Genomic DNA, 72,089 nt, shown 5'->3' with positions numbered 1-72,089 from the left:
TTGTCTCTTACTCTCCCTATTACTAGTCCTGAATCTCACCATCTCCCTTACCTGGTGTCCTGGCATCTCAAACATGTCAGGGATTCTGGAAAATAAATCTGTCTATTTCTCCTATCACCCTCAGTTGCTATTTTAGTGTTAGCCTTCTCTGTGTGGCCAAAGTAGTTACCATACCTTTGTCTTCTCTTTTCCAAACATTTGTTGGAATCTTTTGTCTGCACAATCTAATTTCTGTCCTGTTTTCTTTGTTACTGTGAGTATAAACTTGTTTCCCCTTTGTTGTTGTTGTTGTTATCTTATTTAGATCTTGGGGGGAAAGGGAAAACTAATGTAGCCCACAATTTAAAATATAAGTTCAGTATATTTATTCATTTAAATAGGTATTAATAAAAAGGATAGACTGATCCTTTTCTGCAGAGGAAGAGTAATATGAAAAATATAAGGAAATGCAACATAATGTCAGTGGTGATCATGTATGGAAAGCCTAAGTGCAGAGAAACCATTTTAAGGAGTTTTCAAAAGTCTCACTTGCCAACTATCAACATCATAGTATCCACCTCCAGTGAAAAGGAGAGACTGGTAAATGTAATGTTTCAGTGGGGTCACCATAAATAATATTAAGTCTCTGTTACTCAGGAAAAGAAAGGAACAATGGATACTGGAGTAACAACAGGTAGACTCCGTCACAAGAATCTCTTGGGCATATCCAGGGAGTGGAAAAGAAGTAAGATACATTATTTATATCCTTAATAAGTTGTAGAAATGAGATAAAATCCATTAAGGGAACAAAAACCAGAAAGAAAATAAGGTCTGAAAGCATTTTATAAACTATATGGAGGTGTGTTTAAGGCACACAGAGAATAAATGTTGGATGAAATTAATCAGAGCAGAATTCTTGAAAGATATGAGTCATGAAACAAGATCTAAAAAGTTCCTCAGAGGGTGCCTAGCTGGCTTAGTCAGTGGAGCATGCAACTCATGATCTTGGGGTTGTGAGCTCAAGCCCCAGGTGGGGTATAGAGACTGTTTAAAAATAAAATCTTGGGGTGCCTGGGTGGCTCAGTGGTTGAGTGTCAGACTCTTGGTTTCAGCTCAGGTATGATCTTAGGGTCATGAGATCAAAACCACATCAGGCTTTATGCTCAGCAGGGAGTCTGCTTGAAGATTCTCTCCCTCTGTGCCTCCCTCCATGAGCACGTGCACACACACACTCTCTCTCTCTCTCTCTCTCTCTCTCCAAAATAAGTAATATATACCTTTAAAAAATAAAATAAAATCTTAAAAAGTAAAAAAAAATAAATTAATTAAAATTTCCTCAGAATAAAACTGCCTTTTCTGAAGTAGGCTACCCAGCTATTCTACCCAGCTATTACACTTCTGTTTTTAAGAGAAATGGTTAGATTCCTCAGAGATATCTTTCTCTTGTAACCTCATTCCAAATCATTCAATTACAGATTAAGAAAGCTTAATTTGAATTGAAGGGGTATACAGCAGTTAAATGAGATGCTGAGTTGTAGTCTTTACTCTCCTACTCTAAAAATAAAAGATAAACCTTGACAGTATGGAATGGTCTAAGTTTAGCCCACCCAAAGACAGAAAAAGAAAATAGTCTCAAATTATTGCCCATTCAATGAAACCTTGTACAAGATAGTTGAATTTTAGAGACTATTCCTTAAAATCATTGATAAGTTACAGACCACTGAAGATATCAGCAAATTCTCTGATTTTGCAATTCTGACAAGCTATCTCTTCTGCTTTTCCTTCAAGGAGACCTTGTGACTCCATATCCGTTTCATGGCATTCTTTACATCCTCATTCCTTAGAGTGTAGATGAGTGGGTTTAACATTGGGGTGATGGTAGTATAGAACACAGACACAGCCTTATCTAGTGGGAAAGTAGTGGATGGACGGAGATAAATAAAGATACAAGGGACAAAGAAGAAAGTTACTACAGTGAAATGAGACCCACAGGTTGAGAGAGCCTTGTGCTGGCTCTCTGAAGACCGCTTGCGAAGACTAAATAGAATGACAGTGTAGGAGGCCAGAAGAATGAGGAAGCACCCCAGAGAGATGAGACCACTGTTGGCAATCACCAACATGTTTACCAGGGTTGTATCAGCACAGGCAAGTTTCAGGACGGGGTGGACATCACAAAAGTAGTGGTCAATGACCTGATTATTGCAGAAAGGTAGCTGAAAGGTCAGGAGGGTCTGAAAAAAGGAATGAGCCAGGGCTCCCAACCAGGACAGTGATGCCAGCACAATACAGGCATTGGCACTCATGATGGTAGTATAACGGAGTGGTTGGCAGATGGCAGCATAGCGGTCAAAAGCCATAACGGTCAAGACAAAAATCTCAGCACAACCAAAAAAGTGGAAGGTAAACATCTGAGTTCCACAGCCCCAGTAGGAAATGGTCTTTTTCTCGGAAACAAAGTCTGCAATCATCTTGGGTGCTGTGGCTGAGGAATAGGCAATGTCCACAAAGGACAGGTTACTGAGGAAGAAATACATGGGTGTATGGAGCCGGGGATCAGAAAACACCGTAAGCAGAATAAGCAGATTTCCCACCATGATCACGATGTAGAAGAGGAGAAATAAGGCAAAGAACATCAGTTGCATTCCAGGATCTTGGGAAAGTCCTAGGAATATAAACTCAGTGACATTGTTAGCCACTTCTGTGCGGACCCAGGTGATACTGGTTTGGTGACTCTGGTTCCCTGCAAAAATAAATAAATATCATAAACCACTGTAAGCATGGTAAAGCCTAACAGGAAAATATTTAAGTGATGAAAATACTTAAGTGAATTTAAATAGTAGATAAAATTCTTCATATTTCTTGAACACAGTTAATGGCTATCTTCCTCACCATTAATTTTCTTACCACATTATTTACTCACATTGTTACACTTAGGCCTATAGTTCCTTTCTCCCAAATAATAATCTAGAGAATATGAGGGGTTTTTAAATTGGATTTAATGTTCTCTAATCCTCCCTCTTTCTCTCTCTGCCTCTCTCTCTCTCATTTTGCCAGAAATTCTCTTTGGGTTGGAAAGTTTTAAATTAAGTATTAAGTGGCTAGCTTAATTTTGGAGAGTTAAGATAAATGCAAGAAGTCAGTACCCGAGATTTGATGCCAAATTTCTGAGATGAATCTTTTTTAACATAATGTACACAGATCAACTTTAGAAGAATAACATTCTACTTAATCAAGTGAGAAAATCTGTTTTTAGTTTCTAAATTAGGTTGGAAGTTTTGGTACAATTAAAAATTAAGTTGTTTTTAGTGACCAAGAACAACAGATACAGAGGCCTCCTGCTCACCAATAACACATGCTTACAAATCACATTGAGGGGGTTGAGTCCTAAGCCTTGGTCTGCATGTGAAAATTCCATTTTGCTTGCCAGTTAGGAATACCTGAGGAGTGGTCAAGCTATACAGAGAAATACTTTTCCCTGTGTTGCTCTAAAGAGTTGAAAAGTTTGGGTGCCTGGGTGGCTCAGTTGGTTAAGTGACTGCCTTTGGCTCCGGTCATGATCCTGGAGTCTCAGGATTGAGTCCCTCATCCGGCTGGGTGCTCGGCAGGGAGTCTGCTTCTCCCTCTGACCCTCCCCCCTCTCATGCTCTCTCTCTCTCATTCTCTCTCTCAAATAAATAAATAAAATCCTTAAAAAAAAAGAGTTGAAAAGTTTAAAACTTATTGAGACTCCTATCATCCTCAGTCCTTTTGCCTTGAAAAAGCCCTCTCCCTGTAATCATAGGTAAGCATCAGGAATAAGATTTCCCATACAGATATTTCTATAAATGATAGTTAAAGAATAAGTGTCTGACACCATTTTACAAACTATATACAGGGATCCTCAAGGCATACAGATAAAAATATTGGGTAAAAATTATCAGGGAAGAATTCTTGAAAGAGATAAATCATGAGACAAGATCTAAAGAAGTTCCTCAGAATGAAAATGGCTTTTTTTGAAGCATTGCAAATTACTAGCTATCTTCCATCTTTGCTAGGAACACCTCTTTTCTGCCTGGGTAGTGGAAGCTGAGTAATTTAAGTTTGAGCATCCCTACCAACAGGATTACTTTAAGTAAATCTATTTATTCTTTCTGACTCTCAGTTTTCTCATTTTAAAAGATGGGTGATACAGTTATTTTACTTCACAAAGCTGTTACAGAAATAAAATGAGATCGTTTGTGTAACTTTGTTTTCTATTTATGAGGTGGCTTCCTTTGTAATTTGAATCTGTGAAGTGGGATCTTTCTAGTAAGTAGAAGTTTTAATTTGATCTGTTTGTCTATTATATAAAAATTATATAGACAATATATAGATTGTCTATAGACAGTAGAAATAGAAAATTTAAAATTCATCCATAATTTTATTCCTGAAATAATAAACTATAGTATCTGTCCATTTCCATTGAGGACATATTCTTAATAGTAGTGATACTGGTAGTAAACACTTACTAAGCACTTTACTATGTGCAGGATTGTATGCTAAACTATTAAGATATGTCCCCTCATTCTCTACTCACAGCAACATTGTAATTTCAATCTCCATTTTAGAGAGCACGAAATTTTTAAGAGGTTAGGTAAATCATCCAATATAACATAGTCAGTGAAGAGGCTGGTATTTGAATTGAACCATCCTAATTCCAAAACCCACACAATACATATCCCCTTAAATAAATGAAAAATGGGTAGAATGATAAGTAAACAAATGATAATGATAGATGATAGATAGATGATAGATAGAAAGAAAAGTAGATGGATAAATTTCTCATGAAAAAGAATTGCATTAAAATAATCAAGTGCTCTCTTATGGTGCAAAGTTCTTTGATTAGAGAATATGCTCCACTAAAATCTTAGAACATTCTGACACTATACCAGCAAAGCTAAATTGTGCTCAGTCATAACCAATTGACAGAATCATAAGGGTTGAGAAAACATTTAGGTAATAATAGAAAACACTTATATTGTACTTATTGCGTGCTAAGTATTGTTCTAAGTGGTAGTGATTCACTTAATTCTCATAACATTCATACAGTGTAAGCTATTGTCATCATCCCCACTTCAGAAATGAGGAAACTGAAGCACAAAGTGCATAATTTGCACAAGTTCACAGGGTGAGGTAATTGGCAGAGCTGGTATCTGAACTTAGGCAATGGAACTTCAAAGTTTATTTTCTTTACGAATTTGCATACTGCTTGGGCTGTGGGCATCAAAATCAGCATATGTTCTTTTTCATTTGAAAGTCTTAAACTTTCTGTAATAGTCAAAAGACACCCTTCTGCTAATCATGATTTTTTTTTTAAAGCTATATCCAGTTTTTATAGGCAGACACTGCAGTTGCAACTGGCAAGATCATCACAACATTCAGAGTCTGTGCCCAACTTGGCTTAAATTTACAATGAGAATGCAATGAGTGATGTGATACTGATCATTAATCTTGACATTATTTCAGTGACTGTGGTGACAACCAAATAGATGAGGCCCACATGTAAACCAGCAATCACAGTTCCAGAGGAGAGTCAGGAACACCTCTCCATAGAAGGTCTTCCCTGAGTGGAATTTTGAAAGGTCAGCTAGAGTTAACCTGATGATGAAGAGGACTGCAGAGTGATGACACAGAAGAGAAGACAGGGCAGGAAGGATGCTCTAGGCCTAGTGGATTAGGATATATGAGGGGGAAGGATATAAATCATAGCATCCCCTCTGGGGAATGCCAACAGGTTTGATACAGTTCATCACAGAATCCATGAAGGGAAGTGTCAGGAAGTGAGGCTAAAAAGGAAGAGGAGATCAGGTCATAGTCTTGTGGGTTAAGTTTGAGGAGTTGGAATTTATCATGAATGATTTGGGGGATCATAAAGAAAGATCACTGCTGCAGCAGAAGGGCAGTGGCAGCAGGAATGGGAGGTGCTGGAAAGTAGCTCTTACAAAGAAGCCTGAAACCCAGCTTTCCTAGATTCAAACCAAGCTCCCTTATTAGCTCACACTCTGACTTCAGGAAAGTTACTTACCTTCCCTTTGCCTCAGTTTTCTCAAGGGTTAAAAGTGGATAAGAATAGTACACACTACATAAGTGCTGTACAGGTTAGATATGTATCATATGCAGCACTTACGTACATGGCACACTGTAAGTGAATATTTAATTATCATCACACATCTTAGTGACTGGAGAACATGCTGAATGCAAGGAGGGAAAAAAGCATGGATAAAAGTCATCTTAGGATGCTAAACTCCTTACTATGTTCATCTCCTAATTCCCATTTATATGTATTTCCATGTCTTCTATGTTTAGAAAATGTATCTACTGCTGACACCCACCTTCTCAAATATGTTCTTTGACTAGAGTAGTACCAGAATACAGTCCATATTCTTTTGTTTAATCAATTAATTAGCATATAGTATATTATTAATTTCAGAGGTAGAGTTTAGTAATTCATCAATTGCATATAAAACCCAGTGCTCATTACATCAAGTGCCCTCCTTAATGTCCATCACACAGTTACCCCATCCCCCTACCCACATCGCCTCCAGCAACTCTCAGTTTTTTTCCTATAGTTAAAAGTCTCATATGGTTTGTCTCCCTCTCTGCTCTCATCCTTATTTTATTTCTCCTTCCCTTCCCCTATGTTCATCTTTTTGTTTCTTAAATTCCACATATGAGTGAAATCATATGATATTTGTCTTTCTCTGACAGTACAGTCCATATTCTTGAATGGCTTCCTTTCAGAGTTCAGGCAAGATGACCCAAAGATGTTTGGGCAGCTGCTATATTCTTCCTGAATAGTGGCTATCTCAACATTATCTGGGTTCCCCTCAGGGGCTGAGAAAACTAGTCCAAGTCTAAGACCCAAGATCTTTTTACTATCTTCACTGGGAGAAAGAGCGCACCATTTAAAGATAGAATAGGGCCTGATTCAACAGCTCTGCCTCTTACAGGTTATGTGATCTTAACACAATTTTCCTCACTTCCATTAACTTCAAAGTCCTCCCCTGGGAAAGAACAATGTCACCCATGTAAAGATCAAATTAAACAATGGACATAAAAGCAACAAGTTAACAGTAAATCTAAGTCATAACCATTTCAGTAAAAGAATTTCAGAAGCATCAGTATCAATGTCTTAACACTGTGGACTAGGGCCTATATGGGATGGATCATTTTCACTGGTCTGTCCAGGTTCTTAGGTCAAATTTGGTCTCTCAGATAATGCCAAAGAATATATACTAGTTATAATGGTGTTAAAGAAATAAGATTGCTCCCTTATTTCCATTCATAAGCCCACCTAAATTACTTCAAATAGCAAGACTACAACTCCCTGAGGGCACCTGGGTGGCTCAGTTGGTTAAGCGACTGCCTTCAGCTCAGGTCATGATCCTGGAGTCCCTGGATCGAGTCCCGCATCAGGCTCCCTGCTTGGCAGGGAGTCTGCTTCTCCCTCTGACCCTCCCCCCTCTCATGTGCTCTCTCTCATTCTCTTTCTCTCAAATAAATAAATAAAATCTTTAAAAAAAAAAAAAGACTACAACTCCCTGAAATTCTCTGGGAAAGAGATTCGGTCTTTAGTTTCATCTGTGAGTGATTTGCAAGGGGAAAAGAGATCAAATACTCTGGATCTCTTTCCCAACAGCAAGTTCCATCCCACAGCTAGCTCTTTGTGCAATAGTGTCCTTGACGTCAACACCTCATAGAGACATTATGACATATGTACATGTTTTCATGTCTCTGGTCACTTGACATCATTTTATTACCTGTCAATCCTTTGAACTTTTACATATAGAAACACTTAAAGTCCCATTTATCCTATTCCTCTAACTGTCCACAACTGAGGAAGTAACTTACTAAGTATTTGTGGAACTGAGAAATAAGGAATAATAATCTGAATAAGTAAAGTCTTTTTTTTATTTTTTTTATTATTTTTTAAAGATTTTATTTATTCATTTGAGACACAGAGATACAGAGAGAGAGAGAGAGAGAGAGAAAGCATGAGCAGGGAGAGAGGCAGAGGGAGAGGGAGAAGCAGGCTCCTCGCTGAGCCAGGAGCCCGATGTGGGGCTCGATCCCAGGACCCTGGGATCGTGACCTGAGCCAAAGGCAGACGCTTAACCATCTGAGCCACCCAGGCGCCCCTGAATAAGTAAAGTCTTGAAAAAAATCTGCACATGTATAAATGTAATACAATGTAGACTATTCAAGGTACCATCTATATTATCTTCTACATTTCACACAGCACCAATATTTATTTATCCTTTCAACTGTTAAATATTTTTGGAGCACATTCTCTGTGTCTGGTATTGTGCTGTGAACATAAAAAGATAAAACCTGATACCTGACATAAAGCCTTTCATTTTAGAGTAAACCTTTAAAAGACCTTCTCAAATCCTCTTAGACTGGACCATAACTTATGTAAAATCCTATACGTATGTAGATGAAAAAAAACAACCTTAGTGATCACTTGACTTTATTCTATTCATCTAACCATTGGTGAAAGCAGTGAAGTGCAGAGAGGAAACTAAATTATTTAGGCTTCACTGTTAGTGTAAAGCTAGAACTAAATTCCAATTGAAATAATATTGATATACTTTACAAATTTTTTTTAAGATTTTATTTATTTATTTGACAGAGAGAGACACACAGTGAGAGAGGGAACACAAGCAGGGGGAGTAGGAGAGGGAGAAGATGGCTTCCCGCCAAGCAGGGAGCCCGATGTGGGGCTCGATCCCAGGACCCTGGGATCACGACCTGAGCCGAAGGCAGACACTTAACGACTTGAGCCACCCAGGCGCCCCAATATTGATATACTTTAAATTACAGTAAACTATTTCCTAAATTACTTAATAGAATTATTAGAACAGATGTTGTAAGTGGATGAAGAACTTAAAGATTCCTTTTTATCCCTGAATATGATTTGAATCAATGAAAAGGACCCTCGCTTCTCTCCCTGGTTGTTAAATGTCATTACAGACAGGAAGCTTACCTTGGCCATCTTCTTGAGTGTGATCCCACGACATGGATTTGAACAATATGAGATCTTCTTGGATCAATAAACCTTTCTGAGATGGAAAATGGATCTGTACCTAGATATTCATGCTAAAAGATTGAAATCTATATTCTGATGCTTCTCTTAAGTGTGTGTCGCATTTCACAAAAGGATTATGCCTACAGACTGAGAAGGGTCCTACGTTATTTATCCCCACCCCCACCCTCCTCTCGGAAGATTTAATGAGCTTATAGCCATGCCATGGCTTCTGATCTGGACTGTAAGACTTTACTTCTATATTCCTGACTGCCAAGAGAGAGATTCTGCCAGCAATCTTTATACATCATCACAGCCCTGAGGGAATGGCTGGCCAGGTGATTAGGTAGCATCTGGAGAATATTGTTAGGCAGAGAAAATGCAAGTATAGTTCCCACTAAGGAACCCCTTGTAAAACTATATTGAAGGCTAATTGGTAAATTACTAGTTAAAAATATGCAGGCCATTTTTACAGCTTTGTACAATTTATTCAAAGTTGGTGCAAGGGAAGGTGGGTGATGCTCAGTATCACAATATTGCACCACTAGCCCAAGTATATTAGTTTATAAAACTATTAAACTGTTTTCAGTTAAAATTTCATTTTAAATTTTACTAAAACTCAGATGGGAAGGGAGGCAAGATGGTGAAGTGTAGGGGACCTCGTTTCATCTGGTCCCTTGAATTTAGCTAGATAATTATCAAATCAGTCTGATGACCTATGAATTCAACCTGAGATGTAAGAAAAAAAATATCTGGAACTTTACAAGTTGAAAAGCCACTTTTTGCAAGGTAGGAGGTACGGAGAAGTGAATCTGAGGTTTCTAACCTACAGTGGTAGGAACATTAGACTGGCATCAAGCCTTATCCACAGAGAAATGGGAGAACAGAAAATGGTGGCATGATCACCAAGCCAGCCCTGCAAGAAATATTAAGGGGGATCCTATAAACAAAGAGAGAGGCCAAGAGTAACACAGACAAGAAAGAAACAGAGACAATCTACAGAAATAGGGACTTTATAGGTAATACAATGGCACTAAATTCATATCTTTCAATAGTTACTGTGAATGTAAATGGGCTAAATGCTCCAATCAGAAGATACAGAATATCAGATTGGATAAAAAAGAAAGAAGCATCCATATGGTGTAGACAACAGACTCATTTTATACCTAAAGACACCTAGACTGAAAGTGAGGGGGTGGAGAACGATTTATCATGCTAATGGACCCCAAAAGAAAGCTGGGGTTGCAATCCTTATATCAGAAAAATTAGATGTTAAACCAAAGACTGTAGCAAGAGATGAAGGGGGACACTATATCATACTGAAAGGGTCTACCCAACAAGAAGATTTAACAAGTATGAATATTTATGCTCCTAATTTTGGAGCAGCTAATTAAATCAACTAACTAATAACCAAATTAAAGAAACACATTGATAATAATACCATAATAGTAGGAGTCATCAACACCCCACTCACAGCAATGGACAGATCATCAAAGCAGAAGATCAACAAGGAAACAAGGGCTTTGAATGACACACTGGACCAGATGGACTTCACAGATATATACAGAGCATTCCATTCTAAAGCAGCAGAATACACATTCTTCTCAAGTGCACATGGAACTTTCTCCAAAATAGAACATATACTGGGTCTCAACTGATACCAAAAGGTTGGGATTATTCCCTCCATATTTTCAAACCACAATGCTTTGATACTTGAACTCAATCACAAGAGGCAATTTGGAAGGAACTCAAACACTTGGGGTTAAAGAGCATCCTACTAAAGAATGAATGGATCAACCAGGAAATTAAAGAAGCATTAAAAAAAATTCATGGAAACAAATGAAAATGAAAACACAACTGTTTAAAAACTTGAGATACAACAAAGGTGGTCCTAAGAAGGAAATAAATACCAATACAAGTCTTTCTCAAAAATTAGAAAAAAATCTCAAGTACACAAGCTAACCTTACACCTAAAGGAGCTGAAGAAAAAACAGCAAATAGAGCTTAAACCAAGCAGGAGATGAAAAATAATAAATATTAGAGCAGAAAACAATGAAATAGAAATCAGAAGAACAGTACAACAGGTCAACAAAACAAAAAGCTTGTTCTTTGAAAGAATTAATAAGATCCATAAACCCCTAGCCAGACTTATCATAGAGAAAAGAGAAAGGACCCAAATTAACAAAATCGTGAACGAAAGAGGAGAGATCAAGACCAACACCAAGGAAATATAAACAACTTTAAGAACATATTATGAGCAACTACATGCAAACAAATTAGGCAATCTGGAAGAAATGCATGCATTCCTGGAAACATAAACTACCAAAACGGTGGGATGCCCGAGTGGCTCAGTTGGTTAAGTGACTAACTTCAACTCAGGTCATGATCCCAGTGTCCTGGGATCAAGCCCCACATCAGGCTCCCTTCTCAGCAGGGGAATCTGCTTCTCCCCCTTCCCCTGCTCATGCTCTCTTTCTCTCACTCTCTCTCTTTCAAATAAATAAATAAAATCTTTAAAAAAAAAAAACAACAACACCAAAACTGAAACAGGAAGAAAGAGAAAATCTGAACAGACCAATAACCAGGAAGAAAATTGAAGCAGTAATCAAAAACCTCCCCCCCAAAAAAGAGTCCAGGGCCAGATGGCTTCCCAGGGGAATTCTACCAAACATTTGAAGGAGAATTAATACCTAGTCTACTGAAGCTGTTTCAAAAAATAAAAATAGAAGGAACACTTCCAAACTTGTTCTATGAGGCCAGCATTACGTTATGCCCAAACCAGACAAAGACCCATCAAAAAGGAGAATTACAGACCAATATCCCAGATGAATATGGATGGGAAAATTCTCACCAAGATACTAGCCAACAGGATCTAATGGTACTTTAAAAGTATTATTCACCATGACCCAGTGGGATTTATTCCTGGGATTCAAGAGTGTTTCAACATTCACAAATGAATCAATGTGATACACTACATAAATAAAAGAATGGACAAGAACCATATGATCCTCTCAATAGATGCAGAAAAAGCTTTTGACAAAGTACAGCATCCTTTCTTGATTAAAACTCTCCACAGTGTAGGGATAGAGGGAACATATCTCAGTATCATAAAAGCCATCTATGAAAACCCACAGTGAATATCATTCTCAATGGGGCAAAACTGAGAGCTTTTCCCTTAAGATCAGGAACATGACAGGGATGCCCACTCTCATCACTATTGTTCAACATATACCAGAAGTCCTAGCCCCAGCAATCAGATGACAAAAAAGAAATAAAAGGCATTCATATTAGCAGAGAAGTCAAACTCTTACTCTTCCCAGATGACATGATATTTTATATGGAAAACCCAAAAGACTCCACCCCAAAACTGCTAGAATTCATACACCAATTGAGCAATGTGGCATGTTAGGATATAAAATTAATGCACAGAAGTCAGTTGCATTTCTATACACTAAGAAAAGGACAGAAGAAAGAGAAATTAAGGAATTGATGCCATTTACAATTGCACCAAAAACCATAAGACACCTAGGAATAAACCTAACCAACGAGGTAAAGGATCTGTACTCTAAAAACTACAGAATACTTATGAAAGAAATTAAGGAAGACACAAAGAAATGGAAAAGCATTCCATGTTCATAGACTGGAAGAATAAATATCATTAAAATGTTTATGCTACCCAGAGCAATCTACACATTTGATGGAATCCCTATCAAAATACCATCGACATTTTTCACAGAGCTGAACAAATAATCCTAAAATTTGTATGGAACCAGAAGACATCCTGAATAAGCAGAGGAACTAATCATCAATGAAGAAGGAAAGAATATCCAATGGAAAAAAGACAGTCTCTTCAACAAATGGTGTTGGGAAAATTGGACAGCCACATGCAGAAGAATGAAACTGGGCCATTTTCTTATACCATATAGAAAGATAAACTCAAAATGGATGAAAGACCTAAATGTGACAGGAATCCATCAAAATCCTAGAGAAGAACACAGGGAGCAACCTCTTTGACCTCAGCCACAGCAACTTCTTGCTAGACATGTCTACAAAGGCAAGGGACACAAAAGCAAAACTGAACTATTGGGACTTCATCAAGATAAAAAGCTTCTGCATAGCAAAGAAAACAGTCAACAAAACCAAAAGACAACAGACAGAATGGGAGAAGATATTTGCATATGACAGATCAGATAAAGGGCTAGTATCCAAAATCTATAAAGAACTTATCAAATTCAACACCCAAAAAACAAATAATCCAATCAAGAAATGGGCAGAAGACATGAAGAGACTTTCCTCCAAAGAAGACATCCAAATGGCCAACAGACACATGAAAAAGTGCTCAACATCACTTGGCATCAGGGAAATTCAAATCAAAACCACAATGAGATACCACCTCACACCAGTCAGAACAGCTAAAATTAACAAGTCAGGAAACAACAGATGTTGGCGAGGATGCGGAGAAATGGGAACTCTCTTACACTGTCAATGGGAATGCCAGCTGGTATAGCCACTCTGGAAAACAGTATGAAGATTCCTTAAAAAGTTGAAAACAGAGCTATCCTATGACCCAGCAGTTGCACTACTAGGTATTAACCCCAAAGATACAAATGTAGTGATCCAAAGGGGCACCTGCACCCCTATGTTTATAGCAGCAATGTCCACAATAGCCAAAATATTGAAAGAACCCAGGTATCCATCAACAGATGGATAAAGAATATGTAGTATATATATACAATGGAATATTACTCAGCCATCAAAAAAAATGAAATCTTTCCATTTGCAACAAAGTGGACTGAAATAGAGGGTATTATGCTAAGCGAAATAAGTCAATCAGAGAAAGACAATTATGACATGATCTCACTCATATGTGGAATTTAAGAAACAAAACAGATGATCATAGGGGAAGGGAGGGAAAAATAAAATAAGATGGTATCAGAGAGGGAGACAAACCATAAGAGACTCTTAATCATAGAAACAAACTGAGGGTTGCTGGAGGGGAGCAGGTGGTAGGATTGGGTAACTGGGTGATAGACATTAAGAAGGGCCATGATAAATGAGCACTGGGTATTACATAAGACTGATGAATCACTAAAATCTACCTCTGAAGCTAATAATATATGTTAATTAATTGAATTTAAATTTAAAAAACAAGAATAAAAAAGAAAGTTAGATACATGGGTCAAAATTACAAGCCTAAGTGGGGTAAGATTGTTTCTGAAAATATTGTACATAATTTGTGTATAGACTGTCCTAACTAATGCACTGGAACCTGAGAAAGGTGGAAGATATCATTGCCCTGCCCACCTTGGCTGGCTGTGTCAGAGTTTTGCATCTGGTTAGAATCCAAGCAATGCAAATGGTGAGGAGTATCTCTTTCTGGTTTTCTTCTCATAGTCCATTTCTGACAACCACATTTAAAAAATATATAACTATATTTTTCAATACCACTATAATAATTCAGTATCTGGCTCAATGTTTTAAGAATAAATTGAGTTGTGATTCTGGTTGAGAAGTGAACTTAGGGGGAAAAAAGTGAAGGCTAGAGTCAGACATTGCTGGAAATCTAAAAATAAAAATATCCAGAATGACTTCAAATTAACCTTGTTTGAGTCTTTTTGAGGGGGGAAAAAAAAGTAAAGTTGGGATATTCTGTATTTTCCCTTTTACAGTTGACTATTTCAGGAACTGTCCATCAAATACAGGGTAAAGTTGCGATTAAAAGAAAATACAAAATAGTATGTATGTGACATAAATTTTTGAGGTGGGAAAAAATTTTGACACTCTTTCAGCTTAATTTATCAACTTTTTAATGGATCAATTTTAACAATATATATGCTTAACTTCCAAAAATGTTTCCAAATCTACAGATCGGTCTGGAAAATTTTATAAGAGATTATTCTCTACATGCTTACCATCTATAAAATTATTATTTTAAAGAATTTCACTTCATGGGGCACCTGGCTGGCTCAGTTGGTAGAGCATGTGACACTAGATCTCAGGGTTGTGAGTTTGAGCCTCAAAGGTGGGGTAGAGATTACTTTAAAAAATAAAAAAATGAGATCTTTTTAAAAAAAATGAAATCCTTAAGCTCCTTCACTAGGTGTTGTATGTATGTGATGAATCTCCGAATTCTACTCCTGAAACCAATATTGCATATATGTTAATGAACTAGAATTTAAATGAAAATTTAATAAATAAAATAAATTTCTACACAGACATGGCAGTGTGGAAAGAGCAAGCTTTGGCCCTCACTCTCAGCCCACCTCTTCTCTTGGTTCTAAATCCCAACACAAGTGGTCTCTCATGTATGAATATGGACTCTCCCAGCCAGATTTCCAGGCTCTGTCCACCCAGTTTACACACAGTGCTCTCAGCCTAAAAGTTCCCATACCAGTGTAGGGGCTGCCCTCGGGAGGATAGAACCAAAGGATAGGCTCAGGCAGGCCCTGGGAGTGGGCTCAAGGCATTTGAGAAGGGAACTCTGGAGATGATAGCAATCATGTACAGTCTGACCAACAGAAATGTTAACAGCTTATTAATAAAGAGAAGTTTAATATAGATAATTAAGTAAGTACTGAAAATGCCAAAGGGAATACACACAATTCTTGCTTTTCTGAATATAATGCTACCAATCCCAAATATCAAAAGGACAATTCAAATGATATCTCAAGATTCTAAATGTTGCTATAAAAAAGGAACATTAGAAAAAAGGTTGTCGCAGCCTACTAATATATAAATGAAGCTTGGAGTTCCAGGTCCCTACAATACGTCTCGCTGACTGCACAGTACCACTTAAATCTTGTCAACTCATACAACTACTCTCTGGCTGACAGTGTCCTCCTGTCTGCTCTTCTGGAAATTCACTACAGGCAAAGGACCTCTGTGGAAATGTTGTGGAATGAAAGAGGAAAATGTGTGCCATACCAGGGATGCTACTCCCCCCACACTCATCTTAGTAAGAAATCATCCAAGCTCTTACATGACCACAGGTATTGCAATTACCTAGTAAATCCTAATATTTGCTGGGGTTTCAGATATTTTCTTTCCTGGGTTGTTTTTCAGCTAAGTAATTTATTTTTTTTATTAAATTTTATTATGTTAGTCACCATACAATACATCATTAGTTTTTGATGTGGTGATCCACGATCCATTGTTTTCGTATAACACCCAGTGCTCCATGCAGTACGTGCCCTTCTTAATACCCATCACCAGGCTAACCAAATCAATCAATGTGATAGAACACATTAATAAGAGGAGGGAGAAGAACCATATGGTCCTCTCAATTGATGCAGAAAAAGCATTTGACAAAATACAACATCCTTTCCTGATTAAAACTCTTCAGAGTATAGGGATAGAGGGAACATTCCTCAAGTTCATAAAATCCATCTATGAAAAACCCACAGCGAATATCAGCTAAGTAATTTAAAAAGCCTCTCCATTGCAACTGATTAGGAAATAAGTGAGCAAATATAAAAATATTGCTAACAGCCCATAGTTATATGATTATTTAGTGAACAGAATTAATACCTTTCCAGGCGCCTGGGTGGCTCAGTTGGTTAAGCGACTGCCTTCGGCTCAGGTCATGATCCTGGAGTCCCAGGATCGAGTCTCACATCGGGCTCCCTGCTCGGCGGGGAGTCTGCTTCTCCCTCCGACCCTCCCCCCTTTCATGCTCTCTCTCTGTCTCTCTCTCTCAAATAAATAAATAAAATCTTAAAAAAAAAAAAGAATTAATACCTTTCCATTGACATAAGAAATTGCAAAGATCCTAATGTCAGAAATAGATAACCTTAAATATAAATGTTTTTGTGCAGGTTTTTAGTGATCTCCTAGCTCTGGAGATCCTCTATAGATATAGTAGAAAATATACAATTAGTCCATCTAATTGAGGCAAAGACTTTCTGGAAAGAAAAATATTAGCTTAATCTTAATTATCCAAAATTCCTAGCTTTCTTGTGTGATGTTTTTTCTGAGTGATCTTGTAAAAGTCACTTAAGAAATCTGACTTCAGGACAACTGGGTGGCTCAGGTGGTTGACGGTCAGACTCTTGATTTGAGCTGAGATCATGGCCTCAGGATTGTGGGGTTGAACACTACATTGGGCTCCACGCTAGGCAAGGAGTTTGCCTGAGATTCTCTCTTTCTCTCCCTCTGCCCCTCCCCCCTTGCACTCTCTTTCTCTCTCCCTCTCTCTAAAATAAATAAATAAATCCTTTAAAAAAAAAAAGAAATCTGAGTTCATTTGTAAAAGTGAAATTAAATAATATTACCTACTTCTAAAACTACCTTTGAGACTTGGAGGTAATAACCATGAGTACTTTAAACCACGGTTCATTTCTTTTTTTCCCTTACAGTTCAGAGCTTAATATTATTGCCAGCTTATACACTTGCCCCTGCTGTAACTCCACTTAAAGAAACTCAAGGGGAATGCAATGCCTCTTCTAAAGAAGCCTCCAGGGCAGGACACTGGGAGTTTCCAGCACCTGGCATTCCCAGGCTTCCTTGCCTTCACATGTAAACTTCACTAAGAGCACTGGTCACTTACCTGAATTGAATTCAAGTGCATTTCTAAAATTTGGCACAATATATAACACAGTTCATAGGTGAACATTAATATGTATGGTGGTTAGTGCTGTTTTCAGGCTTTCTTAGAGACAGGACAAAAGGGATTCACACTGCTTCAGAAGGGACTCTGATGGACATCAGAAGGAACCTCCTGACCTAGGAGTTGTTACACCCAGAAGAGCAGGACAAAAAAGGAGATGGGATACCTTCTTTCATTTGAAGAGAATTTAAAAGTGAAATGACATAAGCAAATGAAGACTAGTTATAGACAAAGGATAGAAGAGTTGGTCTTTCAAGTTGTCCTCTTGAACCTACTACTCAATTCCTGGGCCAATAAACACTCCTGACTTCCCTGCTTAATATTTAACACCCTACAAAGCCACTAGGCCTCAATAGCAATCAACAGCAATGCATTATAATTTTGATGCAGGCTTTTATGCCAAAGTCATCAAATTGGTTTCATGCATATACCCATGTACAGGATGAGTTAAGAATGTCCCAAGAAAGTTATGCTCTCTAAATCACCTCTTCCTGTTCATCCTTTAATATGGCAGAAGGATGCCACATGCTTTTTTCTCAGCTTCTTCATGGCTGTCTTCATTTCAGTATTTCTGAGTGTGTAGATGAGAGGGTTCAACATAGGTGTGATCACTGTGTAAAAGATGGAGAACACCTTATCCACAGAGAAGCTGTGGAAAGGCCTCAGGTAGATGAATACACAGGGCACAAAGATCAGGCTGACCACTGTTAGGTGGGAGGCACAGGTAGAGAGTGCCTGCTCTGGCCCTGGTGGAAGCGAGTTCTCAGGGTGATCAGGATGATGGCATAAGAGAATAGCAAGACCAAGAAGCAGACGAGAGATAGCAGACCACTGTTTGAGACCATCAGCACCTCTACCACATATGTGTCCATGCACGCTAGCTTGATGACCTATGGGACATCACAGTAGAAGTTGTCCAGTTCACTGGGGCCACAGAAGGGCAGCTGGATCACCAGTGTGACCTGTGTGATGGAGTGGATGAAACCCCCACACCAACAGGCAAAAACCAACTGAAAGCACAGCTGGCGGTTCATGACTGACAGGTAGTGCAAAGGATGACATATGGCAACATACCTATCATAGGCCATGACTGTCAGCAGAAACATCTCACTGGCTCCTAGAAAGTGCAAGAAGTAGATCTGGGCCAAGCATCCTGAAAAAGAGATGATCTTCCCCTGCTGTAGAAAATCTCCTAACATCCGAGGCACGGTAATACAGGTCAGGCATAGGTCAATGAAGGACAGATGGCCCAAAAAATAGTACATAGGAGATTGGAGCAGGCGGGCATCAGTTCCCACTGTTACCATTATCAATACCATTACTATTTACAACAGTCATGTAAAATAACAAAAATATTAAGAAGAGAAACAGTTGTAGCTCCCAGGAGGATGATAGGCCCAGAAGAACAAATTCTGTCACCTTGGAATCATTTCTGTGAGGTAGGAAATACACATTCCTGTATAATAGAATGAGGAATATTTTGCATAGCTTCCAACTCTTCATTCCTACAATGTTTTGGGGTTTTTTTAGATTTTATTTATTTATTTGACAGAGAGAGATAGCAAGAGCAGGAACACAAACAGGTGGAGTGGGAGAGGGAGAAACTGGCTTCCCGCGGAGCAGGTAGCCTGATGCAGGACTCGATCCCAGGACTCTGGGATCATGACCTGAGCCTAAGGCAGACACTTAACGATTGAGCCACCCAGGTGCCCTCTCCTATAATGCTTTTAAGTTGCATTTACAGCCAACTAGGGAGGGAGGGAGACAATGAACTGGACATGAGGTGATGAGAACATCGAAATCATTACACCACTGCACTGACCTCAGGCAAGCTATCAAACCTGAGTTTTCTTCTTTGTATATTCAATCTAATATGGAGATAATAATATCTTCCAAGGTTGTTTCAAGAATCAAATATAATCTGTCTATGAACAAAATACACTTACATTAAAAAATCACTCATACGTGGAATTTAAGAAACAAAATAGATGAACATAGAGGAAGGGAAGGAAAAATAAAATAAGATGAAAATAGAGAGCGAGGTAAGCCTAAAAGACACTGAACTCTAGGGAATGACCTGGAGGGGAGGGATGGGGGATGGGGTAACTGGGTGATGGTCATTAAGGGGGGCACTTGATGTAACGAGTACTGGGTGTTATCTGCAACTGATGAATCACTAAATTCTACCCCTGAAACTAATAACACAGTATATGTTAACTACATTGAATTTTTTAAATTTATAGTTGGCTTTGAATTTAATAACATATAGTTGGCTATTGAATTTAAATAAACTACATTGAATTTAAATTAAAAAAATTTTTAAATGACTTAATTCCCTCAAAGTGAGGCAAAATTTTCTTTATTTCATCTCTCATTTTATTTTTTAAAGATTATTTATTTATTTATTTGAGGGAGAGAGAGAGTAGAGGAAAGGGAGAGGGAGAAGATGACACCCCACTGGGCAGAGAGCCTGATGTAGGACTTGATCCCAGGAACCTGAGATCATGACCTGTGCTGAAGGCAGACACTTAACCAACTGAGCCACCCAGGTGCCCCTATTTCAATTTTTTTAAGATTTATTTATTTTAGAGAGAGAGAAACAGAGAGAGGTTTTGGGAACAGGCAGAGGGAGAGGGAGAGAGAGAGAGAATCTCAAGCAGACTCCCCACTGAGTGCAGAGCCTGACCTCCAGACCAGAAGATCCCAACCTGAGCCAAAATCAAGAGTCAGATGCTTAACCAACTGAGCCACCCAGGTGCCCCATCATGATACATTTTGTAGGAGAGGATAATATGGCAAATCAGAATTATGTTGCTTTTGGACTTTTCAACAATCATAGGTACACTTAAAAGAAGTAAAGTTTACACTAAGATACTGTTTCATCCATTTTCTCCTGCTCTACATTTACATTCATTCCCAATATTGGGTGAGAATATCTCAGATTACAAATAAAAAATCAGACAATGTTGGCACCTCCTTCCCTTAAAGCAGTGAAGAATTAGCAGATGTTTCTCTGTCTAGATTAGTATATTTTCAATCTAGAACTAGCTCTTGGTAAAATATCGAGTGAGGCAAAATTTGCATTTTTCTGTCCTCAGTCCCAGTTACCTATATCATATTGCACTTGGTTCTCTCAAATCAGTCAGGGAAAGTTATGTGATTGTTATTCAGACATCCCAAAAAGAAAAATTCTTAAGAGCAAAAAAAAATTCACTTTATACAATATTTCAAGATAAGCAAGCAGGAGAGAGATTTGGGACCCAAGGAACTTTTGGGTGTCTTGTTAACACCACATATGTGACCATCCTCTTCACCTGCCTATAGAGTCAGGTGCCCAGGTACATCTAATTCTACAATCTGATAAATAATAGAAGAAACTACCTCACTCTCTAGAATCATTTGGAAAAGAAAAACAAAGTAAAAAAGACAGGAAACCATTTGCTGTCATATGTAGAGTCCTACTTGAGCTCTGATACAGTGGAAATTTTCTAATCTTCTTTGGATATACAAAGGATTGTGAATTTTCATATGGAGATGGCATTTTGGTGTTCTTTCTAATGATCTAAGATGTTTGATTAGATGAGATCAAGCTCTTATGTAAAAGAACATAGGACATACAGAATGCTAGTATAGTCAAGACACTGTAAAAACATTTTATGAACAAATGCATCCCAGAATGAAACAGATTATTATGTTATTATCATAGGCACTCATTTCATGGGAAGGAACTAGAACTTGATATCAGATTTCTACTTTCAGTAATTTATTGGATAATACCCATAGTTTACTTAATATATTATATCTAAGATCATATAAATTTCTTGTTCTAATGTAGAGGTGGGCCTTTCACAGATAATGTGTTCTCTGTCTTCTTCAAATTCCTAATTAACCTCTCCACTTCAAGTATTGCTATACATCATTGATTCTCAACTAGGAGTATATATCAAAATCAATAGGACCTTTTTACAAATTATGCTTGCCTGAACCTCGTCAATTTTTTTTAAATTTTTAAAATGTTATTATGTTATGTTAGTCACCATACAATACATCATTAGTTTTTGATGTGGTGATCCACGATCCATTGCTTTCATATAACACCCAGTGCCCCATGCAGTACATGCCCTCCTTAATACCCATCACCAGGCTAACCCATCCCCCCTCCCCCCTCCCCTCTAAAACCCTGTTTGTTTTTCAGAGTCCATAGTCTCTCATGGTTCATCTCTCCCTCTGACTTCCCCCACTTCATTTTTCCCTTCCTTCTAATGTCCTCCATGCTATTCCTTATGTTCTACAAATAAGTGAAACCATATGATAATTGACTTTCTCTGCTTGACTTATTTCACTTAGCATAATCTCCTCCAGTCCCATCCATGTTGATGTAAAAGTTGGGTATTCATCCTTTCTGATTACTCAGCCATCTGAACCTTGTCAATTCTAATTCAGAAGATGAATGATGGGTCTTAAGCATGTCAATTTTGTAACAATCTCTATAGATGAGTCATATTTGCACACTCACCTGAATATTACTGAGCCATCAAAAAGAATGAAATCTTGCAATTTGCAATGATGAGGATGGAACTAGAGGGTATTATGCTAAGCGAAATAAGTCAATCAGAGAAAGACAAATACCATATGAGTTCACTCATATGTATGTAATTTAAGAAACAAAACACATGAACATAGGGGAAGGGAAGGAAAAATAAAATAAGATGAAAATAGAGAGGAAGGGAAACTGTAAGAGACTCTTAACTATGGGAAACAAGCTGAGGGTTGCTGGAGGGGAGGTGGGTGGGAGGATGGGGTAACTGGGTGATGGGCATTAGGAGGGCACTTCAAGTAATGAGAACTGAGTGTTGTATGCAACTGATGAATTACTGAATTCTACTAATAATACAGTATGTGTTAATTAAATTGAATTTAAATAATTAAAAAATAAACTCATCTGAACATAATGTCTTCATTCACTAACAATGAACAATTAAAATAAAATTAATCTAAATGACCATTATTTGTTTTTCTTGCTTTCATCCTAAGTCTTCTCATCAACAATACTGTAGCATAAATACCCAGACAACAATAATGGGAGGAAGATCCTATGAGTTTGGGCAGATTTAGTCAAGGCAAAGCATATTAGAGAATGAAGAAAAGGAACTAATTTCAGTAGGTGTGGGTAGAGAACTTATTAATATTTAAGCTAGTCTTCTAGCTATTTAGTGTTTTAGGAACTCAGAATAGATGCAGAATGCCAGCAATGGGGGGATGGATCTTGAAAACAAACATTTTTTAGAGTGACATTACTTGGTTAATTTGCTGGGTCTCTAATCTGTCTATTTCTCTTTCATTCTCTGGTGGAATAGAGTAGTGGAATGGATTGAAAAAAACAAGTCCCATCTATATGCTGCTTACAAGAGACTCACCTCAGACCTAAAGACGCAAATACACTGAAATTGAAATGATGATAAAACATTTGCCATTCAGGGCACCTGGGTGGCTCAGTCATTAAGCGTCTGCTTTCAGCTCAGGTCATGATCCCAGGGTCCTGGGATCGAGCCCCACATCAGGCTCCCTGCTCTGCGGGAAGCCTGCTTCTCTCTCTCCCACCACTCTGCCTGTGTTCCCTCTCTCGCTGTGTCTCTCTCTGTCAAATAAATAATAAAAAATCTTAAAAAAAAAACTCGCCATTCAAATGAAAGCAAAAAAAAAAAAAAAGGCTGGGGTAGCAATACTTATATGAGACAAAATAGACTTTAAAACAAAGACTGTAATAAGAGACAAAGAAAGATATTATATAATGATAAAGGGATCAACCCAACAAGAGAATATACTTATTCTTTCCTTATTTAAATTCAATTAGCCAACATATAGTACATTATTAGTTTCAGATGTAGTGTTCAATAATATACCAGTTGCATATAACACCCAGTGTTCATCACATCATGTGCCCTCCTTAATGCCCATCACCCAATTACCCCATCCCCCCACCCCCTCCCCTCCAGCAACCCTCTGTTTCTATCCTATAGTTAAGGGTCTCTCATGGTTTGTTTCCCTCTCTGATGACTTACCATTCCGTTTTCCCCTGTGATCTCTGTGCTATTTCTTATAGTCCACATATGAGTGAAACCATCTGATAATTGTCTTCCTCTGATTGACTTATTTCACTCAGCATAATACCCTTCAGTTCCATCCACGTCAATGTAAATGATAAGTATTCATCCTTTCTAATGGTTGAGTAATATTCCATTGTATATATATACCACATCTTTATCCATTCATCTGTTGATATTGTAAATATTTATGAACACAATAGTGGGACACCTAAATACATAAAACAAATATTAACAGACACAAAGAGAGAAATTGATGGTAATACAATAGTAGTAGGAGACTTTAACACTCCACTTACATTAATAGGAGATCATCCAGACACAAAATAAATAAGGAAACAATGTCTTTGAATGACACATGGACCAGATGGACAGAACAGGTATAAAGAGAACATTCCAACCAAAAAGAATAGAATATATATTCTTTTCAAGTGCACACGGAACATTCTCCAGAATAGATCACATTAGGACATAAAACAAGCCTTAACAAATTTAAGAAGATTGAAATCATACCATGCATCTTCTATGTACACAATAGTTTGAAACTAGAAATAAACACAAGAAAAAAGCTGGAGAAAACACTAACATGTGGAGACTAAATGGTACTAAACAACCAATGGATCAATGAAGTAATCAAAGAAGAAATAAAAAAATACATGGAGACAAATGAAAATAAAAACACAATGGTCCAAAATCATTGAAACAGCAAAAGGAGTTCTAAAAGGGAAATATACAGTAATACAGGCCTATCTCGAAAAATAAGAAAATATTCAAACAATTTAACCTTATACCTAAAGGAACTAGAAAAAAGAAGAATGGGGCACCTGGGTGGCTCAGTCGGTTAAGCATCTGCTTTCAGCTCAGGTCATGATCCCAGGGTTCTGGGATTGAGCCCCGCATCCAGCTCCCTGCTCAGCAGGGAGCCTGCTTCTCCCTCCTGTGCAGCTTCCCCTGCTTGTGCTCACGCTCAATCTCTCTCTCTCTGTCAAATAAATAAATAAAATCTTAAAAAAAAAAAGAACAAAGCCCAACGTGAGTAGAAGAAGGAAAATAAAGAGCAGAGCAGAAATAAATGATGTAAAGACTAAAAAAAAAAAGAAAAAGAAAAAAATCAATGAAACCAAGAGTTAGTTTTTAAAAAAGATAAACAAAACTGAAAAACCCTTAGCCAGGCTCATTAAGAAAAAGAGAAAGGATCCAAATAAATAAAATCAGAAATAAAAGAGAAGTAACAACTGACACCATAGAAATACAAAGGACTGTAAGAGAATACTGTGAAAGATTATATGCCAACAAACTGAACAACCTAGAAGAAATGGACAAATTCCTAGAAACATAACCTCCCAGAACTGAACTAGGAAGAAATAGAAAATCTAAACAGACCAATTACAAGTAACAAAATTGAATTGGTAATCAAAAACTACCAAAAAATAAAAGTCCAGGACCAGATGCATTCACAGGTGAATTCTACCAGACATTTAAAGAAGAATTAATACCTATTCTCCTCCAGCTATTCCAAAAAATAGAAGAAGGAAACCTTTCAAATACATTCTACAAGGCCACCATTAGCCTGATACCGAAACCAAAGACATTACAAAAAAAAACAGAAAACTATAGGCCAGGATCTCTGATGAACAAAGATGCAAAAGTCATCAACAAAATATTAACAAACCACATATAACAATAGATTAAAAATATCTTCACCACAATCAGGTGAGATTTATTCCCAGGATGCAAGATGGTTCAATATTCACAAATCACTGGTCATACACCACATTAACAAAATGAAGGTTAAAAGTCATATGATAATCTCAATAGATGCAGACCAAGCATTTGACAAGATTCAACATCCATTCGTGATAAAAACTCTCAACAAAATAGAGCAGAGGTAGCATACCTCAACATAATAAAGACCATATATGAAAAACCCACAGCTAACATCATACTCAATGGTGAAAAACCGAGAGCTTTCTTTCTAAGGTCAGGAACAAGACAAGGATGTCCACACCCACCCTTTTTATTCAACAAAGTACTGGAAGGCCTAGCCCCAACAATCAGATGAAAGAAAGAGAGAGAAGGAAGGAAAGAAGGGAAGGAAGGAAAGAAGGAAGGGAAAGAGGGAGGGAGGAAGGAGGAAAGGAAGGAAGAGAGAAAGGGAGGAAGGGAGGGAAGAAAGAAAGAGAGAGAGGGCATCCATATTGATAAAGAAGAAGTTAAACCATCACTATTTGCAGATGACATGAAACTATACATAGAAATCCTAAAGACTCCACCAAAAAACCTACAAGAAATAATAAACAAATTCAGTAAAGTAGGAGAATACAAAATTAATACTTAGAAATTGATAATATTTCTATCACTAACAATGAAGTAACAGAAAGAGAAATTTTTTAAAAATCACACCATTTGTAATTGTACCAAAAAGAATGAAATACCTCAGAATAAACTTAACCAAAGAGGTGAAAGACCTGTACTCTGAAAACTATGAAACCCTGATGAAAGAAATTCAAGACAGCACAAACAAATGGAAAGATATTCCATGCTCATGGATTGGAAGAATTAACATTATCAAAACGGCCATACTACCCACAACAATCTACAGATTCAATGCAATCCCTATAAAAATACCAAAAGCATTTTTTCACAAAAGTAGAGTAATATGAAAATTTGTATGGAACCACAGAAGACCCCAAATAGCCAAAGCAATCTTGAGAAAAAATAAAGGTATCACAATTCCAGATTTTAAGATATACTAGAAAGCAGCTAACCAAAACAACATGGTACTGGCACAAAAATAGATACATAGATCAATGGAACAGGATAGAGAGCCCAGAAATAAACTCACATTTAAATGGTCAGTTCATCTATGACAAAAGAGGGAAGAATATACAATAAGGAAAAGGAAAAGGCAGTCTCAATAAATGGTTCCGGGAAAATTGGACAGCTACATGCAAAATAATGAAACTGGAATACTTTCTTACACCATACATAAAAATAAACTCAAAATTGATTAAAGACTTAAATGTGAAACCTGAAACCATAAAACTCTTAGAAGAGAATATAGGCAGTAATTTCACTGACATTGGCCAGGTCAGACTAAAGTCTCCTAAGTCAAGGGGAAAAAAGCAAAAATAAGCTATTGGGATGATACCAAAATAAAAATCTTGTGCACAGTGAAGAAAACTATCAGCAAAACAAAAAGACAACCTATTGGATGGAAGAGGATATTTGCAAATGATACATCCAATAAGGTGTTAATATCCAAAATATACAAAGATCATATATAACTCAACATCAAAAAAAATGAACCCAATTAAAAAATAAGCAGAGGACCTGAATAGACATTTTTCCGAAGAAGATATACAGACAGCCAATAAACACATAAAATGATGCTCAACATCAATAATTATCAGAGAAATGCAAATCAAAACCACAATGAGATATCACTTCATACTTAGGATGGCTAAAATAAAAAAAAAAAAAAACAAGAAACAACAAGTGTTGGCAAAGATATGGAGAAAAAGCAACCCTTGGTTGTAATATAAATTGGTACAGTCACTGTGGAAAACAGTATGGAGGTTCCTCAAAAAATTAAAAATAGAGATACCACATGATCTAATAATTCCTCTATTGGGTACTTACCCAGGGAAAACAAAAACACAACTCGAAAAGATATATGCATCTCTATGTTAAATGCAGCATTATTTACAATAACCAAGACATGAAAGCAACCTAAGTGTTTATCAATACATGGATGAGGAAAATGGATAAGGAAAATGTGGTGTATACACACACACACACCATGAAATATTACACAGCCACAAAAAGGATGAGCTCATGCCATGTGAGACAACATGGATGGACCTAGAGGGTATAATGCTGAGTGAAATAAGTCAGACTGAGAAAGACAAACACTTACATGATTCCACTCATAAATGGAATCTTAAAAAATGGATCAACAAACAAAAAGCCAAGTCAGACCTATAAATAAAGAGAACTAATGGTTGTCAGAAGGGAAGGGGGTAGGTGGTTGGGCAAAACAGGTGAAGGGGAGTGAGAGATACAGGCCTCCAGTTATGGAATGAATAAGTCCGAGGAATAAAAAGCAGAGCATAAAGAATACAGTCAATAATATTGTAGTAGCAATGTACGTGGTAGCTATACATTTGGTAAGCATAGCATAATGTATAAACTAGAAAGTCACTAAGTTGTACACCTGAAACTAATGTAACACTGTGTCATTTATAGTCAAAATAAAAATAAATAAATTTTTTAAAAGACAGGCAATGTAAAAAATAAAAAATAAATAAAATAAATTCTACTTGTCCTCTAAGTCAGTGCTTCTGAAACTAACTGAAGTGAAGCCCAGCTTTTTTTCCAATTTTTTGCAGTTGATAGTTTTATAAATAAAAATCAATAGAAATTGAAATATAAAACATAAATATAGCCCATTTTGTATTATTAGATTCAACATACATAAAACTCGTTTCCTAGAAATATTTTAAATGCTTACCCTTAATTTCTATATTTGCCATGGACTCATAACAACAATTTGAGGACTGCATTGGTGCACTGACCACACATTGAGTAGCACTATTCTACATTCTACATTACATCTCAAGCCCTCTTCAACGAGCTTGCTAAGATGTTTCTCACACTGAGTTTTAACCTCTATAAATTTCTCCCTTCCTTTGAATTTCTTTAGTGTCTGCAAATATAGCAAAATACAGTCATGCACCTTGTAGTTGTCTTTATTTACTTTGGTGTACCAGGTGTTGTTTTTACAAATAATAAAGCTCATATAATTTTTAAAATATCATTTATTCAACAAATATTTAATGAGGACCAGAAATGCAATGTATTTTTATCACCTTGATTAATTCAAAGTTGATTAATATCTGTTCTCTGCTTTCAAAGACTTCACAATCTGGGAGGAGAGAACAGGTGAGTACGCAAATAAGTATAACGTAAAGCAGCTTGTGACAAGTGTCTTAAGAAAGATACAAAGATGGTTAAATAAAAATTCAGAGATGAGGGGCGCCTGGGTGGCTCAGTCATTAAGCATCTGCCTTGGGCTAAGCTCATGATCCCAGTGTTCTGGGATCGAGCCCCACATTGGGCTCCCTGCTCAGCGGAAAGCCTGCTTCTCCCTCTCCCACTCCCCCTGCTTGTGTTCCCTCTCTCACTCCCTCTCTTTCTGTCAAATAAATAAAATCTTTAAAAAAAAATTCAGAGATGGAAAAGTTGCTCTGGTTAGGAGAATAAGAATACACATTACGGAAAAAAGGTCATTTGAAATAGACCTTGAAGGATAGCTGGGGTTTTTGCTGGTGTAGATGGAGATAATAGGATTCTAAATAGACAAAGAGACCACAAAGAAATGAATATGGGAAATTGAAAGCTATCCAGAGAGTGAAATGCTGTCCAATTTTTCTATAAACAGGAGTAAGGAAAGTTAAACAAGAAAAGTAATCTGAAACCAATTTATGGAGAACTTGGAAATTTCTGAATAATAAAACCATTGATGGTTTTTGAGCAAGCAAGTAATAAGATAAAGACTATGTTTTAGGAGTTCCTAAGTCCTGAAGTAATATAACTAAGAGGTAATAAAGGTCTAAATACTATTTTCCCCCCTAGTCTTTCAAAGTGAATCTATCCTATGGCATAGATTCTTGATGTTCTCAATCATTTTAAACTATGTGGTATGAGCATTCGTTCTCACTTAGGTGTTTTAGCCATACTACATAAATTAAGTAAAAATGGGACACTAATCAATGAAATTAAATACTTGTGTCATATTAATTGGGAAGCCACATGTTCCTCTGTAGTATTTAAGTCAATTAACTTGAATACTGGCACTTCTTGCTCCTTTCTCTCATATCTAAAGAATTCTGCCATGCTGTCCTTCAAAAATCTACTTCTAACTTCTACAAATTTTTATTGTCAATATCCTACAGTGCTCTGTACCTCAACATTTTCCTCATTTAGGCTTACTGTATTTTACTTCTGTATCCTCCAACATATGTACAGACATTAGAAGTGTTGGTGACAATGCAGAAAAAGAGGAACCCTCTTGCATTGTTAGTGGGAATGCAAACTGGTGCAGCCATTCTGGAGAACAGTATGGAGGTTCCTCAAAACGTTAAAAATAGAACTACCCAATGATCCAGCAATTCCAATACTAGGTATTTACCCAAAGGATACACAAATAAAGATTTGAAGGGATACACACACCCTGATGTTTTTAGCAGCATTATCAACAATAGTCAAACTACAGAGAGAGCCTGTAGGATGGAGCTAAATGTATATTATGTGTATTATGCTAAATGAAATAAGTCAGAGAAGGACAAATACCATATGATTTCACTCATATGTGGCATCTTAGAAAGAAAACAGATTAACATATGGGAAGGGGGAAAAGAACAAAAAGAGAGAAGGGAAAAAGCTGTAGGAGACTCTTGATAGAGAACAAACAGAGTTGATGGAGGAAGGTGGGTGGGGAATGGGCTAGACGGGTGATGGGTATTAAGGAGGATGCTTATGATGAGCACTGGGTGTTGTATATAAGTGATGAACCACTGAATTCTACTCCGGAAACCAATATATGCTAACTACCCAAAAATTAAATAAAAAAATTTTAAAAAGAAGTGTTCCTGAACTTCAACATTTTTGGTGACACATTGTGCTTTATTCTTCTTCAAATTGTGTCTTCTGGAAACTTTTTGGAATCCATACTCCAAACAAGCAAACTTTGTAAATAATGGTGCCTCAGAGAAGTTATTACTCTTTCCTAATTCCTCAGAGAACATGCAATCATTAACTTTTTAAAGATCCAATAGGTTGGAGGAGAAGAACTTTCCTAATGCTATAGAGGCCAAGTCCCAGGAGAACATGTGATGAGGAAAGTGTATTCTTAATTTTTGTAAAGCAATAAAACTCTTTATCCAGGTGGACAAAGAAGTATATGGTTCATCAAACAGGTCCTGTAGAGATTTGGTAGATATCAAAACAATGATATCTTTATCTTCTGAGCACTGCAGAAGGTCATAATACCTCTGTGTCAATCCCTTTCATTCCAGAATTTCTTAATGTTGATTTATTAATGCTCCTGGTTTGAAACATTTAAAAAATATATACGTACTACTAAAAGAAGCACGAAGACAGCTTCCACAAATCATTCTAAAAGGCTTTTCCAAGCACTGGTATGGACAATAGGTTGAAAGAAAAATTGCTTCTGAAAATTTTGTTTGTGCCACAAATGTAAGCCCTCACAACTTTCAGAACTCACATCCCCACATATTGCCACACACACACACACACACACACACACACACACACAGAGAAAATTCAGGGAACTCAGATCCCTGACATCTTTTCCATGAGAATGTAGGATAAAGTACGTTTACTTATAACACAAACAAAAACAAAATATTTGGCTTCTGTCTTCCGGTGCAAATTTTTAACTTAAACAAGCATATAAAAAAATCAATGCCAAATTTTATGAGGGGGAAAAAGTCTTCAAAAAATAAACTCCCATACGTAGCTGTTATTTTGCAAACTGTTACAGGTAAAAGATTAAATGAAAACTTAAAGCCACTGCTTCCAACAGAAAACACTGCAACACTGCAATATTAAAAGTCAGTGCTGGTAAGTAACATTATGGTATAACATTTTTATGATGCTTAAGCTAAGAGCAATAGCAATAGAAATGAGGCATATTGGCTTTAAAATTACTGCCAACTTGCTATACAATATGTCCATTTATTTTTCATATTTAAATTATATGTTAAGCAATATATTTAACTGAGATGTAAATAGTAAAATTAAAACCTTTACTAAGAGTCTATTGCCCTATAAGATGAGTTTAAGATGAGGAACTAGTACATATTACGTGTTAACTTTGTGTTATATGCTATCCAGAAACTACCGTACATCATCCCTGCTCCAAAATAATAAGCTTTACAAAATGAGTTTAACTTGGGGTGCCTGGGTGGCTCAGTTGGTTAAGTGTCTGACTCTTGATTTCAGTTCAGGTCATGATCTCATGGTCGTGAGATCTAGCCCTGCCCAGCATGGAGCCTGCTTAAGATTCTCTCTCTCCCTCTGCTCCTCCCCTACACCTCTCTCTCTCTAAAAGAAAAAAAAAAAGAGTTTAACTTTACCAGTTCTATCATGGTACCATAATGAGGAAGAGATTCAGAAGCAGGCAAAGTTTGTTTCTGTGCAGCCAGCTACCTACTATGCCCAAAACTCAGAGTACATAACCAAAACAAGTAAACTACATTCTCTTCCTACCTGATGATTCTTTTGAAAAATGACCCCATGTTCATTGTCTTCTCTTCATTCTGAAAAAGGAGCACATTTAAAACTAGTCCTAACTGATGACAATATGTCTCTTGACTTTGCAGGTTACTGACCCAATGAATGTCTCTGAGTCATATTCCAGCTTTGCTTCTGTAAGAGAATTTATACTCCTAGGCTTTTCTTGTGAGTGGAAGATTCAGATCCTCCTTTTCTCACTCTTCACTACAATGTATGTTTTGACTGTAACAGGGAATGGGGCCATTGTTTGTGCTCTGTGGTGTGAATGGCGACTCCATATCCCCATGTACATATTCCTGGGGAATTTCTCCTTCCTAGAGATCTGGTATGTCTCTTCTACAGTCCCCAAGATGTTGGTCAATTTCCTCTCAGATAAAAAGACCATCTCCTTTACTGGATGTTTCCTCCAATTTTATTTCTTTTTCTCTTTGGGAACATCTGAATGTTTCCTCTTGGCCATCATGGCCTTTGATCGGTACCTTGCTATTTGCCGTCCCTTGCACTACCCTAATACCATGACTGGGCATTTCTGTACCAAACTGGTCATTATCTGCTGGGTTTGTGGATTTCTGTGGTTCCTGATCCCCATTGTATTCATCTCTCAGATGCCCTTCTGTGGTCCAAACATTATTGACCATGTTGTGTGTGACCCAGGGCCACTGTTTGCATTGGCATGTGCCTCTGCTCCAACAACCCAACAGCTTTGCTATACTCTAAGCTCACTGGTTATCTTTGGTAACTTCCTTTTTATCCTTGGGTCCTATATACTTGTCCTATTAGCTGTGTTGCATATGCCTTCAGTCACTGGGAGACATAAGGCCTTCTCAACCTGTGGGTCTCATTTGGCTGTGGTATCACTATTCTATGGCTCTCTGATGGTCATGTATGTGAGCCCAGGACTTGGGCATTCTGCTGGTATACAGAAAGTTGCAACTTTGTTCTATGCTATGGTAACTCCACTCTTCAACCCCCTCATCTATAGCCTTAGGAATAAGGAGATAAAAGCAGCTCTGAGGAAAGTTCTGGGGCATCTCAACATAATCCAAGATATACTAGATGATCCCTCCATTATCAGGTCAGTATAGTATCACAAAAAGCAGTCAGGATTATATAGTTATTCAAATCTTCAAATATAAGCCTACTGATATTAACTATATCAGCTTATGAAATTAAACATCTATGGGGCCACTTATAATCATAAAGTGGCCAGGTTATATAGATAAATGAAGTACTGGGTTCTTCTTTGGCACTTAGAGTGTACATAAACTAGGGAATGTACACATCTGGGTGTTTTCTGGGTAGTTCATATGGTTCTTCTGTGATAAAAATTTCTGTGTTCTGTTTGATAATTTAGATTAACAGTTCTGGGATCAATTAAATTATATAATTTTGTTTGTTTAGTTGTTTGATTGTAAATAAAAGAAAAGTGTATTTTTTTCTGTTTGTGGTTCTTTTCTCATTTGACTGTATTATTTTGTTGATCTGGCACCCCTGCTAAATAAACCCTTAAAGCAATTATCCAAAATTTCTATGGGACCATAATGTTATGCTAGCCTAATGACATTCAGACATATATTGTTTGTTTTCCTTATACATTACCCCTTTCCAATCTCCTTAAGGGGCAGATTCTAATTCTAACAACATCAATCAAAATATTCAGAAATACAGTATTCTGAGTGTCTATATTTTTACCTAAATAAAGTTTCACCAAAAGCTTAATTGGTCAATTAATTGGGTTTTAGATAATAGAATATCTCCTAAAAACTGGAGAGGGAAATTATTTACTTTGTAATAAATTACTTAAGTTCAAAAAAATAAGTGACAGTTCATTGTTATTTGTTGCTGCAACATTATTAAAATAACAGTAAGGAAAATTTTTAAGGAAGAAAAGCATCCAGAATTCCATCACTTTACAACGATACAATACACTTTACATTTTCATTTATATGTATGTTTATTTAATATAATATCAAACTTGTTCCTATAGTATACCAAGTTTTTATAACCATCGCTTTTTAAGAACTTTAATATGCCATTCAACCAATATGGTATGGATTGTAAATTTTTATGTGGTGAGATCAACATTTGCCTAGAAGAGGGATTGTCCTTCAAGTAACTTGAAAATTACTTTTGCAGGATATAAGAAAGGGAATTTCCAGAAGGGGGATTAGGATAAAAATGCATGCCACAACTACACAATAATTATCACTTAGAATTATTATCTAGGGATTCAGACCCCCTTCCACCCACCACCAATCCTTTTGTTATACAGTACAGTTATTTCCATTCTTTTATTGCAAAAATTAATATCTCAATTAAATCTTCATAAAGATTTGTCATGATGATGCTTTGCAAACTAGACTAGGACTCATTATCTAATCTAAAACTGGCCCCGGAAAATCCAGGATGTAAGACTCCTATATGCATGTATCAATTTTCCCTCTGGACAGCTTCAGGGACTTGGGCCTCCTGTGGCTGCTTCTGCTCAACTCTGAATGGGCCCTGAGGCTGGACAGCAGCCTCCCAAATGCTTCAATATGTTTCTCAGGTATTGCCTTCATTTGCCAGTAGGAAAGCTCTTGGGTGGGACCCTGAGCAACACAGGCCCCAAATACTTTTGTGTATGGGCTAGAGCAATCCATCTGTAGGGCCAGTGCCTCTGACTACTCCAAGAGACCACTGCCCTTTTTCCTCTCTGGTCACTGCCCACATGACCCTGAGTTTCAGGACTTTCTAACCAGCTTCACCCTGTGCTTCTGCTGACCTTTTCTTGCATTGCTTGGCTGTTCTTTAATCCCTTTTTTATGGCTGGTGGTGGAAATTGGGTGGGTAGCACCCCAGAAGCCAATTCCACTATGATGTCCTTGTATCCCATTGTAGGCAGGACAGAGCCTGGTACTAGAAGAACTGGTTCCTGTCCTGGAGAAGGGCAGCCAGCAAGGATTTGAGGCTATGCCAGCCACAGTGGGACTTTGTAGTCGAGCAGGACAAGATGGATGTATGGCCACTAGCATGGAGAGCAGAAAGCCACCCTTTATGTGCTCAGCTGCCAGGCCCTAAGAAGTTCCTGGTGCAATCTGAAGTTAAGGCTCACTACCTACCACTTGGTGGCCAAGTCTGGGACTTACTTCCTGCTGCTATTTCTGGACCTTATTCTTATTAGCTGCAGCTGCAGAGCTACCACCACCTGCAGAAAGAGGACTACTTCAATTTGTCCCAAGAGAGATCAAATAGGATGACTTCTGTGAGCAACTCCAGAAAAGGCTAAAGAAAGGTGGACAAGAGAGAGAGAATTGGAGACTCTGAAAGAGAGATTCAGTCATGTAAGAAAAACTCCTAGGAGGGTTCTGGATGCCAGCACATCACTGGAAGCCAGGTTCAGAAGGGCAGTCTATAGGCAATGCTTAGTTCAAGCCCAGGTTTCACACTAAAAATGATAGATGAAGAAACCAAATCCCAGTGGGATGACATATTAGAAAGCACTTGGTGTTTTAACAATGTTTATTCTTCTAATCCAGGAGCATGGGCTGTTTTTCCATCTCTTTGTGTCTTCCTCCATTTCTTTCATCGGTTTTCTGTAGTTTCTAGAGTACAGATCCTTTACCTCTTTAGTTAGGTTTATTCTTAGGTATCATGATTTTTGGTGCAATTGTAAATGGGATCAATTCCTTAATTTCTCTTTCTTCAGTCACATTGTTAGTGTATAGAAATGCAACTGATTTCTGTGCACTGATTTTGTATACTGCCACATTGCTGAATTGCTGCATGAGTTCTAGTAATTTGGGGGTGGAGTCTTTTGGGTTTTCCATATAAAGTCTCATGTCATCTGTGAAGAGAGAGAGTTTGACTTCTTCTTTGCCAATTGGAATACCTTTTATTTCTTTTTCTTTTTTTCTTTCTTTTTTTTTTTTTTTGTCTGACTGCTGAGGCTAGGACTTCTAGTACTATGTTGAACAAAAGTGGTGAGAATGGGCCTCCCTGTCATGTACCTGACCTTAAAGGAAAAGCTCTCAGTTTTTCCCCATTGAGAATGATATTTGCTGTGGGCTTCTCATAGATGGATTTTATGATATTGAGGTATGTTTCATCTATCCCTACACTGTGGAGAGTTTTAATCAAGAAGATGCTGTATTTTGTCAAACGCTCTTTCTGCATCTATTGAGAGGATCATATGGTTCTTGTCTTTTCTTCTATTAATGTGATCTAGCAATCACATTGATTGATTTGAGAATTTGAACCACCCTTGCAGCCTAGGAATAAATTCCACTTGGTCGTGGTAAATAATCCTTTTAATGTACTGTTGGATCCTATTGGCTAGTATCTTGGTGAGTATTTTGGCATCCATGTTTATCAGGGATATTGGTCTGTAATTCTCCTTTTTGATGGGGTCTTTGTCTGGTTTCAGCATCAAGGTAATGCTGGCCTCATAGAATGAGTTTGGAAGTTTTCCTTCCATTTCTATTTTTGGAAACAGCTTCAGGAGAATAGGTATTATTTCTTCTTCAAATATTTGGTAGAGTTCCCCTGGGAAGCCATCTACCCTGGACTCTTGTTTTTGGGGGAGCTTTTTGATTACTGTTTCAATTTCCTTCTTGATTATTGGTCTGTTCAGATTTCCTATTTCTTCCTATTTCAGTTTTGGTAGTTTCTAAGTTTCCAGGAATGCATCCATTTCTTCCAGATTGCCTAATTTGTCGACATACAGTTGCTCATAATATGTTCTTAAAATTCTCTGTATTTCCTTGGTGTTAGTCATGATCTCCCCCTATCATTCATAATTTTATTACTTTGGGTCCTTTCTTTTTTCTTTTGAATAAGTCTGGCCAGAGGTTTATTGATCTTACGAATTCTTTCAAAGAACCAGCTTCTAGTTTCATTGATCTGTTCTACTGTTCTTCTGGTTTCTATTTCATTGATTTCTGCTCTAATCTTCACTATTTCTCTTCCCTGCTTGGTTTAGGCTTTATTTGCTAGTCCTTCTACAGGTCCTTTAGGTATTTTGGGAAGAATAAACAATGTTAAAATATCTATGCTACCCAGAGCAATGCACACTTTCAAAGCAATCCCTATCAAAATACCATCAACATTTTTCACAGAGCTGGAACAAACAATCCTAAAATTTGTATGGAACCAGAAAAGACCCCAAATATCCCAGGGAAAGCTGAAAAAGAAAACCAAAGCTGGGGGCATCATAATGCCTGATCTCAAGCTATATTACAAATCTGTGATCATCAAAACAGCATGGTATTGCCACAAAACAGACACATAGATCAATGGAACAGAATAGAGACCCCAGAAATGGACCCTCATCTCTATGGTCAACTAATCTTCAACAAAGCAGGAGAGAATATCCAATGGAAAAAAGACAGTCTCTTCAATAAATGGTATGGGAAAATTGGACAGCCACATGCAGAAGGATGAAACTGGACCATTCTCTCACACCATACACAAAGATAAACTCAAAATGGATGAAAGACCTAAATGTGAGAGGGGAATCCATCAAAATCAGAGAAGAGAATACAGGCAGTAACCTCTTTGACCTCAGCCACAGAACTTCTTGCAAGACACGTCTCTAAAGGCAAGGGAATAAAAAGCAAAAATGAACTTTTGGGACTTCATCAAAATAAAAAGCTTCTGCATGGCAGAAGAAACAGTCAACAAAACTAAAAGGCAACCTACAGAATGGGAGAAGATATTTGCAAATGACATAACAGATAAAGGGCTGGTATCCAAGATCTATAAAGAACTTCTCAGACTCAACACCGAAAAAACAAATAATCCAGTCAAGAAAAGGGCAGAAGACATGAACAGACACTCCTCCAAAGAAGTCATACTAACATAACATAATAAAATTAAATTAAAAAAATAAATAAAAATAAAGTGATGCTAAAAAGTAAGTCATACAAATGGCCAAGAGACATATGAAAAAATGCTCCACATCACTTGTCATCAGGGAAATACAAAACCAAACCACAATGAGATACCACCTTACACAAGTTAGAATAGCTAAAATTAACAAGGCAGGGAACAACAAATGTTGGTGAGGATGTGGAGAAAGGGGAACCCTCTTACACTATTGGTGGGAATGCAAGCTGTTACAGCCACTCTGGCTGGAAAGTTACTCAGAAAGTTAAAAATAGAGCTACCCTATGACCCAGCAATTGCACTACTGGTTATTTACCCCAAATGTATGAATGTAGTGAAAAGAAGGGGCACCTGCCCCCAATCTTCATAACAGCAATGTCCACAATAACCAAACTGTGGAAGGAGCCGAGATGTCCTTCAACAGATGAATGGATAAAGAAGATGTGGTCCGTATATACAATGGAATATTACTCAGCCATCAGAAACGATGAGTACCTACCATTTACATTGACATGGATGGAACTGGAGGGTATTATGCTAAATGAAATAAGTCAATCAGAGAAAGGCAATTATCAGATGGTTTCACTCATGTGGAATGTATAAGAAATAGTGCACAGGACAATAGGGTCAGGGAGGGAAAACTGAATAGGAAGAAATCAGAGAGGGAGACAAACTATATGAGACTCTTGCCTGAGGGCTGTGGAAAGGGAGGTGGGTGGGGGGATGGGGTAACTGGCTGTGGAAAGGGAGGTGGGTGGGGGGGTGGACATTAAGGAGGGGATGTGATGTGATGAGCACTAGGTTTTATATGCAACTAATGAATCACTGAACACTACATCAAAAACTAATGATGTAATATATGTTGGCTATTGAATTTAAATTTTAAAAAAAGCACTTGGAAACAAGGTATTCATTCAGAAAACAATTCTAATACCCACTGGTCCTCTCAACACTAGGCATCCTTTATTTTTAATTTTTAAAAAAGATTTTATTTATTTAAGAGAGTGAGTGAGAGAGCATGAGCCAGGGGAGAGGCAGAGAAGCATACTCCCCGCTGAGCAGGGAGCCTGATGTGAGACTCGATCCCAGGACTCTGGGATTCATGATCTGAGCTGAAGGCAGACGTTTAACCCACTGAGCCACCCAGGCACCCACAAGGCATCCTTTAAAAAAGAATACACAAAAATGTTTTCTAGAATGACATCTGCATTTTTCATAATGAATTTATCCTGCCTGCTGAAAGTGATGTTTTTACTTGTTTGGTTAAAAAAAAAATCTACTTTATTCTAGCAGAATGACCCAGGAATCGATGAGATCTTTGTCAGTTCTCTGAAACTAGATTGAAACCATGTTTGCAATTCATCAAAGGTCTAAAAATTCAAAGAGTGTCCCTAACTCATGAGGCTCTGACAATATTACATGGGGAATCTAAGCACATAAATGTTAAGTGATTTACCACCCCAGCCAGCTAGTATATCATAAAGTTTGGCCCAAGTTCCTCTGAATCACAAACCAGTACTGTCTTCCAGTTATCTCTAACCAATGACAATTTACCTTGCTACAAATTTAAAATAGGCAAGTGTGTGCCAAACATCTTAAAAATATACACACATGTGATCTATTTCCAATAATTTTTTCTAAAGAAAAAAAAATAGATTCCCAGGGGCAGCTGGGTGGCTCAGTCACTAAGCGTCTGCCTTTGGCTCAGGTCATGATCCCAGGGTCCTGGGATCAAGCCCTGCATCGGGCTCCCTGCTCAGCGGGAAGCCTGCTTCTCCCTCTCCCACTCCCCCTGCTTGTGTTCCTTCTCTCGCTGTGTCTCTCTCTGTCAAATAAATAAATAAAATCTTAAAAAAAAAAACAGATTCCCAGAAAATTTGCATTACATTTTAAGTTCCCTAGCCAAAGCAATCTTAAAAAAGAACAACAAGGCTAGAGGCATCACAATTCCAGATTTCAAGATATACTACAAGGTATTAGTAATCAAAATAATATGGTACTGCCACAGAAATAGGCATATAGATCAATGGAACAGAATAGAGAGCCCAGAAATAAACTCATATTTATATGGTCAATTCATCTATGAGGCAAGAATATACAATAAGGAAAAGACAGTCTCCTCAATAAATGATGCCGAGAGAACTGGACAGGTACATGGAAAAGAATGAAATTGGAACACTTTCTTATACCATACATAAAAATAAACTCAAAATGGATAAAAACCTAAATGTGAGACCTAAAACTGTAAGATTCCTAGAAGGAAATATAGGCAGTAGTTTCTTTGACATCAGCTTTAGCTACATTTTTCTAGATAGGTCTCCTCGGGCAAGTGAAATAAAAGCAAAAATAACCATTGGGTCTACATCAAAATAAAAAACTTATGCAGAGAAAATCATCCACAAATCAAAAAGGCAAACTACTGAATGGGAGAAGATATTTGCAAGTGGTATACCCAATAAGAGGTTAATGTCCAAAATATATAAAGAGCTTATATAGTTCAACACCAAAAAAAAAAAAACCCACACAATCTGATTTAAAAATGGGCAGAAGACCTGAATAGATAAGTTTCCAAAGAAGACATATAGATGGCCAACAGACACATGAAAAGATGTTCAACATCACTAATCATCAGGAAAATGCAAATCAAAACCACAATGAGATGTTACCTTACACCTGTTAGAATGACTAACATCAAAAAATAAGAAATAAGCATTAGTGAGGATGTGGGAAAAAAAGAACACTTGTGCACTGTTGGTGGGAATTTAAATCGGTGTAGCCATTGTGGAAAATACTGTAGAGGTCCCTCAAAAAATTCAAGATAGAATTACCATATGATCCAGTAATTCCACTACCAAAGAAAACAAAAACACTAATTTAAAGATATATGCACGCCTATGTTAATTGCAGCATTATTTATAATAGCCAAGATATGGAAGGAACCCAAGTGTCCATCCATAGATGAATGGATAAAAAAGACGTGGTATGTATGTGTGTGTGCATACATATACATATATATGTGTACATGTATACATGAAAGCAGGTAGAGAGAGCATGAATGCTGAAGTCTGGATAAACACAGAAAATAAAGTAAAAAGGCATCACAATCTATTTCAAAGCCCTTCTGTTATATAAATGAGCCAATGATGGCTTCTGTATATTGACCCCTAGACTGTTTACTTCTTCACAGCAGGTTGAATCCTGGTAGCTCAAAAGCCGACAGGTGCCAAAATTTTTACATACCTAACTATTTTATATATAGCCCAAATAAATAGATTTTTAGCCATCTAGAGCCTGCCTACTTTGCATATCCCAGGGAACTGTGACCAATATCTTCTAGCCATGGAGAAGATAAATTCTGCCAGCCATAGATAAATAAAGACCCCCAAGTTATTGCTGCCCTTTGGAACTTTCTGACAGAGTTCTCCCCTTCTCCAGGCTAACAGCACCTAGTCAAGTAAGCTTACTCTCTGATCCCCATCTATCTCCTGGTGGTTGGTTAGCCCTTAGTCCTCCTCCCCTTCTGAGTACTGGCCTGTCAGCCTATAGCCTCTGAAAGGCCTCATGAAAGTTGAGGGATTTCCCCAGCAAGCAAATGGTCAAAGCAGTGTCCCCAAATAAAAGTTGCGTGTGCTACTGCCACCTCATGGTCATATCTTTTTCCTCAAAATTCCCAGAACCCCCCTACACAATTCTTGCAGAATTGCCTTTGGCCAAACTATAGAGCCATTCAAATTTTGGTCCAGAGAGTAAGAGTCCCACACACATTTTTCAGGGAAGAAAAAAAAAAACACCAATTTCTTCAATTAATAGAATTGGACTATTTGTAGTCACATGACATAACTCTGGGATCTTACTGACTACAGCACAGTTCAGAATTCCCTTTTTCCCCCCTTTGTCTATTGTCAACTTATGGCCTTTAGAAGATACTATTCATGTTTATCAGTGTTAATGAAAACCTCAAGTTCTCACTAAACTTAGTATTTCCCACTATACTTTTTTTTATGTCACTGAGGTTACCTGGGTAAATTTTTTTTTTCCTGGACATATCTTAAATGCATATCATCGAGTTTCAGGATTGAAAAAAAAAATTGCTTCTGATGCTTACTTAAATTCTTCTTACCACTTTCCTGGCCTACATCTGACAAAATCCATGATTGAAAGTAGTCTTCTGAAGTAGCTTGTCCCATCACTGGACAGGTTTCTCTGTTAGAAAGCTATTCTCCATATTGAGCACATATTGAATTATAATGTATCTCCCTATAACTTTTACCTTTTTTTTTAAATTCTGTACTTTGGAGACAAATAGGACAAATTGAACTGTTCTGTTAAATGGTCACTTTCCCTTTTTTCTGATAGTCTTTTGTCTTCCAATTTAAATATGCAAGTTCCTTCCACTGTTACTCATTTTTCATACTTCCAAGGCCCCCTCTAAATTGCTTTCCTCCAAAATTACTGCCATTTGCCCATGTGCTTCTTAAATTATGAGACCCAGAATTTCTGAAGGACTCTTTATCTGATCTCTGTAGAGTCAAACAGGATTAGAGCATTACCTCCATTATACGTTCTAAAGTCACAAGATTAGTTGTAGCAGTTATAATGTTGATGTAAATGTTCAATTTACTTTACCCAGGCTGAAGTAAGACTAAAAGGACAAATTCACAAAACAAGTAGGACAACACTTTACAGTCAAGTAATAATGGAACAGTTGTTACTGATCTAAAAATCCCAGCATTACCATAGCATGCTTGGGGTTGGTATATGTATTCAATTATAGAAAGGAAGGAACAGATGGAACAATCCTTTGAAGGGTTTTGTAAATTCTTTACTATAACTAAACTCTATCTTTATATCCTTTGGTTTTGTAGAACCCTTTGCTCTTACATTTTCATTCCTAAATCCAAGTGTCATCTCTTTTGCAGGAAAACACAGCTGCATTACTATAAAAAAAAATGCAGATGCTTCTGGTTATATTTAACATTCTGATCCAAGGCTTAAGACCAACTTATTCTTCAGCTAAGATCCAGGCCTTACCATCTTTCCTTTTTCCCCTAGAGGTTGGAACAATTCAGGCCTCAGTTAAAGAAATACTTTCTGACTTCTAGCCAAAACTTTCTCATTTTTATTCCTAGATGAGACCACTGGGAAAAGTCAGATAATCCAGGAGGGTCAGAAGCAAACCTTGGCATATTTATTAAAAAGTGCACAAGGGACTGGAGCTCAGCAGTAAGGCCTGAATGCACACATAGCGTGCTCTGGATCACCACACCTCCAAGATGGACTGTCAAGAACAGAATAATCACGATTCAGAATGTGTTTGCTACATACCCTCCTTTAGAGGCAGGGCTGTAATCAGTCATTCCCAAATCAGGAGAGACCACGGTGCCCTTTATAACTTCATGTAACCAGCTTGAAAAGGTCAGTATAGTCATTGTGTGGGCTTCAAATAATTGCTATCCTTGCTAATATTATCTTCCAACACTCATCCCCTTTCAGAAGCCTGAAAAGAAATGTGAATTGGAGCACCATTGTGTTTAGCGTGGCTACACACTGTCCTGCTGAACTGAGAGAACAAGGAGACCCAGGCGGACTCCATGGATGTCTGCCCTCTATTGGATTCTAGAATCCTCACATAACAGCTTTAAGTAAGGTACAGCTCAGATTTTTTTGGTAATGTCCTTTTCACTTTCCTCTAACCCTTTGTTATATTTTTTCCATATGAAAATGTAATTTAAAATAGCTTCCTCCTAATGGAAATTGGTTACACTCTCAACTATATAACATAACCTCCAGCATCAGAACTATTCTAAATAAATATTGTCATATGTGTTTTATTTATAAATATTTTAATAAATATATTTAATAAAAATAATAGTATTTTACTTAAATTGAGATGTTAGCTGAACCACAAAACCACATGGGCCAAGAATAAATTGTGGAATGACAACTTCATTCTATACCTTATTACTTTTTCAAATCACATATACCAGATTTCCTGACCCTGAATATGGGGCAGAAGAAAACATCAGGTAGTAAGAGAAGGACATTTTTCTATTAAAGGACATTGATTGACTACATAGAGAAAAAATGTCAGTTATGGACTATAAACACATTTTCTTCAAGAGGGAATAACCTAAAACAGTTCACTTACCTATTTAAAAATGAGAGGGGGGCGCCTGGGTGGCTCAGTCGGTTAAGCGACTGCCTTCGGCTCAGGTCATGATCCTGGAGTCCCGGGATGGAGTCCCGCATCGGGCTCCCTGCTCGGCAGGGAGTCTGCTTCTCCCTCTGACTCTCGTCCCTCTCATGCTCTCTGTCTCTCATTCTCTGTCTCAAATAAATAAATAAAATCTTTAAAAAAATAAAATTAAAAAAAATAAAAAAAATAAAAATGAGAGGGAACAATTATAAAAGCCATTTAATAAAAATAAAGATTTGGACAATTAGAAACAGAGAAGACAGCAAGATACAGAGTACACATACAACACACACACACACACACACCCTTAGAGCAGGTTATAATAACTTAGCAACAATAAGAAAACTCACGGCACAAAGCAGCGTGGATGAAAGAGACATAAAGAAAGATGAAATTATTCAAACATGGTTGTCTTGAGCAGGCTCCTGTCATGGATATCCTCCTGTTTCCTTGGACTGATGGTGTATCCCCATAAAAAACAAAATCTTTGTTGCCTAGCTTTTGTTTTTAGCAAAGTGGAGTTTCCAATCTTTGCATTTTTTAAAAACCTTTTTCCTCTGGCTACACACAATTATTTCCTTAATTGGTTAATATTAGGGCATGTCATTAATTGAGACAACAAATATTTAAGAAGCACCTATAATATACCAGATAGTGTCCTAGATTCTAGGAATATGTTGGTGAGCAACATAATGTATTCCTCTTACATTCAGACTGTTGAGACAGAAAATACACACTAAGTAGATAATACAATGCCAGGTAGCGATAGGCACTTTAAAGAAAACTAAAGTGGGATTGGGAAACAGAGTAGCAAAGATGGACTAAAATAGGGAAGGCCTCTGTGAGTTTCTGATTTTTACCAGAAATCTGAATGAAGTTAACAGATTGAGGCATGTGAATACTGGCCAGGTGGAGAGAGGGATGTTCCAGGCCTGGATAATGGGCCGCCCCTGGCATGGTCAAGGATCAGCACAGCTGGAGTGGGGCCAGTAGGGGGAAGAGTGGTAAGAAATGAGGACATGGAGGAAGGCCTCATTGACCTTCCTAGCTATGGTAAGGAATTTGGGAGTTTTAAGTATATTTAAAAGACTGAGATCAAGTAGCTGACATGGTCAGATTTTCTAAAAACTGTCCTCAGCTACTATGTAGGTAACAGTCTCTAGGCATATAAAATGGAAACAGGCAATTTAAAAGGCTTTTGTAGTGGTGAAAATGAGAATTTCATAGAAGCATGCACCAGGGTGAAAGCTGATAGGAATGCTAAAAATTGTTCAGATTCTGAATGTTTTGAACATGAGGCCTAGAGCACTTGTTGATACAGAGTACTGAGAGGAGTGGTAAGGATGTGGCCAAAGTGTACAGACTGAGCAGCTTAGTGAATGGTGGTGCCATTTAGTGATATGGCAGTGAAGGAAGGATTGGCCAGTTTGCGGGGAGAAGAATCAAAGTTTAATCATAGGCATGTTCCATTAGATATCAACTGGAGATGTTGAGAAAGAAGTTGGGTAGATAATTCCAGGTTGCAGAAGAGACTTCATAGCTAGGGAGGAAAAATCTCGCTTCGTCTTAACCCAGATGGTTGGTTTTTATAGCAAGGGGCTAACTGTCAGGTCACTTACAGAGAGAGGATTGTGGGAGAAGGAAAAATATCAAGGGTTAGGTCCTGGGTGGGGTGGGAGGGACACGACCCATGTACAGGTCAAGTGAACCAGGAGAAACTCTGACATAGAAGCCTGAGATAATATGTAGAGAGAAATGAGGATGACTAGTCTATGCACAGATCTCCAATTAATATAATTCAAATCTCAGAATGCTTTTGTTGACATGACAACATAGTCATTTTTACTTTACATGACAAAATATATATAAAATACCATCATGAGGTACTTTCCCTGCATGTGATAAATTTCAGCTGAGGACTGAAGCCTGTGTACTCTAGTTACGGTAACTCTCGGTTAAAAGAGAACCATTAGTCATTAGTCTAAACCTCATTCATGCAGGGGCACCTGGTGGCTCAGTCGATTAAGCATCTACCTTTGGCTCAGGTCATGATCCGAGCCCTGCATCAGGTTCTCCACTCAGCAGCAAGTCTGTTTCTCCCTCTCCTTCTGTGATCTCTCTCAATTTCGCTCTCTCTAAAATAAATTTTAAAAATCTTTAAAAAAATAAAAATAAAAATAAAAATAAACCTCATTCATTCATACCAATTTCATTTAAAGTGTTTATTCAAGGTGACAGAACAAGAAGCTTACTTCTCTTTGGCAACAAATTTTTAACTGCAAAGGGAACCAAGTTAAAAATAAAGAGTACTTTGAAGAATTGTGCCTATGTCTCTAAACACTGAGAGAAAGTAACATTGCAAATTGTGTGATTTCAGGAGATCTTTAAAAAGAAGAGGGCACACAAATGTCACAAGTGGCCTTGCTATAAGCAATGGTTGATTAAAAGTCATTTCTGAACTTGGTTGAAAGCCTCTGAATGACAAGAAGCATCTATCTTAATTTAATGTAGTGCTGAGGACACAAAACAAAGGCAGGGGTTTAATGGCCCATGATGGGAATGGGGATCATGATGGTAAAGCTGTAACAAGCACCCACACCCCCAAGTTACTTATTTCCTCCCAATATCACTGGGGCGAAGAGGGCTAAATATCTTTAAGTAATCTAAAACTGTGCTTCCAATTGAATTGTAAAGAAAATTGGAGAACATCTTAAGATGTAGAGTCATTTGTAACATGGTGATGTCTTATTATTGCAGTTTGAAGAGGAAAAAAATGAAAAACCCAGTTGAAAATAACCACTCTGACTCTGTGAGTGAATTCATTCTTCTTGGATTCCCTTGTTCCTGGGAGATTCAGATCCTCCTCTTCTCATTCTTCTTTGCGATCTATGGCCTGACACTAACTGGAAACCTGTGCATTATCTCTGCAGTGTTGTGGGATGACCATCTCCACTCCCCCATGTACATCCTGCTGGCCAATTTTTCCTTCCTGGAGATCTGGTATGTCACTTCTACTGTCCCCAATATGCTAGCCAACTTGCTGTCTGAGACCAGCACCATCTCCTTCTATGGCTGCTTCCTCCAGTTCTACTTCTTCTTCTCCATGGGTACCACTGAGACCTTCTTCTTGTCTGCCATGGCCTTTGACAGGTACCTTGCTGTCTGCAGGCCCCTGCACTACCCCACTGTCATGACTGTTCAGCGCTGCATCAGAATAGGAGCTGGGTGCTGGGTGTCTGGCTTCTCCTGTTTTCTCCTCCCAGTTTACCTCATCTCCCAACTTCCTTTTTGTGGTCCCAATACAATTGATCACTTCCTGTGTGACCCAGGACCTCTTATGAAGCTGTCCTGTGTGCCAGCTCCTGCCACTGAGACCATCTGTGCCATCTATAACTCAGTCCTCATTTTCTCCACCTTCCTCTTCATTACCAGCTCCTATACCTTGGTGATCAGAGCTGTGCTGAGGGTCCCCTCAGCAGAAGGTCGACATAAGGCCTTCTCCACATGTGGTTCCCACCTGGCCGTGGTGTCCCTGTTCTATGGCTCTATCATGGTGATGTATGTGAGCCCAACAGCTGGCAATCCAACAGGGATCCAGAAAATTGTGACTCTATTTTATTCTGTGATGACTCCATTTTTCAATCCCTTGATCTACAGCCTCCGGAATAAGGAGATGAAGAAGGCCCTGAGAAAACTGTTTAGGAGTATGAGATTTTGTCAAAGACAGCCTCTCAAGAACTAGAATCCATATATGTGTAGGACACAGTGATATAAAATTATAGGAGGTTAATGGTCTTAAGTAAATTTGAGAGGCAAATATGTCTCTCATATTCCTTGGAATATTTTTAGAAATGCATCTCAATGAAGCAAATAGCAAATAAGATCTTACAAGAACTTGCATAAATCATTTGTACTAGGCTTTATTGTATTAATATTCTTGTATGTCTTGCATGCAAACAGGAAAATGTAAAACATTCTCAGGACTCTTTGCAGAAAAACCGTATATAACCCAGATGTCACCTGGTCTGCTTCTATCTTTTGCAGATATAGCTAAATTTGTCTCTGACCCCCAGTTTCTCAGTGATCACATGTCTAAAGTACCCACCACTATCTCCCTACATACATACCATATAAACATGTTCATGTGTGCTCCCTTCCTCCCACCCCTGAATCTACACCCTGTCTTGTTTTGATCATATCAATCTGGATGTGAGACTCACCCCTTCAACATTTTATCCAAAAACAAAGTAATTCCAGTTTTGTGTGGGTTTATTAACCTGACTACAGGTTGGGGTTAGGTAAAGTCATAGGAAAGGCCACTGTGCTGAACACTCAATCTTTAATATTATAAGTGTTCTGCCTCTTTCTCTTCTTTCCTCATCTTCCTTCTCACCCACCAGAACAACCAGAACATCTTTCCCTTTCTTATTCAGAATAATTGTTTTCTTTTTTTCTTTTTCTTTTTTTTTTTAAAGATTGTATTTATTTATTTGAGAGAGAGAATGAGATAGAGAGAGAGAGCATGAGGGGGGAGGGTCAGAGGGAGAAGCAGACTCCCTGCTGACAGCAGGGAGCCTGATGTGGGACTCGATCCTGGGACTCCAGGATCATGACCTGAGCCAAAGGCAGTCACTTAACCAACTGAGCCACCCAGGCGCCCCAGAATAATTGTTTTCTATATGTAGGCCCTTCACAATTTTGGATTGTTCCTCAAACTGGGCTTGTCAAAAAATTTCTTCTCAGCAAATCTAATTCTTAAATAGGATTTTGTGAAAATAGTTTTTTTTCTAACTGCTTGCTTTTTGGGTTGTTTTAGGTTCTTATAACTGACTATATTCCTTATCTTAGTACCACTCAATATAAAAGGGTAAATGTACTGAAACAGAGATGAGACCTGGAAATATGATTACCTGAAAAAAACTTAATGAAATAATAATAATTGATATTTTAAATGCTTTATGATTTTTAAAGGGCTTTTCTCTCTATCTGTGTAGAATAAAAACTAACCATGCAGAGAGGATAGTGTGTATAAGTCTGAGGATAGAAATAAGATAGTATAAAAAAAAGAAAATAGTATAGCTACTCTTCAATAAATGGTGCTGGGAAAACTGGACAGCTACATGCAAAAGAACAAAACTGGACCACTTTCTTACATCAAACACAAAAAATAAACTCAAGATAGATTAAAGACCTAAATGTGATACCTGAAACCATAAAACTCCTAGAAGAAAACATAGTAGTAATTTCTTTGACATCAGCCTTAACAACATTCAGATAGGTCTCCACAGGCAAGGGAAACAAAAGCAAAAATAAACTGTTGGGCCTATACCAAAATAAAAAACCTATGCGCAGCAAAAGAAACCATCAGCAAAGTGAAAAGGCACCTAGTGAATGTGAGAAAATATTTGTGAATGGTATATCCCAACAAGGGGTTAATATCCAAAATATGTAAAGAACTTATAGAACTCAACACACACATACACAACCAATCTGATTTAAAAATGAGCAGAGGACCTGAATATTTTTCAAAGAATATATACAGATAGCCAAAAGACACATGAAAAGATGCTCAACATCACTCATCATCAGGGAAATGCGAATCAAAACTACAAGGAGATATATCACCTTACATCTGTCAGAATGGCTAGCATCAAAGAAACAAGAAATAACAAGTGTTGGCAAAGATGAAAGGAAAAAAGAACCCTTGTGCACCATTGGTGGGAATGTAATTGGTATAGCCAATATGGAAAACAGTATGAAAGTTCCTCAAGGGCGCCTGGGTGGCTCAGTTGGTTAAGCGACTGCCTTCAGCTCAGGTCATGATCCCAGGGTCCTGGGATCGAGTCCCGCATCGGGCTCCCTGCTCTGCGGGGAGCCTGCTTCTCCCTCTCCCACTCCCCCTGCTTGTGTTCCTTCTCTCGCTGTGTCTCTCTCTGTCAAATAAATAAATAAAATCTTAAAAAAAAAAAAAAAGAAAGTTCCTCAAAAAATTAAAAATAGAAATACCAAAGATCCAGCAATTCCACTTGCCAAAGGAAAAAGTAGTAAGGGGACATGCAAAATGTGTGAAGGCAAGTGAGAGATACAGATTTCTAATTATGGAATGAATAAGTCACAGGGATAAAATTACAGCATAGGGAATATAGCCAATAGTAATGCAATAGCATTGTATGGAAACTGATGGTAGCTACACTTGTGGTGAGCATAGCATAATGTATAGAGAAGTTGAATCACTATGTTGCACACCTGAAACTAACATAACATTGTGTTACAACTATACTTCAATAAAATAAAATAATTTTAAAAAAATTTTATGAAGACATGCAAAAAATTGCGATAATATGATTAGAAATATATTAGGGGGGCACCTGGGTGGCTCAGTCGTTAAGTGTCTGCCTTTGGCTCAGGTCATGATCCCTGAGGTCCTGGGATCGAGCCCCGCATCGGGCTCCCTGCTCTGCGGGAAGCCTGTTTCTCCTTCTCCAACTACCCCTGCTTGTGTTCCCTCTCTCGTTGTGTCTCTGTCAAATAAATAAAATCTTTAAAAAAAAAAAAAAAGAAATATATTAGGAATGGTAGAGGGGAGAGAGATGGGAGATGGGTTAGCCTGGTGTGATGGGTATTAAAGAGGGCACATACTGAATGGGGCACTGGGTGTTATATGCAAACAATGAATCATGGAACACTACATCAAAAACTAATGATGTAATGTATGGTGATTAACATAACATAATAAAAAAAAGAAATATATAAGGAATGGGGAAATGGGGAAATGCAACTAAGTATTATTTTTATGTGACCCATAAAAGGACTAGTAGTGCCATTAATTTTTTTTTAATTCTTTCTATATTATTTCATATTTGCCAATTTTTCTTAGATTTTCTAAAATAGTCATTTTAGGGGCGCCTGGGTGGCTCAGATGGTTAAGCGTTTGCCTTTGGCTCAGGTCATGATCCCAGGGTCCTGGGATCGAGCCCCGCATCGGGCTCCCTGCTTGGCGGGGAGCCTGCTTCTCCCTCTCCCTCTACTGTTCCCCCTGCTTGTGCTCTCTCACTCTCTCTATCAAATAAATAAATAAAATCTTTTTAAAAAATTTTTAAAATAAAATAGTCATTTTAATTGTATATAATTTCCTCTCACAGTGTACATGTCTAGTAACAAGTCAAAAAGCAAATGTCCTACAGTGGTATGCAACTTAAAATTTAAAAAAAAAAATCTTTATACAAGTGCAAAAGCTATTAAAGGTGTTAATTCTGGGATAAGAGTGCACTAAAAGAGATATTTTAGGAGAGATTTAGGCAGGTGAGTCTCAGGCCTTCAAAGTTGTCTCCCTAAAATAATTTTTTTCCCAAGGTTCTAATTATCAGCCCCATGTGTGGGAAAATGACCTGCTCTATGCATTTTGACAAGCTTAACTTCAACAGTTGTGTCTTTTGGGGTGCCTAGGTGGCTCAGTCAGTTAAGCATCTGCCTTATGCTCAGGTCATGATCTCAGGGTCCTGGGATTGAGCCTTGCATTGGGCTCCCTGCTCAGTGGAGAGCCTGCTTCTCCCTCTCTCTCGGCCCTCCCCTTCTCCCCCCACTTGTGCTCTCTCTTGCTCGCTCTCGCTCTACCTCAAATAAATAAATAAAATCTTAAAAAAATAAAAAATAAAATAATTAAAAAATAGTTGTGTCTTTAGTTTTCCCCATATCCTTCCAGGCCTCCCTATCAATATATCCAGGAATTTTTCCTGAATTTCTTCTTGAATTTCATCCCCCAACACAATGTGCCTTAGATTGTCTTTAAAATCTTAGGCCCCGATGAATGGTATTACCAATCCTGAAACATCCCACCCTGGAAACCAAATTCTGTTCACATTATTCTTATAGAGACTCCCAAAGCCATGGACTTACTACTGACAAAATGTACACTATTTCCCCATCCCAAACACACTCAAAGGTGCTAAAACCTAATTGTTAGTGTCTATTATTCAGATACCATACTATGATGTATTTTCTCTTTTCCACCATTTTCTTTTCCTCCTTTGAAACATTCCTTCACTCATTTATTCATTTTTTAATATATTCATCTCCCAAACGTTTACTGAGTGTCTCCTATGTGCTAAATATTGAGCCCAGGTTTGGAGAAATAATGAAGTGCAAAATACTCACAGACCTTAGAGATTTAAAGTTGTTAAGAGAATAGATCCTAAAAGTCATCTCATGGAAAAATTTTCTCTTTTCTTTTCATTTATCTATGTGAGAGGATGGAGGTTAACTAAACTTATTGTGGTAATCATTTCACAACAGATGTAAATCAAACCATCATGCTGTACACCTTAAACTTATACAGTGATGTATGTCAATTATTTCTCAATAAAACTGGAGGAAAAACAGAGTGAGAGGACTCCAGGCAAATAGAGAGGAACCAGCATAAGGGGACTAAATGATCAAGAAACTCTGGGGATTTAGGATATCAAGACAGCCTTGGAAGCAACTTGGACCTGCCAAGTGCTCTGATTTTACTGCTTCATTTGGTAAAGGGATCCCCAACTGGAATAGAGGGGGGAGGTGATAAGAAATTGACTTCAAAGTGCCAAATTTGGAATGAGGTCAACAAGCTACAAACTTCACAAACATCCTTGCAATTGGCTACAGATTTCCCTGTTATAATTTGCCCCCCAACTCATCTCTCTATATTATAACAATAGCAAACAATGGCACTCAGTGGGGAAAAAGGGAAAAAAATATATATTTGTCAAGCCTTCTATACAGAAAACTATAAAACTTGGTTGAAAGAAATTCAAGAGGGCATAAGTTAATAGGAAGATATGCCAAATCCATGGATTGTAAGAGTAATTATTGTGTAGATGACAATAAATGTTCCCATCCTAAGCAATCCCAATCAGAATTCCAGTAATAATTTTCGTGCAAATTGACAAAAAGATTCTAAACTTATGTGGAAAGACATTGGGCAAAGACTATCAACAAGAGTTTGAAGAGAAATAAATTGGGAGGACTTACCTCACTCGATATCAAAACTTATTATAAAGCTACAATAATTAAGAGAATGTGCTACTGGTACAATAGGTACAAAGAGACAGATGAGATTCACTGAGAATCCAGAAACCAACCCATGCATATATGGACACTTAGTTTATGAGAAAAATACGACTACACAGCAGGTGCTGAATACAGATTTAACAAAAAAAAATGTCTAAGTCAAATGGATTTTCATGTAGAAAAATGAAATTTGACCTATACGTCACACAATACACAGAGATTATGACCAGGATAATAAGGGGCTTGTATCCAAGATCTATAAAGAACTTATCAAACTCAATTCCCAAAAAACAAATAATCAAGTCAAAAAATGGGCAGAAGACATGAACAGACTCTTCTCTGAAGAAAACATACAAATGGCTAACAGACACATGAAAAAATGTTCATCATCATTAGCCATCAGGGAAATCCAAATCAAAACCACACTGAGATACCACCTTACACCAGTTAGAATGGCAAAAATGGACAGGGAAAGAAACAACAAATGTTGGAGAGGTTGTGGAGAAAGGGGAACCCTCTTACACTGTTGGTGGGAATGCAAGTTGGTACAGCCACTTTGGAAAACAGTGTGGAGGTGTCTCAAAATTTTAAAAATAGAGCTACCCTATGACCCAGCAATTGCACTCCTGGGTATTTACCCCAAAGACACAGATGTAGTGAAAAGAAGTGCCATATGCACCCCAATGTTCATAGCAGCAATGTCCACAATAGCCAAACTGTGGAAAGAGCCGAGATGCCCTTCAATGGATGAATGGATCAAGAAGATGTGGTCCATATATACAATGGAATATTACTCAGCCATCAGAAAAGATGAATACTCAACTTTTACATCAACATGGATGGGACTGGAGGAGATTATGCTAAGTGAAGTAAGTCAGGCAAAGAAAGTCAATTATCATACAGTTTCACTTATTTGTGGAACATAAGGAATAGCATGGAGGACATTAGGAGAAGGAAGGGAAAAACGAAGGGGGGGGAAATCAGAGGGAGAGATGAACCATGAGAGACTATGGACCCTGAGAAACAAACTGAGGGTTTTAGAGGGGAGGGGGGAGGGAGGATTGGTTAGCCCGGTGATGGGTATTAAGGAGGGCACGTACTGCATGGAGCACTCGGTGTTATACGAAAACAATGGATCGTGGATCACCACATCAGAAACTAATATTGTATTGTATGGTGACTAACATAACATAATAAAATTTTAAAAATTAAGAAAAAAAAGACAACCTACAGAATGGGAAAAAATATTTACAAACTGTGTATCTGATAAGGGGTTAATATCCAAAATATATAAGGAACTCATACAACTAAAGTAAAGCATATATATATATATATATATATATATATATAAATTTTAAAATGTGCTAAGGATTTTTCTTTTTTTTTTTTAAAGATTTTATTTATTTATTTGAGAGAGGGAGCACAAGAGGGGGGAACAGGAGAGGGAGAAGCAGACTCCCCGCTGAGCAGGTAGCCCGATGCGGGACTCGATCCCGGGACTCCAGGATCATGACCTGAGCCGAAGGCAGTCGCTTAACCAACTGAGCCACCCAGGCGCCCAACGTGCTAAGGATTTTTATAGACTTATTTCTAAAAGAGATATGCAAATGACCAAAAGGTACATAAAAATGTACTCGACATCACTAATCATCAGGGAATCGCAAATAAAAACCACAAAAGATACTTTGCACCTGTGAGAATGGCTAACATCAAAAAGACAAAAGATGAGGGGCGGAGCAAGATGGCGGAGGAGTAGGAGACTTGGATTTCGTCTCCTCTCAGGAATTTAGCTGGATAGGGATCAAACCATTCTGAACACCTACAAACCCAACAGGAGATCGAAGAAAGGAATAGCAACAACTCTCTGAACAGAAAAGCGACCACTTTCTGGAAGGCAGGACGTGCGGAGAAGGGAATCGGAGGCGATATTCGGGAGGATAGATGGCGGGGGAGGGGCCTCCGTCGGCCGCTTCTGGCAAGTGATAGAACCACGGAGCACAAAATCGGTTTTAAAAGTCTGCTCCGCCAAGGGACGTCACTCTGGTGGCTAAGCAGGGGGTGAAACCCCCCGGGACAGTGTGGTCTCAGGACCCTTGGGGTCACAGAAAGACCGGGGGTGCCTGAGTGTGGCAGAGCTCCCAGGTATCGGAGCAGGGAAGCCGGCTGCAGAGGCGGAGCCCAGGCGCGGGCTCTCAGCTCGGGGTTGCCCTAAACCATGATCCGCGGCACAGTAGGGCCCCTGCTCCTCCAGCAGGGACCCAACAAGCGGCAGATCCGGGGAGACTCCCCTTCCTCCCCCGGGAGGAGCCGCGCGGGAGTGCACCGCAGGGATCTGCTGGGTTTGGAGACTCCACCCGGGGTCGGGTGCCAGAGATAGAAACACTCGGTCACAGGCCGGGTGAGCACAGAGTGCGGCCGGAGACCGGGGAGACAGGAGTGACTGACTGCTTTTCTCTGGGGGCTCACTGAGGAGCGGGGCCCCGAGTTCTCGGCTCCTCCGGAGCGGAGATTGGGAGGCCGCCATTTTCACTCTCCGCCTCCAAAGCTGTACGGAAAGCTCGCAGGGAACAAAAGCCCCGGAGAGCAAACCCGAGCAGATTACTGAGCCGGGAGGGGGCAAGGGCGGGGCAATTCCGCCTCCGGCAGAGACATTTGGAAACCACGGCAACAGGCCCCTCCCCAGAAGATCAGCGAGAACAGCCGGCCAAGACCAAGTTTACCGATCAATGAGAACGGCAGAACTCCAGCGCTAGGGGACTACTGCACATAGAATTCACGGCTTTTTTACCATAATTCTTTAGTCTTTTAAAGTTAATTTTTTTAACTGTCTTTTTGTCTTTTTATTTCTTTTTGAATTTTTCTTTTTCCCTTTTTCAACCAACATCTTATCAATCCCTTTTTTAAAAAAAAAACATTTTTATTTTTCATTTTTAGAGTCATATTCTATCCCTTCATAGTAGTTACCCATATTTTTGGCTTATATATATAAGTTGTTCTCTCTTTAAAATTTTGAGATAGTTTCTTCTAACAGATTAAAATATACCCTAAATCTCTAGTATATGGTGTTTTCTATTCCCCTGCCTGATCACATCCTCTCCCTTTTTTTTTCTTTTTTCTTTTTTAAAATCCTCTTCTTTCTTTTTTCAAACAACTTCTTATCAATTCCTTTTATAAAATTTTTTATAATTTCCATTTTTACAGTCATATTCCATCCCTTCATCATATCAACCCTTATTTTTGCACATATATAAGTTTTTCTTTCTTTAAAATTTTGGGAGGCACTTTCTTCTAAAAGACCAAAATACACCCCAAATCTAGTGTGTGGCACTGATCTATATACCAGCCTGATCATATTTGATCACATTCTGGTTTTTTTGTTGTTGTTGTTGTTGTTTTGTTTTGTTTGTTTTTGTTTTTATCTCTATCTTTTTCTTTTTTATCTTTTTCTTTTTTCTCTCTTTCCCTTTCTTATCCCACTGCTTCAGGTCTTTTCTGACTAGTTTAGAGTATATTTTCTGGGGACGTGGTTATTCTGCTAGCATTTTGTTCTCTCATTAATCTACTCTCCTCTGCACAAAATGACAAGACGGAAAAAATCACCTCAACAAAAAGAACAAGAGGTAGTACTGACTGCCAGGGACCTACTCAATACGGACATTAGTACGATGTCAGATCTAGAGTTCAAAATCATCACTTTAAAGATACTAGCTGGGCTTGAAAAAAATATGGAACTTATTAGAGAAACCCTTTCTGGAGAAGTAAAAGAGCTAAAATCCAACCAAGTAGAAATCAAAAAGGCTATTAATGAGGTGCAATCAAAAATGGGGGCGCTAAGTGCTAGAATAAATGAGGCAGAAGAGAGAATCAGTAATATAGAAGATAAAATGATGGAGAATAAAGAAGCTGAGAAAAAGAGAGATAAACAACTACTGGATCACGAGGGCAGAATTCAAGAGATAAGCGATACCATAAGACGAAACAACATTAGAATAATTGGGATCCCAGAAGAAGAAGAAAGAGAGAGAGGGCCAGAAGGTATAATGGAGCAAATTATAGCAGAGAACTTCCCTAATTTGGGGAAAGAAACAGGCATGAAAATCCAGGAAGCACAGAGAACCCCTCTCAAAATCAATAAAAATAGGTCAACTCCCCGACATCTAATAGTAAAACTTACGAGTCTCATAGACAAAGAGAAAATCCTGAGAGCAGCTCGGGAGAAGAGATATGTAACCTACAAGGGTAGAAACATTAGATTGGCAACAGACCTATCCACAGAGACCTGGCAGGCCAGAAAGGACTGGCAGGATATATTCAGAGCACTAAATGAGAAATATATGCAGCCAAGAATACTATATCCAGCTAGGCTGTCATTGAAAATTGAAGGAGAGATAAAAAGCTTCCAGGACAAACAAAAACTAAAGGAATTTGCAAACACAAAACCAGCCCTACAGGAAATCTTGAAAGGGGTCCTCTAGGCAAAGAGAGAGCCTAAAAGCAACATAGACCAGAAAGGAACACAGACAATATACGGTAACAGTCACCTTACAGGCAATACAATGGCACTAAATTCCTATCTTTCAATAGTTACCCTGAATGTAAATGGGCTAAATGCCCCAATCAAAAGACACAGGCTAACAGACTGGATTAAAAAACAAGACTCATCGATATGCTGTCTGCAAGAGACTCATTTAGAACCAAAGACACCCCCAGATTGAAAGTGAGGGGGTGGAAAACCATTTACCATGCTAATGGACACCAAAAGAAAGCTGGGTGGCAATCCTTATAGCAGACAAATTAGATTTTAATCCAAAGACTGTAATAAGAGATGAGGAAGGACACTATATCATACTTAAAGGATCTATCCAACAAGAAGATCTAACAATTGTAAATATCTATGCCCCTAACATGGGAGCAGCCAATTATATAAGGCAATTAATAGCAAACACAAACACATCGACAACAATACAATAATAGTGGGGGACTTTAACACCCCCCTCACTGAAATGGACAGATCGTCTAAGCAAAAGATCAACAAGGAAATAAAGACTTTAAATGACACACTGGACCAAATGGACTTCACAGACATATTCAGAACATTCCACCCCAAAGCAACGGAATACACATTCTTCTCTAGTGCCCATGGAACATTCTCCAGAATAGATCACATCCTAGGTCATAAATCAGGTCTCAACCGGTACCAAAAGATTGGGATTATCAGACCACAATGCTTTGAAACTAGACCTCAATCACAAGAGGAAAGTCGGAAAGAACTCAAATACATGGAGGCTAAAGAGCATCCTACTGAAGAATGAATGGGTCAACCAGGAAATTAAAGAAGAATTAAAAAAATACATGGAAACCAATGAAAATGAAAACACAACTATTCAAAATCTTTGGGATGCAGCAAAGGCAGTCCTAAGAGGAAAGTATATGGCAATACAAGCCTTTCTCAAGAAACAAGAAAGGTCTTAAGTACACAACCTAACCCTACACCTAAAGGAGCTGGAGAAAGAACAGCAAATAAAGCCTAAACCCAGCAGGAGAAGAGAAATAATAAAGATCAGAGCAGAAATCAATGAAATAGAAACTAAAAGAACAGTAGAAGAGATCAACGAAACTAGGAGCTGGTTCTTTGAAAGAATTAACAAGATGGATAAACCCCTGGCCAGACTTATCAAAAAGAGAAGAGAAATGACCCAAATCAACAAAATCATGAACGAAAGAGGAGAGATCACAACCAACACCAAAGAAATACAAACAATTATAAGAACATATTATGAGCAACTCTATGCCAGCAAATTAGATAACCTGGAAGAAATGGAGGCATTCCTAGAGATGTATCAACTACCAAAACTGAACCAGGAAGAAATAGAAAACCTGAACAGACCTATAACCACTGAGGAAATTGAAGCAGTCATCAAAAATCTCCCAAAAAACAAAAGCCCAGGGCCAGATGGCTTCCCAGGGGAATTCTACCAAACATTTAAAGAAGAATTAATGCCTATTCTTCTGAAACTGTTCCAAAAAATAGAAATGGAAGGAAAACTTCCAAACTCATTTTATGAGGCCAGCATTACCTTGATCCCAAAACCAGACAAAGACCCCATCCAAAAGGAGAATTACAGACCAATATCCCTGATAAACATGGATGCAAAAATTCTCACCAAAATACTAGCCAGTAGGATCCAACAGTACATTAAAAGGATTATTCACCATGACCAAGTGGGATTTATCCCTGGGCTGCAAGGTTGGTTCAACATCCGCAAATCAATCAATGTGATACAATACATTAACAAAAGAAAGAACAAGAATCATATGATCCTCTCAATAGATGCAGAAAAAGCTTTGACAAAGTACAGCATCCTTTCTTGATCAAAACTCTTCAGAGTATAGGGATCGAGGGTACATACCTCAATATCATAAAAGCCATCTATGAAAAACCTACAGTGAATATCATTCTCAATGGGGAAAAACTGAGAGCTTTCCCCCTAAGGTCAGGAACGCGGCAGGGATGTCCACTATCACCACTGCTATTCAACATAGTATTGGAAGTCCTAGCCACAGCAATCAGACAACAAAAAGAAATAAAAGGCATCCAAATTGGCAAAGAAGAAGTCAAACTCTCACTCTTTGCAGAGGATATGATATTTTATATGGAAAACCCAAAAGACTCCACCCCAAAACTGCTAGAACTCATACAGGAATTCAGTAAAGTGGCAGGATATAAAATCAATGCACAGAAGTCAGTGGCATTCCTATACACCAACAACAAGACAGAAGAAAGAGAAATTAAGGAGTCGATCCCATTTACAATTGCACCCAAAACCATAAGATACCTAGGAATAAATCTAACCAAAGAGACAAAGGATCTGTACTCAGAAAACTATAAAATACTCATGAAAGAAATTGAGGAAGACACAAAGAAATGGAAAAACGTTCCATGCTCATGGATTGGAAGAACAACTATTGTGAAGATGTCAATGCTACCTAGAGCAATCTACACATTCAATGCAATCCCCATCAAAATACCATCCACTTTTTTCAAAGAAAGGGAACAAATAATCCTAAAATTTGTATGGAACCAGAAAAGACCCCGCATAGCCAGAGGAATGTTGAAAAAGAAAAGCAAAGCCGGCGGCATCACAATTCCGGACTTCAAGCTCTATTACAAAGCTGTCATCATCAAGACAGCATGGTACTGGCACAAAAACAGACAGATAGATCAATGGAACAGAATAGAGAGCCCAGAAATGGACCCTCAACTCTATGGTCAACTAATCTTCGACAAAGCAGGAAAGAATGTCCAATGGAACAAAGACAGTCTCTTCAACAAATGGTGTTGGGAAAATTGGATAGCCACATGCAGAAGAATGAAACTGGACCATTTCCTTACACCACACACAAAAATAGACTCCAAATGGTTGAAAGATCTCAATGTGAGACAGGAGTCCATCAAAATCCTAAAGGAGAACACAGGCAGCAACCTCTTTGACCTCAGCCAAAGGAACTTCTTCCTAGAAACATCGCCAAAGGCAAGGGAAGCAAGGGCAAAAATGAACTATTGGGACTTCATCAAGATAAAAAGCTTTTGCAAAGCAAAGGAAACAGTCAACAAAACCAAAAGACAACTGACAGAATAGGAGAAGATATTTGCAAATGACATATCAGATAAAGGGCTAGTATCCAAAATCTATAAAGAACTCATCAAACTCAACACCCAAAGAACAAATAATCCAATCAAGAAATGGGCAGAAGATATGAACAGACATTTTTCCAAAGAAGACATCCAAATGGCCAACAGACACATGAAAAAGTGCTCAATATCACTCAGCATCAGGGAAATCCAAATCAAAACCTCAATGAGATACCACCTCACACCAGTCAGAATGGCTAAAACAAGTCAGGAAACGACAGATGTTGGCGGGGATGCGGAGAAAGGGGAACCCTCCTACACTGTTGGTGGGAATGCAAGGTGGTGCAGCCACTCTGGAAAACTGTATGGAGGTTCCTCAAAAAGGTGAAAATAGAGCTACCATATGATCCAGCAATTGCTGGATCATGGATTGGAAGAACAACTATTGTGAAGATGTCAATGCTACCTAGAGCAATCTACACATTCAATGCAATCCCCATCAAAATACCATCCACTTTTTTCAAAGAAAGGGAATACTGGGTATTTACCCCAAAGACACAAAAGTAGGGATCCGAAGGGGTACATGCACCCCGATGTTTATAGCAGCAATGTCCACAATAGCCAAACTGTGGAAAGAGCCAAGATGTCCATCGACAGATGAATGGATAAAGAAGAAGTGGTATATATATACAATGGAATATTATGCAGCCATCAAAAGGAATGAGATCTTGCCATTTGCAACGACGTGGATGGAACTGGAGGGTATTATGTTGAGTGATATAAGTCAAACAGAGAAAGATATGTATCATATGATCTCACTGATATGAGGAATTCTTAATCACAGGAAACAAACTGAGTGTTGTTGGAGTGGGGGGTGGGGTGGGAGGGATGGGGTGACTGGGTGATAGACACTGGGGAGGGTATGTGCTCTGTTAAGCGCTGTGAATTGTGCAAGACTGTTGAATCTCAAATCTGTACCTCTGAAACAAGTGGTGCAATATATGTTAAGAAAAAAAAAAGAGAAGAAGAAGGGCGCCTGGGTGGCTCAGTTGGTTAAGCGACTGCCTTCGGCTCAGGTCATGATCCTGGAGTCCCTGGATCGAGTCCCGCATCAGGCTCTCTGCTCGGCAGGGAGCCTGGTTCTCCCTCTGACCCTCCCCCCTCTCATGTGCTCTCTCTCTCTCATTCTCTCTGTCTCAAATAAATAAATAAAATCTTTAAAAAAAAAAAAAAGAAGAAGAAGAGGGTAGCGGGAGGGGAAGAATGAAGTGGGGGAAATCGGAGGGGTAGACGAACCATGAGAGACGATGGACTCTGAAAAACAAACTGAGGGTTCTAGAGGGGAGGGGGGGGTGGGAGGATGGGTTAGCCTGGTGGTGGGTATTGAGGAGGGCACGTTCTGCATGGAGCACCGGGTGTTATGCACAGACAATGAATCATGGAACACTTCATCTAAAACTAATGATGTAATGTATGGGGATTAACATAAGAATAAAAATAATAATAAATATTTTAAAAAAGACAAAAGATAACAGGTATTGGTGTGAATGTAAAGGAAAAGGGAGCCCTGGTTCATTGTTGGTGGCAACGCAAACTAATACAGCCACTATAAAAAACAGTATGGCACGTCGACAGATGAATGGATAAAGAAGATGTCATATATATATATACAATGGAATATTATGCAGCCATCAAAAGGAATGAGATCTTGCCATTTGCAACAACGTGGATGGAACTGGAGGGTATTATGCTGAGGAAATAAGTCAAACAGAGAAAGACATGTATCATATGACCTCACTGATATGAGGAATTCTTAATCTCAGGAAACAAAGTGAGGGTTGCTGGAGTGGGGGGTGGGGTAGGAGGGATGGGGTGACTGGATGATAGACACTGGGGAGGGTATGTGCTCTGGTAAGCACTGTGAATTGTGCAAGACTGTTGAATCTCAGATCTGTACCTCTGAAACAAATAATGCAATATATGTTAAGAAAAAAAAAAAAGAAGAAGATAGCAGGAAAGGAAGAATGAAAGGGGGGAAATCGGAGGGGTAGACGAACCATGAGAGACGATGAACTCTGAAAAACAGACTGAGGGTTCTAGAGGGGAGTGGGGTGGGAGGATGGGTTAGCCTGGTGACGGGTATTGAGGAGGGCACGTTCTGCATGGAGCACTGGGTGTTATGCACAAACAATGAATCATGGAACACTACATCTAAAACTAATGATCTAATGTATGGGGATTAACATAACAATAAAAAAATTTTTAAAAAAACAGTATGGCACGTACTGCATGGATCACTGGGTGTTATACGAAAACAATGGATTGTGGATCACCACATCAAAAAACCAATGATGTACTGTATGGTGACTAACATAACATAATAAAATTAAAAAAAAAAAAACAGTATGAAGATTCCTCAAAAAATAAAAAATAGAACTATCATGCATTCTGGCAATTTCACTTCTGGGCATAAATCTGAAGAAAACAAAATCACCATGTTGAAAAGATACTTGCACTCCCATGTTTAATGCAACATTACTCACTATAGCCAAGATAGGGAAACAACCTAAATGTCCATCAGCAGATGAATGGATAAAGATATATATACAGTGGAATATTATTCAGCCATCAGAAAGAAGGAAATCCTGCCATTTGTGACAACACAGGTGGACCTTGAGAGTGTTACGCTAAGTGAAATAAGTCAAACAAAGACAAATACTGTATCAGTTGTATATAGAATCTCAAAAATCTGAACTCATAGAAACAAAGAACAGATTGGTGGTTGCCAGGGGCTGTGAGGTAGGAGAAATGGGAAGATGTTTGTCTAAGGATACAAATTTCCGGTTATAAGATGAAAACATTTGGGGCACCTGGGTGGCTCAGTCAAGCGTCTGCCTTCAGCTCAGGTCATGATCCCAGGGTCCTGGGATCAAGCCCCACATCGGGCTCCCTGCTCCGCGGGAAGCCTGCTTCTCCCTCTCCCACTCCCCCTGCTTGTGTTCCCTCTCTCGCTGTGTCTCTCTCTGTCAAATAAATAAAATCTTAAAAAAAAAAAAAGATGAAAACATTTTGCGGAGCTAATGTACATCATGGTAATTACTGTCAACAGCACTGTATTACATAATTAAAATTGCTAAGAGTAGATCTTCAACGTTTTTATCACAAGAGATAAATAATTATATAAGGTGAGGCAACTGTTAGCTAATATGTTGGTAATCGCTTTGCAATATGTGGGTGTATCAGTACATTGTACACCTTAAACTTACGTATCGTTGCTATATATTATATGTCAATTATAGCTCAATAAATATGGGGGGAAATGTTTAAGGAAAAAAGACTACAAAGAAGTACAGTGCTGTACAAAGAAGAGACAGGGATAGCAGGAGTGGGCACCAGAAAGAGGCCATCTCCCTAGCTGACACTACTCCAGCACACCAGCCACCTTGCTCTTCTCCTGATATACCACTGCACATATTCCTATCATTAGCTGTTCCTTCTGCCTGAAATCTCTCTTGATATCCATCCTCTTGATTTGTTCCCCCACTTTTTCAAGCACCTGCCCAAATATTAATATCTCTGTTGGGCTTTCCTTAAAACTATTTAAAATTACAATTCCTACCCCACTTCTGGTCCATTCCTCTCTTACATTATTCTCAAACAAACAAAAATTATAGTGCACTTACTGATTTGATCTTCTGTTGCTTTCCCTACCCCATTGAACTGTTCTATGTAGATAAGAACTTACTCTGTTTTGTTCACCTGCATATATTCCCAGTGCCTTGTAAGCACTTGATAAATATTTGTTAAATAACCCCATACCAGTCTTAGCACTTAAAGTGTCATTTTTCTAATGAGTATGATATAACTGTGACTGAAATTTGTCTCTGAAGAACAAATTTAAGAACTAGTATTGATGGGGAAGAATTTTCTCTTTCTTCAAAATAGAAACAGGGAATCCAATGGTGTGTCTTCATGTTGTATCTATTACAACAAGCTCTATTACTGTTTAATTATTCCCCAGGAACCTTTTGCAATGCCTGGTGAGAAAAAGTATAAGAGAAGGTAAGAACACAGTTCTGAAGTGCACTAATCCTCAGGGAATAGCAGGGCTTGGAATTTCATTGTAAATAAATAAAAGTCAAAAACAATCTCATCTACTGAACAAATACTTTAAAAGTGTTATGGGAGAGAGTTCCAAATCTCAAAAGACTATGATGCAAAAAAATAAATACAGACGATACCTTCACCTAGGCTTAATCTTAACCATAAATATGAGCTCTGCAATTCATGGCAGGTTACAAACTGGATTCTCCAATTCTTCAGAAGTCCTCACATGCTTTTCACTCTGTGGGGTAATATTTTATTCCCCTCTCCCTGACCTTTCTTCTTGACACATATCCAAGGAGTGAGTTAAAACTTTGCATGTCCTATTACAAATGCTGATTTTCTGCATAAATGGATTTATTGGCAAGTGCTCTCTTCTTGCTCTGAAAATGTAAATATCTGATTAGAATAAAATTCATACAGAAAAGTTTGAAAATATTAATTTTTCTCTTGTTTCTCCAAGTCTGGGGAAGTACATTTATCTAGCTTCCTTATCCCTTTAAGATATATATAAGTATTATTTACAGCAAGAGGCCTGGGGATTTTGTGTAAAAATGTGTAACTAATAAATTACTAGAAGTGGATGGATGATGAATTTTGTTGCTTGTTTAAGAGAGAAAATATAACAAATCTCTGATTCCACTGATATCATATCTAACTCATATATTGCTCTCAGTTTTACTAATTTAATATGCTTTGGTTTTATGTGAAACAACTTCCTTTAATGACAAAACCATTCAGCATCTGTGTGCTGTTTCTTGCATTTGTAGGATCTTGTTTGGATTATGACATAATACATTTAGTATTCCCAAGAAATGCTGTAACAGGAGACACAAACAGGGTGAGTATTGATGCTGATTTGATATACCACTGTAGTGTCCCATTGTCGGTCAAAATATTAACTAAGATGGCTTAGAGTAGGATACCAATGTATTAAGACACAGTCCAGAATAAAAAGGACAAAAATAAATGAGTTTTAAAAATTCAGTTGAATGAGTTATGAAGATAACCACTAAGACCTGTTAGGCATATAAGTGAGCCTTTTCATCAATAAAAGAATGCAGCAGAATAATTTATGGGCATGCCATAGAGTATTTTAGAAACTTAAGAATATCAATTGCCTCTTACATTATGTTTTTTCTCTCTTTGCTTCTGTATATTTTGTCCTCACTATACACATTTAAGTACAATTTAAATGTAGTTAACTTAAAGGCACTCTATTTTTCACTTCTAGCAAATGGCCAAGATTCAGTAGTTCCCTACCTTACTGTTTCTATGTAAGATTACATATAATTCTTTCTCAGATACAACAAACTCAGCTGAGAAAATCATACTATTATTCAGGATAAAAATCCTAAATAATCTTTTAAAAAAAAATCTTACCATACAATAACAACAGATCAAGGGAGAATCTTTGTCTTCCAGGATGGGGGAAAAAAAAAAAACTCTTGTATTTGGAGAAATTCTGGTACATGCCTTCCACTGCCACCTGATACAATATGGCTTCTATGGGAAACAAATAGACTGAACTGCCAAGTTGCATTCAGACTTGATACAGCCTACGTAGTGCCATGGGCAATGAGTATACATAAACAGCAGTCCTTCCACCTTAGATGCCAAATGTGATAGCCAAGAGTAGGTTTCTAAGGAAATAAGACATACAGAAGTTAAGCTGTGATTCAATAACAACAAACTAGAAGTAATTTTAGGTGCCAAAATGTAAGCCTCTTCCTAATGCTGTGGAGCTGAATCCAACAGGCTGGATAGAGAGAAAGCATTTTTTACAGAGCAAACATGTCTGGTCATATAATGAACTATCTAATGAACTAGAGAGCTGTTTTAGTTATCACTTTATAATATCATAAACAAGAACAAAAAGGAATATTCCCTGTGCCCTTTCACTGTATCTCAGTGAGACATTTTGAGATGTCTTAATATAAGTAGTACTTGATTTGATATTCTTATCAATATTACTAATTACAACAAATTAATTTTACATTATACTTTAGAAAGAAATTTCAATTTTGCACTCCTAATATGTAATCCAGTATCCTGCCCTATTTAATGATTGTCCCACACCATGTTTTTATTTATATTATTATTTACATCTCATCAAAATGAAATCATACTCTTGGGGCACAGGTTATGATGATCAGAGCTTTGTTGCGTTAACAGAAACCTCACTGTTTATTACTTTATCAAAAAAAAGAATCTCGTGTCTTCAAGAAGAACCAGCATACTCCATTCAAGTGCAATAACCTAGTCATCTCCATGTCTTCCAAAACCAATGAATGTGTCCAGCACAGAAACCAACTCCGTTAGCCACTTCATCCTCATGGGCTTTCCCTCAAGCCCAGAAATGCAGCTCCTCTACTCTGGGCTCTTCTCAGTAGTCTACGCCCTGACTCTGATGGGGAACGCAGCCATTGTCTGTTCTGTGTTGTGGTACCGGCGGCTTCACACCCCCATGTACATCTTCTTGGGAAATTTCTCTCTCCTGGAAATATGTTATGTCACCACGACTGTCCCTAACATGTTGGCCAATTTCCTGTCCACAAGCAAGTCTATCTCCTTTGTGAGCTGTTTCACACAGTTCTACTTTTTCTTCTCGTTTGGGTGTGATGAGGGCTTCTTCCTTTGCGTCATGGCCTTTGACAGGTACCTTGCCATCTGTCGTCCTCTATATTACCCATGCATCATGACTAAACAGCTGTACAATGGCCTTGTCATCTTCGGATGGTCATGTGGGTTCATCCTCTCCCTAATCCCAGTTGTTCTCATTTCACGGCTGCCCTACTGTGGCCCAAATACCATCAACCATTTTCTGTGTGATCCTGTCCCATTGATGTTGCTGTCCTGTTCTGAAGACATCACCACTCAGTTCATCTACTCTACTTTCAATGCTATTCTCATGATTGGCACCTTTCTCTTTATTCTTTGCTCCTATGCTCTGGTGATTGTGGCTGTGCTACGGATGCCTTCAGCAGCAAGCAAACACAAGGTTTTCTCCACTTGTGCTTCTCATTTAGCGGTTGTCACCCTGTTTTATGGCTCCGTCATGGTGATGTATGTTAGTCCTGGATCAGGACACCCAGTGCAAGTGCAGAAAATTGTGACCTTATTTTATTCTGTGATAACACCACTCTTCAATCCTCTAATTTATAGCCTCAGGAACAAGGAGATAAAGACTGCCCTAAGGAAAGTCTTTGGGACTGAAATGCCTGTCCATAAAATATAAATCAGAAGTCAGAGTGAACCAAGTTCCACCACAGCCTATCTTAATAAAATATGAGCAAGATAATTTTCTAGAGAATTCAATAATTTTGGTTAGGGAACTGTTACAGTAAAGCCCACCAGCATCTTAAATATCTCACTACATGATGGAGTTTTCTTTAATAAATAAAACTGTCTTAGTCTCTTCAACAATTGCTGTTGGGAAAATTGGACAGCCACATGCAGAAGAATGAAGCCAGACTACTTTCTTACACAATACACAAAAATAAACTCAAAATGGATGAAGTACCTAAATGTGAGACAGGAATCTATCCAAATCCTAGAGGAGAACACAGGCAGTAACCTCTTTGACCTTGGCCACAGCAACTTCTTGCTAGATATGCCTCCAAAGGCAAGGGAAACAAAAGCAAAAATGAACTTTTGGGACTTCATCAGGATAAAAAGCTTATGCACAGCAAAGGAAATAATCAACAAAACTAAAAGTCAACCTACAGAATGGGAGAAGATATTCACAAATGATATATCAGATAAAGGGCTAGTATCCAATATCTATAAAGAACTTATCAAACTCAACATCCAAAAAACAAATAGTCCAGTCAAGAAATGGGCAGAAGATATGAAGAGACATTTCTGCAAAGAAGACATCCAAATGGCCAACAGACACATTTAAAAAATGCATCACTTGTCATCAGGGAAATAAAATTCAAAATCACAATGAGATACCACCTCACACCAGTCAGAATGGCTAAAATTAACAACTTAGGAAACAACAGATGTTGGTGAGGATGCAGAGAAAGGGGAACCTTATTACACTGCTGGTGGGAATGCAAACTGGTGCAGTCACTCTGGAAAACAGTATGGTAGTTCTCCAAAAAGAGGGCACTCGTGATGAACACTGAGTGTTGTATGTAAGTAGTGAATCATTGAATTCTACTCCAGAAACCAATATTGCACTATATGTTAACTAACAAAATTTAGATTAAAAAAGAACAAAAAAAAAATAAAAACAGTTTAACTGACACTAGATTTGCAGCAAAGGGAGTTAAATCCTAACTAACGTTTGGCCCTTTATATTTAGCATCTATCTTAATCCTCCTGGAGATAAACAATAGTCACAAAATTCCTAATTCTTATTTTGAGTTTTCTCTGATCTACTACTTAACATGCATCTAAGGCTATTAGTTTGTTTTGTTAAAATCCTTAGAGTAAAATCATGCATCATTCTTTGGAGTTAGAGTGATAAGATCACACCTGCAAGGTTGGACTTTCTCATACAGAAATCCTTCCTTTTAGTCCGTACCTATCAGTCAAGGAGAGTTTGTTTATACTGTTAATCCCTGAACAAGTTTATGACCTATGCTATACTCTTCTATATTGCTCTAATTCTGAAATACAAAATGGATTTATACTTCCTAAGAAACTCAGCTATATAAGAAGAGTTCAGTTTTCTTAAGATAGTTTTCTTTTTTTTTTTTAACATTAAGCAGGTAATTTTTTAAAATTTTTATTTAAATTCAATTTAGCTAAAATATAGTGTATTATTAGTTTCGGGATAGAATTTAGTGATTCATCAGTTGCATATAATACTCAGTGCTCATTACATCCAGTACCCTCCTTAATGCCCATTACCTAGTTGCCCTATCCCCCCCTCCTCCCCTCCAGCAACTCTCAGTTTGTTTCCAACAGTTAAGAGTCTCTTATGGGGGCACCTGGGTGGCTCAGTTGGTTAAGTAACTGCCTTCGGCTCAGGTCATGATCCTAGGGTCCTGGAATTAAGCCCTGCATCAGGCTCCTTGCTCAGCAGGGAGCCTGCTTTTCCTTCTCCCTTTACCTGCTACTCTGCCTGCTTGTGTTCTCTCTCTCTGTGTGTCAAATAAATAAATAAATAAATAAATAATCTTTTTTTTAAAAAAAAGAGTCTCTTATGGTTTACCTTCTCTGCTTTCCTCTTATTTTATTTTTCTATCCCCTCCCCTATGTTCATCTGTTTTGTTTCTTAAATTCCACATGAGTGAAATCATATGACATTTGTCTTTCTCTGACTGATTTATTTCGCTTGGCATAATACCCTCTAGCTACATTCATGCCATTGCAAATAGCAAGATTTCATTCTTTTTGATGGCTGAGTAATATTCCATTGTATGTAATTATATTGATGGCTGAGTAATATTCCATTGTATGTATTTATATGGATGGCTGACTAATATTCCATTGTATGTGTGTATGTATATATGTATATACCACATCTTTATCCATTCATCACTAATTGACTGTTTTTAGAACTATACTTTATTTCAGTATTTTTGTCGTGTGGTGTATTTAAGTATTATCCAAAATGCCTCTAAAGATCATATCTTATCTTCTTAAATACATAATTGCAATTTTTGATTTGAATATACATCTTATTTTAACCCTTAGCCATCTATTTTTTCAAGTCTAACTTTCTAAAATGTAATAAAAGACAATAGGGAAATAAGATGCACTTATGGTGCTACATTTATAGCCTTCAGAAAGTCATCCCTTTCACAAAGTGAAGTGTAACTGTAACTGGACATCCTTCAGGAAAGAACCAAGGATTTGAGGTTGCTTGGACTTAGAGGGGCAGGATTTCTGGGGATTTCATAACAAAAGAGACGTTTTCTTTGTTCTTTTTCACAGAAGCAAAGTGAATTGAGTGGCTGAGCAGATGCCTGGACAAATTACTGATATAGGGAAAAAACCTTAATTAAGAACTTATTTAGGGGCGCCTGGGTGGCTCAGTCAGTTAAGTGTCGCCTTTGGCTCAGGTCATGATCCCAGCGTCTGCCTGCTTCTCCCCCTGCCTGTCACTCCCCCTGCCTGTGCACTCTCTCTCTCTGCCAACTAAATAAATAAAAATCTTAAAAAAAAATAACTTATTCTGAAATATCTTTAATATAGGTATAAGATGGTAATATTGTTCTGATTATTTTAATTATGATTCCTCTCTGGGTGCTTATGGCTTATTCATTCTGTGGTCATCAGTATTTCTTAGTAGGTTGGGAAAAGAAATGAATCTGTGTGGTAATTAATAAAATATGCTGTTGATTCTTTCTAAAGGTGTGTGGTTTCTGCATTTGTAACCAACTTGGAGGTAACGATTAACAGGCTCTTTACATATCAGACTTCCCATATCCCAGGAAAACTTTCACCTGCTATTTCAGGCTGCTACCACTTATGGAATGAAATCCAACTTAATTCGTAACTTTTGCTGAATTCGGGATTTTATAAATTAAGAATATTTTGATAATAAAATTTGAAATTTTTTTTCTGATTTGTCTATTTAAGAGATGAACTATCTATAAGGATACAAATAAAAGTCTATCCTACTCAATAGATAATTTCTGGTCTTCATAATTTCCCCTCACTCCCCTTGACTACTATCTAAAAGTTACATTTTCTTCAAACTATATAATAAATTCTTACCTCCTCAAATACAGAGGATAGCCTTTCAGCCCACTTCATTTATTTCAATAATATGCACTATTTGAGCATTTATCAGCTGCTAGTCACACAGAGATAAATCACTTATAAATATCATCTCCAAATTTTCCAAAATATTTTTCAAGGAATAATCCATGTGAAGTTAATAGAAAAGGGTGGGGAGGGGTCTATTTAATTAAAAAAAAAAAGTCCTATGGGCACCTGGGTGGCTCAGTTGGTTAAGCATCTGCCTTTGGGTCAGGTCATGATCCCAGGGTCCTGGGATTGAGCCCTGCGTCCAGCTCCCTGGTCAGTGGGGAAACTGCTTCTCCCTCTGCCCCTCCCCCTGCTCATGCTTGCACACATGTGTGCTCTCTCTGAAATAAATAAAATCTTTAAAAGACAAAATGATTCTCTCTCCCTCTCCTTCTGCCCCTCTCCCCCCAAAAAGTCCTATATTTTAAAAAAGAAAGTAATAGGTTATGCCAAATTAAGCATATTCATGAAGACTTCAAGAA

General features: G+C 38.0%; 5 protein-coding genes across 5 annotated transcripts; 3 read left to right on the top strand and 2 right to left on the bottom strand.

The window, feature by feature from the left end:
- Positions 1-1,742: 1,742 nt before the first annotated feature.
- LOC118003524 (olfactory receptor 4S2-like) lies at positions 1,743-9,017 on the bottom strand. The gene is made up of 2 exons (XM_034994585.1): positions 8,984-9,017; positions 1,743-2,719 (listed from the first exon to the last, which is right to left on the bottom strand). Exons 1-2 carry the CDS (start codon positions 9,015-9,017, stop codon positions 1,743-1,745), a joined length of 1,011 nt encoding a protein of 336 aa, XP_034850476.1.
- A 9,053-nt stretch (positions 9,018-18,070) lies between these two features.
- LOC118003521 (olfactory receptor 4Q3-like) lies at positions 18,071-19,130 on the bottom strand. Its single transcript, XM_034994580.1, is given in 3 exon segments — positions 18,071-18,380; positions 18,383-18,943; positions 18,945-19,130. Coding segments are annotated over 3 exon segments (1,005 nt in total). The 3' UTR covers positions 18,071-18,122.
- A 12,994-nt stretch (positions 19,131-32,124) lies between these two features.
- Positions 32,125-33,138, top strand: LOC118003520 (olfactory receptor 11H12-like). The gene has a single exon (XM_034994579.1). It carries the CDS (start codon positions 32,152-32,154, stop codon positions 33,136-33,138), a length of 987 nt encoding a protein of 328 aa, XP_034850470.1. The 5' UTR covers positions 32,125-32,151.
- A 13,710-nt stretch (positions 33,139-46,848) lies between these two features.
- On the top strand, positions 46,849-51,560 carry LOC118003519 (olfactory receptor 11H6-like). Its single transcript, XM_034994578.1, has 2 exons — positions 46,849-47,810; positions 51,482-51,560. Exons 1-2 carry the CDS (start codon positions 46,849-46,851, stop codon positions 51,558-51,560), a joined length of 1,041 nt encoding a protein of 346 aa, XP_034850469.1.
- A 14,882-nt stretch (positions 51,561-66,442) lies between these two features.
- On the top strand, positions 66,443-68,134 carry LOC118003518 (olfactory receptor 11G2-like). Its single transcript, XM_034994577.1, has one exon. The coding sequence runs from the start codon at positions 67,184-67,186 to the stop codon at positions 68,132-68,134; it is 951 nt and encodes a 316-aa protein (XP_034850468.1). The 5' UTR covers positions 66,443-67,183.
- Positions 68,135-72,089: the final 3,955 nt, after the last annotated feature.

The sequence above is a fragment of the Mirounga leonina genome, unplaced genomic scaffold, assembly GCF_011800145.1.
Source record: "Mirounga leonina isolate KUSES-001 unplaced genomic scaffold, KU_Mleo_1.0 Mir_91, whole genome shotgun sequence".
Taxonomy (NCBI): domain Eukaryota; kingdom Metazoa; phylum Chordata; class Mammalia; order Carnivora; family Phocidae; genus Mirounga; species Mirounga leonina.
This window is presented reverse-complemented; position numbering and strand designations above follow the sequence as displayed.

Excerpts from the sequence above, each read along its gene's own strand:
- LOC118003524 (XM_034994585.1), bottom strand. The coding sequence starts at position 9,017 with ATGTCGTGGGATCACACTCAAGAAGATGGCCAAG. Across the intron at positions 2,720-8,983 it reads CACTCAAGAAGATGGCCAAG|GGAACCAGAGTCACCAAACC; the intron begins GTAAGCTTCCTG and ends TTATTTTTGCAG.
- LOC118003520 (XM_034994579.1), top strand. The coding sequence starts at position 32,152 with ATGAATGTCTCTGAGTCATATTCCAGCTTTGCTTCTGTAAGAGAATTT.
- LOC118003519 (XM_034994578.1), top strand. The coding sequence starts at position 46,849 with ATGGTGATGTCTTATTATTGCAGTTTGAAGAGGAAAAAAATGAAAAAC. Across the intron at positions 47,811-51,481 it reads AAGAAGGCCCTGAGAAAACT|CCCCATGTGTGGGAAAATGA; the intron begins GTTTAGGAGTAT and ends TCTAATTATCAG.
- LOC118003518 (XM_034994577.1), top strand. The coding sequence starts at position 67,184 with ATGAATGTGTCCAGCACAGAAACCAACTCCGTTAGCCACTTCATCCTC.